The sequence below is a fragment of the Dendrobium catenatum genome, unplaced genomic scaffold, assembly GCF_001605985.2.
Source record: "Dendrobium catenatum unplaced genomic scaffold, ASM160598v2 original_scaffold_144855, whole genome shotgun sequence".
Taxonomy (NCBI): Eukaryota; Viridiplantae; Streptophyta; class Magnoliopsida; order Asparagales; family Orchidaceae; genus Dendrobium; species Dendrobium catenatum.
Genome location: NW_021463285.1, coordinates 391,205 through 461,000, shown reverse-complemented (window position 1 = coordinate 461,000; position 69,796 = coordinate 391,205). Strand labels below are relative to the sequence as shown.

Below are 69,796 nucleotides of genomic sequence, written 5' to 3'. Positions count from 1 at the left end.
CGAGAATGAGGAATCTGAGTTTTAGGAATTATACCTTACATAGCAGTGTCATTGGCGGTGTCGGTGTCGAGGTCGAGGACCGTCCCCACCACGCTACAAGAGTATAATTAATTAATAATAGTTAATTGTAATTAAAAATAAATATTAATTATAATGAATTAAAATTAACTTTAATTAAAATAAATTATAATTAATTGTAATTAATTATAATTATTTAATTAAAATTAACTGTAATTAATTATAATCATTATAATAAATTAAAATGATTATAATTAAATTAATTAAAATTAATCTATTCTAAGCCATTAATCCCCCTCTCCTTCTCTGTTTAGAGGATTTACAGGATTTGGCTGAAGTAGCGCGTGAAGGGTAGAAAGTTACCTTCACTGTCAGCGTGCTCCCGTCGTTACTCCCGATTAAATATCATAACTTCCGATCTCACAGGCAGGTAAAGTCGTCGGATGAGCGAAGTCGACCGGCGATGAAGGACTGAAGAAGCACGCCAAAGGTAGGAAGTTAACTTCACAACAGCGAGCTCCTGCGATTGCTTCCGATCAAAATCTGTAACTTCTGATCCAACTGGAAGGTCGTCAAAGGAGCGGAGTCGAACAACACGAATGGAACCGGAGAAGCAATGTGAGGGGAGGAAAATAGCTTCACAGCCGCGAGCTTTCGTTGTTGCTTCCGATCCGACCGAAGGCAAAGTCGTCGAGGCGAGTCGAACAGCACGGAGGAGCGGGGCCGGGTCAGCCACGAAGGACGTCGAAGGAGCGAAGCCGAGCGACCACAAGGAGCCTGAGCGAGCTCCGTTGTTGGTTTTGATCAATTTGTCGTAACTCCCGAACTGGAAGGGAAATTCGTCTAACGAACAAAGTCAGACAGCATCGACGGAGCCGAGGAAGTATTGTGAAAGGGAGAGAGTTATCTTCACAGTTGTTAGCTCCCGTTGTTGCTTCCGTAAAAAATGTTGTAACTTCCGATCTCACAGAGAAAGGAATGTCGTCGAACGAGCGTAGTCGGCAGCGTCGAGAGGGAGAGAGCGATTGTGAGGGAAATCGAGAGAGAGCAAGAGATCGAGAGCGCGGTTCTCTCGTTTCTTCGATACTTAACGCGACAGAGGCGATCGTGGGATTAATGTCGAAGACGTGCGAACGACGTGTAGCCGACTTCCTGGACATGCGGCTCTCAGGTACGAAATATTATTTTATTTTTTTTATCCGATACGGGTCAACAAAAAATTAGCCAGCCCGTGGAAACTACGAACTTCGATAATGGTGCACGGTCTAGGCCAATCACGAACGGCAGCTACTTTGCGGGGATCCATGCTAAGACCTTGTGCAGATATTATAAAGCCCAAGAAATGCACTGTTGACATAGCAATTTCACATTTCTCCTTCTTTAAATATAGCTTGTGTCCTCTTAACAACTTAAAAACTTCAGCTAAATGTTTCCAATGGACCTCTGGTGATGAGCTAAAATCAAAATATCATCGAAGTATACAGCACATCACTTACCAAGCAACAGTTTTAAAACCTCATTCATCGGGCGCATAAATGCGGAAGGTGCGTTACATAAATCAAACGGCATTACCTTCCACTTAAATAGACTGTCTCTAGTTTTGAAAGCGGTCTTCCACTCATCACCCGACATAATTCGTATATGGTGATAACCGCTTCAAAGATCTAATTTAGAAAACACAGTAGCACCGGTCAAATGATCAAGCATATCTTCTAGTCTCGGGACCGAGAAGCGGTATTTAATGGTGATTTTATTAATTGACCTGCTGTTGATACAAATTCAGCAAGAACCATCCTTTTTCGGCACCAACAAAGCGAGTACAACACATGGACTTAAACTGGGCTGAATCATTTGTCTTCGAATTAGCTCATCAACAATCTGCTGCATGGCTTTATGTTCGGTTGGACTCATTTTATAATGCGGCAAATTAGGTAAAGTGGCATCTGGAACCAAATCAATTTGGTGTTATATTGTCCTTAACGGTGGCAGCTCTTGTGGAAGCTCAATTGGAGCTATATCTTCAAAATATGCTAACAATTGTTGTAGTGCCTTTGGGCACATAGAAGCCTGAAGCATAGAATTCTCCTCAGCTAAAAACACAACCAATATAGCCTTGACTTCACGCCCAGACTGCATAATGGAATTTCCATTAGCAATATTCAAAGATGGCCGAGTCTCATGAGCTGGTGAAGGTGTGCTGTGAGAATTGGGGAGCAGCCGCAATTTTCTATTCTTCAATTCAAAGGAATAGGAGTTTGTACGCCCATCATATAAAAAACCAGTGTCAAACTGCCAAGGATGTCCAAGGATGATGAGACAAACATCCATGTCAATAATGTCACAAAGCACTTCACAAGTGTAATGTTTCCCAATGGAAAAAATAACTCTACAAATCTCATATACAAGGACTTCCATAGCCCGCTTCACCCAGCTAATCTTATAAGGATTTTGGATTTTTCGTAGTCTTTAATTTCAATGTATTAACAGCCAATTGAGAAATGATATTTTATGTGCACCCGCTATCAATCAAAATATCACACACATTGCCACTGATCGTGCATTTTGTACTGAAGATGGCGTTTCTTTACGAAGGCGAAGTCTGATGCGGAGCTAATAATATTGTTTTCTAAAATTCACATCACTGGCTCACCGTCATCACCTTCAAGCTCTTCATAATCATCTTCAACATCTCCTTCAACGGCAGCTTGATGGGTTTCTGATTCACCTTTTAACAGTTATACTTGTTGACGATTAAGACACTTGTTGGATTTGTGACCGGGCTGAAAACATCATAAGCATTTTAAAGTAGTCGATATGGTATAGGGATTTTCCTTGATTGGAGCATGTCTTGTTGGTTGATCTGTTATCGGTGACCTATGGAGCTGGTCCCGCCGGGGCGCTATTTTTGTACACTGGTTTTGCATTGGCATTGGTATGACTTTGGCCATCAGTTATGGGTGAATCAGAAAAGTGTCGCTTACTGTTAAATGTATGGTCGATTCAACTGCATCTTGGCCTCAAGGCAAAATTCACAGCCTGGGACAAGGACAAAATGGAATTCAACTCCAAGTTATCTTGGATGTCATCCTTCAAATAGCCAATGTAGAGAGCAACAATCTAATTGTTAGACTCATTGAGATTGTTGCGGGCGCTGAGACGATAGAATTCTTTAGTGTAGGCGCTAACACTTCGGTTGCCCTAGTTGCAATGTTGGTAGTGCATATATAGTAATTGCTCAAAAATAGTGGGTAAGAAATGACTACAAAGGAGTTGCTTCATCTGAGCCCAATTCGTGACAGGACCCTTCCCTTCTCTATATCTCGTTTGTAGAACTTGTTGTCACCAAGCGCTTGCTCCGCCTTTCAATTTGCATGCCACATATTTCACTTGCTTATCAACATGGATATCCATATATTCAAAGAAAGTCTCGACGGATCGTTCCAAATCAAGATAATCTTCGATGTGCAAGCAGCCTTCAAAAAATTGAATATCCATTTTCACTTGGTCCTCACCTTGCTATCTATGTAGTACCCCGATTCTTCTTGGTCTCTCCACAGGCATGTCTTCCTCATCGACAGAATCCGACATGTAAACATGCTGATGGAATTCAGCTTCCACATCTGACAAAGTGATTTCAGGGCCTTCTACACGATTTTTTGGATGGGATCTGCTCATCGGACGTTCTCTCGGACGCCCCTGCCGATGGTCTGGAGATGTCCCCGATTCGTCGTTTGGTTCCCAGAGCCTAACTTGAGGCTTTGTATTTCAAGATGCATCTATGTGGTAAATCGGCGGAAATCTGTCTTGAGCTCATCCAATTGTTTGAGTATTCTGGATTGTGTCACCCACATTGCGTCCTTGCCCTAATCATTAGTTAAAATTGCATAAATAAGGTAGTGGTTGTGTAACTAAGCCATGTGGGTAATAGAGTGTGCTTGCGGGAAGGGTTAAGCTAATGTGAACCCACATCAGCAGCACTCCGCTTCTCTGTCGTTTTCCAGCAAACTATGCAACAACAGGTCGCTTGGGTGCACATCGAAGGGCACCAAGTACGGGAAAAAAATTTTCAGGTGCAAAACACCAGAACCTAAGCAAGGGGAGGATGATCCCCCATAACCCCCTAGCGAGCTCAACAGACTGAATTGAGATCCAAGACAACAGTACAACCCAATTGATCAACTCAATCAAATATCACACAGAACTAACAACATGAGGAACTTTTCAATCATTTACATAAAATTGCAGCTACTACTACGAACAAAAGAAGTTTTAATTATGTTTCTCATAAATATATCACAATAAGATGCTAGTAGATGTCATTATGTCCGGAAGATGCCACTATGTACGAATAAGGACAATGATTTACCACATTACAAATTAAAAAAAGGCCAATGAAAAAAAAGATCGCAGGTAATGCTTCTAGATTAAACTAAGAAACTTGTTTTAGAAAATTGTAAATCATATTCAAAAGCGTGGAACTTTAAAAGTTAACCCACCTCCATAAAGTATTGATGACATATGTAAAACATAGACCAAGTCATGAGTAGACATTATTCTGAAAAAATAAGTAAAACACAAGCACGTAAATACATCATCGTTTAATGTTTCCAGACAAAAAATATTGAGAAAATTAAGAAACGGGTGAACATAATTAAAAAAAAAAACTATTTACCAGCCAACTTAAAATCTCTGAATCCTTGCCAATACCCATAAAATGATCCCTGATAAATTCAAATTGGTGCACATGAGCAATTGTTCTTGGAACTGCACAGGTTAGAGCAGACATGTCAGAAAGAAATTCTTCAATAAAAAGCATTCCAGGCAATAATCCCCATTTTGACTGCAAGAAGATAATTTCCTCGTACCACTTCCCGAGTCGTTCTTTTTAATTGAATCCTCCCAATGCTTCCATTCTCGTATCTAAATAATGATAAGGATAAAAAAAATGTAAAACAAATCAGAATCCGCATAATGAAGGCTCCCAAAAATAAAATTAAAAGACAGTTGGCTAGCAAATTTACCTTTAGCCCGGCTAAGACCATAGTAAGCACCGAATAAACCACATGTGTGATTGCCAGAACAAAAATAAAGATGTGTAGCTGGTGCAATGCCTCAACCGATAACAGTGGAACTTCATACTGAAAAATTAATAACGCCAATAAGCACTGGTGTAAATTTATCACATCGTATTTTAAATACTTATATAATTACCCAATAAATTATTATTTAGGATATGCATTTAGATGGTGGCACCAATAAAAACTATAGTAATAAGCCTGTTGAACATTTTTTCCATATAACTGAAATAAAGGAAATATAGAAACAATTTGGCAGGAAAAGGCAGCCCAACCATTAGTTCTTTCTGCGAATTTGAAAATCATAAAATAATTGAAGAGAATCAAATGTACCGCAAATCCAGTACTAAGGAGTGATCCCTCCTCTAATTTGAACATTTCAACCCCAAAGAATTGTATAAGTCAAAGTAAAAGGATCAAAATAAAACAAATTTGCGATTGCAGGCCACAGCAACCAAAGAGCTAAGATACAAAAAAGAATACTGTTTAAAGGATAATTGATTAATTATATATTATGCAAATCTAAAAATAGAGCTATGATTTGACCCAAATTTTGTGCCAAAAATCTAAGCGAGAGTTCAATGTACTTTCTAAACTAAACTCTGAGCACGATAATCCATTCCTCAACCAATTTAAACAATTCATCAAACTTTTATTCCTTCATACTAAACCCTGCACATCAAGAGTCGCAACAAGCCATTGAAAAAAACAAAAAAATACCGGATATTGGACAAAAGTGGTCCGAAGAAAAATAATAAGAGGTCAAATTAAAGAAACATGGTTTAGAATAACAATGGGACCTTAGCATCGCAGTAAGACTCTCGGGAAGAGAGAAGACGACGCTTCCCACCGGTAGGGCGGACCAAGTCAGCAGAAGAATCTTCTTTGCAGGGGAGCAAGTGGCCCGTCCATTCCTTGGAGATGCAGATCTTCACAATCGTACCCTGGAAAACCGTCAATAGCAGCGATATGAAGCCCAGCAGCATCAGCTCTGCGCCGAAAACCAAACTCACAGATCATTCCCCATCAGCCATCACAAACCCATTAAAAGATGTTCCTAGTTCTTTTCTATTATCAAATGAGCGGCGAATAAAGTAAAGCAAACCTTCTTTCACTTTTTGAAGGGCCTCAAATAGTGATTTCTGGCTCTTCCTCCTCAGAAACTGCAAGATGATGAGAAAATGAGAGGTAGATAAAAAAAACAAACGAAGAGATAGATATAGAGGGAGAGAAAGAAAGAAAGATCACCTTGCCGAGGTAATGGAGTAGACGCTCGACGATGAGGGAAATGAAAACGATAATAGAGCAAACCACCGCGACGATCCATGTCGGAGTGAACTCCAGCTTTATTGCGCCTTCGGCTTCTCCCTCCTCCATTAGCCACCCTCAACCCCAAACCTTCTCTCCTTCTCCCCTTCTCTCCTTCTCTCCTTCTCTCCTTCTCTCTCGTCCAATGTGATGCGATTCAGAAGCACAAAAAAGTTCAATGGGAGTATGGAGTGAGAGATCGCATGGAGAGAAGAAGAGTAGAAGTAAGCCAATAACTGTTAGCACCGAAAGTATATATATTAGGAACAAAAATAGCTTGTGAAAATAAAATATTTTTAATACTTAAAAATATATATTTGTTTATATATATATTATTCATTATAAAAATTTCTAAAAAATTTATGAAAATCAGCAGGAAAAAAATAGTAAATAAAAGTATGATTTTTATATGAAAAATAAAATACTAAAAAGTTCTCCTAAACAAACCTTATTATACTATTTTATTTTTCTTTTTATCTCTCTCTCCAATAAAGCTGTATAGGTCAACATTCATTTTATTATTATTATTATTATTTTGAGAGGGAGTAATAATGAATTTTGTAAGTTATGGAAGTTTTCAAAGCACATGAGCTTGTCTTTATATAATTGAGGGGTATATTAAATATTAATATTAGGATAATATCGTCCATTCTAAATAGAATCACATTGTGTGAACTAAGAACAACTAATGACATAAGAATTTGTGCAGAGGATTATGTCTCCATATGTGAGTAACGAGTTAGTTAATAAAAGTTTTGAAATATTGCACAAGTTTTTCAATTAACTTTTTATATTAAATTTATTTTTTTTTAGAATTAATTGATATAATGATTATAATCTAGATATATTGTGTCCTGCAGTATTCGTAACGGTGGAGAAAAATAAAGTTTAGCGTCTTAGCGTTGTATGAAGATTCAGCATGCATGCAGATAAAGAGAGAGGGTGCGTCATTCACTAGAGGCACCAAGATTTTTACGTGGAAAACCCCTGAAAAAAAGAAGAAAACTACGGGGGTCTAGCCCAGTATGAATGAATCCACTATCATTATAGCAGATTACAAATGAGGCCCTTCATAGGGAGAAGATCTTGGCTTGATGTCACAAATGTACATCATATAAAGCGCATTACATGGTGGGATTTACAATAATCAACATAGATGTGTTTGCTTGGTCAGAAGGACCGTAGTCGATGAGTGATGTAAGTTACAAGGATCGTAGTCGGCGGGCGACGAAGATCGGTAGGGCCGTTGTCTAACAACGGAGGTCAGAAGGAAGGCGCTGGGTAGAATTATGGCGACTAGCGGAGGTCCAACATTGGGTAGGAGTCTGACGTTAGTCGAAGGCCGAGGAGAACTCCGGCGTTAGATGGTATTTGGGCTAAACTCCATAGTCATTTGGAGATCGGATAGAATTCTGACATCATTTGGAGATCGAGCAGAACTCCGGCGTCACTTGAAAGTCAACCGGAACTTCGGCGTCACCTGAAAGTCTGGCAGAATTCCGGCGTCACTTGAAAGTCAGGCGAAACTCCGGCGTCACTTGGAACTCAAGCGGAACTCTGGCATCACATGGAAGTCGGGCAGAATTCCAACTTCAATTGTGCAGATTTCCAGCGTCCCGTGGAAGTCAGGTAGAATTCCGGTGTCACTTGAAAGTCGGACAGAATTCCGGCGGCGGCGAGGAGTTTCTTCCCTCCTACTCTCTCTTCTTCTACTTGCTTGGGTCACCTCCCAAGAGAAATGATGGTCAATTTATAGTTTTCTGGAGTGGCATGGTCCGTAAATAGGTGGGAGATCAGGGGCAAATGTGGAGTGGTTCGATGGATGGGCAATATTGAATCCCTTGATCGTGTATCGTTCGTCAGACATTTGAAGGCCTCAATGATGTCGGAATTTGGCGATCTTGGGCTCGTTGGATTCATATCGTTGAGCCGCTCTATTCAACTATAAGCACGTCAAGTTGGAAACCACTTGATAACTCAAATTATGGTTTGAACTTTCCAATAGCGCGTCGGATCCTTGATTTGGACTCATTTGGGCTCATATTGAGTAGAATTTAGTGTCGTTGGGTTTGTATTTCCAAGACGCTCAGTTTGACTATAAGTTTGCTGAAATCAAAATTCAGGTGATCCTGGATTGAGTTTTGAAGTTTCTGGCTTGATTTTGCCTCTAGATTCGTGCCTTATCAAGATAATTTTTGATGATATATCAATATATAACATTTTTATCACATATAAGATATTTAATTCTAAGATAAGGAAGTGTACTTTAATTTTAGTTCTTTCATCTAAATATAGGATTTTTCAAATATATAAGAGATTTTATGAAAAATTAAAGACTTTCTTTAATGTAAAAATATTTTATTTAGATATAAGGTGTTTTACCTAAGTCTTAGATAATGTAATGCTCGGGAGTCATGAAAGGAAGAAATTGAGATTATGAGAGCTTGCAAATATTACATAAAGATATAGCAGATAAGTGAGAGCAGAAGAAGGCGATATAATGAACAAAAAGCTCTAGAATGTAAAGCCATATCAACATCTATTTTTTCAGTGTTATTGTTAGACATTAAGCTAATATGATTTTAGAATTGGAGTTGTGGTGAGGGTGTGCCAGCAATGATGGACAGAGGTGGTTGGTGGAGGTGAATGGCAAGACAATGGTGTGTGGCATGTGGATGTTGGCTAACTGCTGATGATTGTGATCGAAGGCCAGCGATGGCGGGATGCGGTAGGGGTGACCTGCGGTGGACGACCATCAGTGCTGGTTGGCGGGTGACGATGGAGTGGTCGATGGCTGCCAACGGTAGGGTTGATCATGATTGCTGAGGCGGTGTTAGTCAGCAACAGTTGGTGTTGGTCAAGGCGGCATGCTGTGACATGGGTTGGTCGGGGAGCTGCCAACTGTGGCATGCGATGGTCAGCAATGGTAGATGGTTGTCGACTACCGACAACAATTACAATAAATTTTAAGTGAATTTAGAGCTTGCTTAAATCAAAAGAAATTTAAATACATAAAAAATAAAATAATAATGATTTTAAATACATCAAAAATTTATATTATATTTATTTTATATAAAATTAAATATTAATAATTTTAAAATTCATGCATTTAAAATGTTTGATACTTCAAGCCTTCATTTGCTGGCAAGTGGCCGAATGAGAAATAAAAGCACGAAAATATAGTTGGCCGGACGGGAAGTATTTAATAAAAGGAATATAAAAGAGTGCCGGCATGTGCAGATTGTGGGGTGGGCCGCGCTATTTTATGGAGCCTCCATACTGCTTTCAGCACATTTAAGTCTTCATGGGACTATCTTTTACGGCTCAGATTTGACTAGATCATGGGACTGTCTTTTACGGCCCAGATTTGGCTAGATTGACTAAGGTTTTATTTGGGATGGTTTTATTCCTGCTTTTTAAACTAGCTTTTAAATTTATTTTAAAAAGTTGTTTTAAGAAGCGGTAAGAAAGTCGTCCCAAATGAAGCCTAAGCCATAAATGAGCTTACTTTATGAGAATTGTTTATTGTTGAGTAGTCATCGAGACAATTTAATGATTTTAAACTGATTAAAACTATGAAAGTGTACATAGAGCTTTGCCCGACGACCTTTAGACCAGCGTCATTCGATCACTATCATCGAAACATTGTTTTCTAACCATAATCGTTGGAACATCACCGCTCGTCCATCGCCATTAGATCACTGTCATCCACTGATGTTCAAATATCACTATTAAACCAATTTTATATGACCACTGTCATTTGAACCAACATTAGATCACCGTCGCCTAACTATATACTCCGGCTGATGTCTCCAACAATAGTTCACTAAAAGTCATAGTCCAACGATATTCCATCTACCATTGCCCAACCACAATCATCCAATCACGATCACCCAATTATGATCATTGAATTATCATCATCACATTAGATCCTCTAACCACCATCGTTTGACTATGATCCTTCGACCACTATCGATCGTTGTCACCAACATCAACATCGACTAATTTCATCACCTACAATCACCAACAACTTTGACACATGTGATTACTTATAAGGTTGTTAAGTGATATTGTCATAAAGGCCTCACATTAGAATGTTCTTCCAACTTTTATAATGAAATTTATTTTATATAGTTTATGTATATTATATTGTATTAACATCTCACATAATTACAAAGCTGTAAATTATTTATGGCAAATAATGATGGAATCATTTAAGTAGGATTAGGTATCATGTAGGGGTGTAAGTGAGTTGAATCGGCTCAAGCATGACTCGTTAACGAACTCACAAGTTGAGCTTATCACCATGAACTCGAGCTTAGCCTGATTCACCTTGTAAGCTTGTAAAGCAACTCAAATATCTTTTATATATATATATATATATAATCACTACAAAATTTCAGATTGCTGCATCAATCATGATTAGATAGAGATAGAATATTGATTTAATGACTTAAACAATCAAGCCAAGCTTGAGCTTTGTAAACAAGCTCAAGCAATATCCGTCAAGCTATGTAATTTTTTTTTTAAATGAGCATAGCTCAAGCTTAGTAAATAAGCTCAAGTCAAACTCCCTAAGAATTAAAGTTGCTTAACTCAATTAAGAAAACACTTGACTCGTTTAGTCGTTTACATCCTTAGTCTCATGATTTTCTCCATTTTGGCCTTTCTCATGCGAAAATTACTTATGTCTCTTACAACACTTTAATTTTATCTCTATACAAAGTTAGGACGTTAAACATTTTTTATTCTATCACCATGAATGTTCGAACATGCAATAATTTAATGCCATTTATGAGATATGATTCTAAGATAATGAGCAACCCTTATTATAACTTCGAAAGATCCAAGCATAGTTTTAATAGAGCAATTTATTTGACATCCACCGGTTTATCATTTCTAAAATAAGTTGACATGGTGGAAAACCTCAATTATGACATCAAAATAACAATATCTTTGGCATGATTGCAGTAAAACACTTTTTTTTTTTCTATTTGATGTATTTTTATTGAGTATTTACAAAAGCGGAGCAAATACTCAGTAAAAGCGTAGCAAATCCGGACGATTCTCTCCGTCCGATGTCCGCGTAGAATAATTTTAGGTCGACTTTTTAATAGTTATGTTTTTCGAACCATTACCACGTGGTCATTTTGCTACTGATTTATTGTTACTTTTTAAGAAAATTTTGATGGAAAACTACTTTATAACTAAATATGCTAAAGTACGATAACTATAAAAAAGCAAATCCTTGATTTTTTCAACAATAACAATAGCGATATCAAACTTTTATCCCACTGCATGGGGTAGGGGTGCAACCGAGTAAAGTCGGCTAGTGAGCCGGCTCGGACCCGACTCGGTAACTGGCTCGACGAGTCGAGCTTATCGAGCTCGCGAGTCGAGCTCGAACACAGTTTTGAGCTCGAAGGCTTATCGAGCTCGAACATGCGCCGGACTCGACTCGTCGACTCGACGAGCAGCTCGACGGCGGGAAATCTAAATCGCGAGCGGGAATTCCAAATCGCGTGAGCGGGAAATCGGAAATCCTAAACACGACCTCTGAGACGCTCGGACGAACAAGATCTCCTGCTCGACGAGCAGCTCGATCTCGATGACGCTGCGACGGATGGGCGACGGTTACAACTGCGACGCTCGGACCGACGAAGCTAAAGCGGAAGAGGACGAACGAGATCTTGGTGGTAGTTTTGATGGACGTTGCTGCGACAGACGACATGGAAGCGGTCTGACGAGAGCTCAACGTCATTTACGCTTGATGGATGGACGTTGCTGCGACAGACGACTCGATCTCCCGCTCGACAAGCTGGCTTTCTCTCTGTCGAGTCGAGCTCAAAAATCGTTCGAGCTCGAGCTTGGTTTTCGACAACTGAGCTCGGCTCGAACACCTCCCGACTCCAGCTCAACTCGACTCATTTGCACCCCTAGCATGGGGTCAACTACATGCATGAATCTGTTTTCTCAGTAGTTCCATGCTCAGAGTCAAAGACTCATTTAAATTTAATAAAGAATTTTTTTTTATTATTCCTTTCCTTTAAAAAAAAAATCTATTACACTCATAAGTCATAACAACCTTTAAAATATTATATTACCTAAAATTTTACAATCATATTTATGAAAGAAGTACAGCTGCCCCAGACAAACCGTTGGTTGCCTAAATAAAGTTATAATTAAACAATGTTAAATGATTAGTTTAATTTACATATTAATTATGAAAATCATACTTAGCTATGTTAGTTAATGCCTAACACTTTCTTTAGTTATCTTAGACAGTACAAATAGGTATAAGTAACTAACTAACAATTAATAACTTTATATATTTTTGATTAATTAATATATTTAATTTTCCCAATTAAATCTAATTATTGAAATTTAAAATTAGTTATAAAAATCAATCCAATTAAAAATTTTAATAAACTAAATTAATAGTTAACTTAGTCCGGCATTATTGTTGTGTTTTGTTGTTTATATTAAGTAAGTTAATCAACAATAAATTAGAGGCGTCTAGGGTTTGTTTTTTGTCCCGTTTTGCTGTTCGGCTTCGTTGGCTTCGCAGGAGGTGTAGAGATTCCCAAGTCGCTCCTTCGTTGCTGTTCGAATTCGCTCCTTCGCCGGCGTTCCCTTCCTGTCGGATCGAAAGTTACGACATTTTGATCGGAAGCAACAACGGCAGCTCGCTAGCTGTGAAGATAACTTAATCCCTTTCTCGCGCTTCTTCGGCCAAATCCGGTAAATCCGCCGAACTACAGGATTCAGTAAATCCGGGATTTACGGAAAACAGAGGGAAAAGGAGGATTTATTTAGGCGTGAGATTTACGGGGCGCTCAAGTGCCGTTTGGTAGGATTTATCATAAATCCTGCAAATCCTGTTGCCAAACAGCCACTAAACCTTCTTTCCGTCGTCGTCGGTAGTGTTTAGAACTTGTTTCAATGCCGACTGTGAGCGTCGGCAGAGATTGTCTCTTTCAGGCCCTTGGCCGAAGTTACAGTAAGAAATGAGACTTTTTTTTTTCCTCTTCTTTTTCGTGGTTTTTCTTACTCATTTTGATTTCCCGTGTTCCAGCGCAAGAAGAATTTGAGGAACTTTGCTTTGAGTTCGGGATTGAGCTTGACGATGTGGTGAGTTGCCCAATGACATTTGCCTTGATAATCTTCTCTCCCTTTTGCTTGGATTTTTCTTCTGTTGAGAAATCCTAATTATATATTTTTTTTTCGAATTTTGGAATTTACAGACTACTGAGAAAGAAATTATTAGGAAGGAAAAACATCTGGAAACGGAAGTCGGCGGAGAGGATGAGGAGGAGGTCATATACAAAATTGAGGTTGCTGCTAATAGGTAATTCAACTGCTTGAAGTGGGTATGAAATGGAATACTGTGAATTGTGCTTCTTTCTTAGTTCGATTCAGAGAACTTGTGTAAATTTCAGTCACCATTGCACCCTTGGAAGGATGATTTAGTTTTGTATTTACTTCTCTCTCGTTGTCTATGATTGATCCTGCTATCTGCTAAAAGTAACCATTGAATACGGAGCTTAAATATATCAAGAAAAGAAAATTGGGAGCTTGATTTTGTATTTCAAATGTTTGGTTCTTTTGGCGCTCATCTTTTGTTAGAAATACTAACCTTGATATCTATCTGGTTGCAGATATGATCTTCTTTGCCTTGAGGGCATTGCCAGGGCCCTCCGCATATTTATTGGGAAAGAGGAAATCCCAATCTATAAATTCCGTGAAATCCCTCGTGAATCAATGCTTCAAATTAATGTTTCCAAGGCGGTAAGTATTCTCTGGCAAGCATTTTAGAATTGAAGAAAAAGACACGTCCTAGTCACCTGGCTTCTGCCAATTCAGGGTTGATGTTTTACCCTAAATTGCAGAAATGTTATTTCCATAATTCAAGGTGGCATTTGAACCAAAATAGGAAAAAAAAAAAAAACATCTTTGAGAAGTTCTTACTTTATTGATCTTGTGGAGGTATTCTAACGACTAAAAAGCTTGTTCAACAGACTAGTCAGATTCGTCCTTATGTTGTCGGTGCTGTTTTAAGAGGAGTAAGCTTTAACAGAGCAAACTATAATAGTTTTATCGACTTGCAAGATAAGCTTCATCAGAATATTTGCCGGTATGGAAGTAGCTTCCAGGCTTTCGCTATCTGTTTAAGATGTGCTGTTCAAGTATTTTTTTTTTTAATTTTGTATTGGTTCAATGATTGTACTCATAATTCACTGCACATAACCCCACATTGCCTATTTCTGTGTCTTTTTGCAGAAAAAGAACTCGCGTAGCCATTGGTACTCATGATTTGGACACAATTGATACACCTTTTTCTTATGAGGTAAGTATTTTCTGTTTTATGAACTAGCTATTACCAAGTCACTTTTTCAATCTTCATGATATATATTATCTTTCTTTAATGCATGCATAATTAAATTCTTGCATAATCAGGCTTTGATACCTCAAGATATAACCTTCATCCCCCTAAAACAGGTTAGTGGGAATAATTGCTTTATTTAAATAAATTTTTGCAGTATCATGAAGTGTTATACAGTGTCCGCCTACGAGTTTTTTTATTGAAACCACCTATTTAATTTCCAATTTGCAGCTTATGATTTTTTATCTACAAAAAACTTTATTACAATATTTTTTTTTATTATGGTTATTAAGCTCGTGTTTGGCTTCATGCTATTTTAACCTGAATGACATTTTTGTTTTTCAGATTTGGGTTTTCCTTATTTATGTGTGGTTGGTCTAAGTTTGTTTGCACTATTATGATAGTTATTCTTTCTTGATTTGAGATTTTCCTTATCTTACTGTTTTATTTCTCTAGGTTAAAAGCTTCAGGGCTGATGAACTACTGGAGTTTTACAAGGTGCGCTCTGATTTGTTTTTATTTGATACTGGACCACCTTTTACATACATCTACCTTCATTTTTCTCATAATAATTGACCTGTTGTAAGAATTTTTTTCATGCTGTCAAAGCATAATTTGTTGTGTATTTTTTTTCTTCTGATATTTTTCTTTTCATTTTTTGCAGTCGGACTTGAAGCTGAAGAAGTTTTTGCACATTATTGAAAATTCTCCTGTATACCCTGTCATATATGACAGGAATAGGTAATACATCTGCTTTCTTTAAAATTAGGTTTCCTTTGTGATTTAAAAAAATGAGCCTCTATCTTTTTGTTGCTACGCCTCTTCTTGTTTATTGTGCTGTTTTTCACTTCCAAATCGTGTCATCTACCACCATATATAGCTTCATGGTGCCAGTTGGCATGTAAAATAATCTCCTTGTCTTGCAAAATATTTTCAATTTGTGACTTCAAGTTTTAACAGTTTTGGTTTTCCTTCTATGAGAGATTCTGTTGTGATTGCAGAACTGTTCTATCACTGCCCCCAATAATCAACAGCGCACATTCTGCTCTCTCTCTTAGAACAAAAAATGTTTTCATTGAGTGCACAGCAACTGATCTAACCAAGGCAAAGATTGTTTTGAATACGATGGTGAGCAATAATTTTGGTCATTTTTGTTGTTTTCAAAATTTTCTGCCATGATTGTCATTTATGATAATGTGACATTCTTTTTCCTATGTTTTTCAAGGTAACCATGTTTTCAGAGTATTGTGATTCAAAATTTGAGGTTGAGCCAGTTGAGGTCGTGTATCCGGATGACCGACAATTTGAGGATTGCACATCAGAAGGGATTTTTAAAGGAAAGAACATTTATCCAGATCTTGCAGTTACAGTTATGGACATCCCTCTTTCTGTAATTACATGCCCCATTGGCGTTACACTGGGAGTTGCTGAGGTATTGCTTTTCTAGATTACGCTTTATACTATTGGTCTCGTTAGCATGATGTTTAATATAATCGTCATTATAATTAATAAAAGATTTATGTATTTCATAAATCTGAAAGCCATTCTAGCTAGAAAGAGATTTGCTTTATAATTGCTCTTGCCATTCATTAGTTTGTTTCTTTTCCAGTATTTTTAAGTTGATATATATTAGTGGCTACCTGAAGTTTTAATTAGTCATTGTTTCTTACTGCATCTATTAATATTTTTTCTTTTGATCTTAAAGTCAAACAGATTTTAAAATTTGCTGGCTTCCCTACCATTTTTTTCACCCATTATGATGATTTTTGAAATCAGATCACCTCCATTGCCACTTAGTGGAAAGTGGGGCAGTGTCTGCTGTCGTGCATGATTTGGAAACTACTGTTAATCACTTATATCAGGTTCTTTGATTGAGTTTCTGTTTCTTCTAGAGTTTGTTGCAATTCAAAATCATTAGAAAGCGGCTCCATTTGCAAATAAAAAAAAATGGGGCAGTTCTATGGCTTGAAATATATGAAATAATGGTTTCAGACTAAATCCAATTCCAATTCATATGAGAACTTTGTAAACTAACAGAATGTTCAACCTAGGAAGGAACTAAACAAGCAACGTAAGAATTATTGAAAACATTATTCTGTTATTATTACACTTTCAACGGTTGTATCACTATAACATGCCTTTTGATAAATTGAGTAATATTTGTGAATGAAGTTTCCTCGTGTGCTGGAGAGTAGGTTAACATTGGATAATCTTTCTTTGCTGTGTCAAATTTGTTGACTTCAAATGGTGTTTGGCTGCAAACTGTCATTTATTTCATTTTTTTTTTTTTGTGATATTCATGTTTTTGCTTTAGTTTTGTAGACTTTTATATTCCTTGTTATTTTTGGCAGAAGGCATTCATGCTATGTTCCTTTCTTCATGTTCTCTTTTTCTTTCCCTTTCTCTTCTGTTGCTTAGTTAGCGCAATAAGTTTGCTTTCAAGATTCTCATTAAAAGTTTCATAGTTTTCATGCTTGCTCACAAGTTATGTCCTGCTATATTTAATTTAGATACCCCATTATTTTCTATGAATGGCAGGTGATTCCCTTATTGAACAAAATGCAACTGCATGCTAAGGAAAAGTTGGTTACTGGAAATAATGTTATTACTGTACACGTTCCTCCAACTAGAAGTGATATACTTCATCCTTGTGATGTCATGGAGGTTTAATAATAATTACTAATATTTAATTTCTAAAATTCCTTTTGAAGAACACATTTTTTTTTATTAATGTGACCTCTAATTTTTCAAAATTCTTTTATAGGATGTTGCTATAGCATATGGATATGATAAAATTCCAAGAACAAAGCCTAAATGCATAGGTGGGCAGCAACCATTAAACGTATTTTCTGACAAGATCCGAGGAGAGGTACTTAAGAAAACTCATGCCATCTGGATTGCAATTATCCTTGTGTCCCCTGTTTGTCTCATACTCGATAGAATCTAAATCCTAACAATATGATTTACATTGATGATTCTTGATGTTTTTTTTAAGCTTGGTTAATACTTTCTGTCATGGACTGTTAGAAGCAACAATCTATATATTGTACAGTAATAAAGCACAAGATGATCGGTAAACAATTTTGAAAACATCCCCAAAACCATATGATCACCTATATGGCTTGTCCAAGAATTTGTTTGCAGGCATGCATAACCTATGCATCACCAAAACTTATGCAATAGCTATGCACCACTGAGGTTTAAAAAATCGAATGTACTATATGTTGAAATTAAATTGTTTATTTCTTAAGTTTTCTGCTTTGTCCCCGCAAATCCTACTATTATAATTTGCCATGTATAGAACTTACATCTACACGCTTAGTAAGTAATGTTGAGCATGTTTTTTGGTCAAATCGTTTTTGTGGATGAGCTATAAATGATCATCCAAAATTTATTTTTGCATTTATAATTTTTCTGTTCAAGCAGTAATATACTCTTTTTATTTTTTTACCCTTAAAATTTTCATATTAAGCAATGAAATACACACACACATATATTCATTTTTATGTTTTGATACACATCTTATACTCCTATCAGTAGAAATATACCGCAAACTATAACTAAAGCTGGTCACTAAATAACTCATGGCTTTTGACTGTGGCCTAGATTATTTTCTTCCCATTTTGTGTTCTGTTACTTCTCTCGAAAAGCCCCTTAAAATTGCTTATGATTGGATAAAATCAGAACAAGCAAAGATGGAAAAAAGACCGGCAAAGCTGGATGTGTTTCAAATATGTAGGGCAATATTTTGCCAAATGTGATCATGCTATCGTTCTCTTTTACAGTAGTTCCTGTTTGTAACTATGATTCTTGGAAAATATCAGTTCTTGATATCCAATCATTCTTTTTTAGGTTTCAAGATTTAACCAGAGTGCTTTATGGAATATAAAAGATATTTCATTTTGTTTATAGATTGGCAGAGATATTTCATTGTGAAGATGACTTAGGGCTCAATTTACATTCATGGAAACATGAAAATGTTTAGGTGTAAAACTGAGTCGTGATTCATTGTCATTAGTTGAATGGGGTATAAAAGTGCGTGATCAAGCTAATGATTAAGTAAATCTCGTCTCCTTATGCTTTTGTAATGAATGCAAGATGTTGAAAAGTTAGAGAAAGGTATTGAAGGGTGACATGGTTCTATTTTCTTATGTTGTTATTATTCAATATATGAAAAACAAATTCATAGAAAGTTAGTTATATTTTCACTTGCATAATATTCATTATGCTTTTCCTTCTCACTTTTTTTTTTCTTTTTTTAGGTCTCAAGTGCAGGGTATATGGAGGTTCTAACTTGGCTTTTGTGTTCACATGAAGAAAACTTTGCAATGGTTAAAAGAAAAGATGATGGAGCAAAAGCAGTCACCATTGAAAATCCTCGTTCATCAGAATTTGAGGTTTGTTTATCAACTATGAAAGTTAAACAATTTGCAGCATCTTCTCATATTCTATGGTCTGGGTTCTTTTACTAAGAAGTTTGGGGGAATAGCTATATAGAGAGATAGAGACGAAGAGTGTTATTCCATGTTAAAGTTAGTTGTTTTGGAGTCATCAATGGTGTTCCTTTAAGACCATCATAAACTTTTAATTCTTATGGCTTTGATTATTTTTTGTAATTATAAGCTTGTTAATTTTTTATTTTGAACAAACTTTATTGAACTTTTAATGTTTATTATATTTGTTATTTAGTTCTATGTGATGCATTCAAACCATGGAGAACCATACTCGTCCTGTTGCCTTGAATCTTACTTGATTATTTTATTTCCTAAGCCATTAATGTGCTCTATGGAAGCAGGTTGTTCGGACGAGTCTTTTACCTGGCCTGCTGAAAACTCTAAAGCATAACATAGACCATCGAAGACCCATAAAGGTACCATATTATCATCACCTCCTCATTTATTTTATGATTTTCTTATGAATGTTATACTGTTGTAGATATTTGAAGTCGGGGATGTTGTTTGCCTTGATGGGACACGCGATGTTGGTGCGTCTAACAATCGCAGACTAGCTGCTTTGTATTGCAATGTTACCTCAGGATTTGAGGTATGCCTCAACTCCCGATCTTCTTCATGGCACTAGTTTCCTTTTTTGAGAGCATCTTTTAATGCCTTTGGCTGATCTATCATTATTTCCTTTGTGTATTTTGGCCTTTACTTTTTGTTAGTTACTCTGTAATATTTTTTTCTGGATTTATGTAAGATTTGATCCTTCTATTGAATATGCAGTTGAAGGTACGTTGGCTGCTCATTTATATGAGTTCAACGATATATATATATATATATATATATATACATTTTAACAAAAAATGAGAATTATTGTGTAGAAACAAGGAACTTTACTGCTGAATGTGTGAAACATGAGAACTGAATGTAAATTACTCGAATTTTATTGCACTTCACATAATGAACATTGACTTTTCCTGGTTGAGTTGTCAACAAATTTGAAGGTATTTGATAAAAAGAGTTAAGTTATTACACTATGCTTAAACATGTTATGCTTTTTCTGTTATTGGACTAGGCAATTACTGAATAAAAGTTGTATCTTAGTTATCTGGAGCTCTTCGTTGGCTTTCTTGGATATCTGAGCTGTTTTTAACTTTCCTGTTTTTTTCCCTAATGGAATATTTCTTTGACATTCTCTTTGCAGGAAATTTTGGGTTTGGTGATGAGAATTATGCAAGTTGTTCGAAAACCTCATGAACCTGCTAATGATAACTTCATAAGGCCTTCAAATGTAAGGTTTACCATATGAAATTTTTGATCGCCAATAAAATTTCTACTGATATTTGTCTTCTTTTGTTGGGAATTGAAGGAACCTGAATTTTTTCCGAATCGCCAATGTTACATTATCTTCAAAGATAAGCAGATTGGCGCTTTCGGTGTTGTTCATCCAGAGGTATGTTGTCAGTTTTTGAGACGGTAAAGGCGATGATCAAAATTTTTATTCTTGCTCAATCTTTAGATAGGGTCATGCGTAGATGTAAAGTGGGCTTGTGAAGTTTAAAAAACTACTTGGTTTATTGCATGTTGCAAGATGATTCAAGGTTTGAATTTTTTAATGAATTTCATAATGCAAGTAATACGATGTAAATGAAATTGTTGATTCACAGTTCAAGCTACCAAATAATTCAATCACTTGCTTTCTTTAAATGTAAAAAGATCGTATTTGAATTAAAATCCAATCCAACCAATAATGAATTGATCGAAAATAGTTAAGAAGTTAAGTGAGAAATTGGAAGCACACAAAATCAGCGAGTGTTTGATAATCTTCTTGGAGATCCATAAAGGTAGACACTTTTAGAGTAGGTGTAGACTCCTAGAGAAGAGATAAAAGAGAGAAACCGGAATTTTATTCATTCCATAATAAGTCTTTACAACCAGAGGGAGATTTATATTACTTAGGTAGACCAACATGTCACTAAAAAACCAATTTATCTAAATCAAATAAAAGAAAGGCTAGATTAGTGTTTTATGGATCTTTTTGTCATTTAGGTTGCTAAAATTATGTTGTTGTCATTTGTGAGTTATGGAATGTGTTTGTTCCTTCTTGTTTAGTAAGCTTTCATAGTTGTCCTGCCATAATTATAGCTCATGCTTTGCATATGGATTATACAATTTTCGGATCCAATACAATATGCTGATGTCTAGCACTCCCATTGCCATGAAAAACAATCTTGTCCTCATGGTTGAGAGAAGGAAAAGATGAAAAGAGGATTACAAGTAATTTCCATTGCAATCAAACTAGACCAGGAAGTTAGTAAAAAAAATAGGAAAAAAGGTATAAGGAGAAAATCATAGTGATCTTCATGAATATTATGAATATTTTTAGATCATATCCTAACTTGGTAATGGTAGATTTTGATAATGGTAGATGACGTATAAGAAATTAGATATCTGTGGGAGAAGGTGGCTGTTGCGGAGAAAAGATTCGGCTGGCGGAATCAAGGATGCCGGCGGAAGAGGAAATATCTTTGTGAAGTAGAATATATGGATGGTCAATACACAAACTATCAAGTCTCTTGTCTATGAAGTCCATGAAAGCATGGATTTGTTGAAGGGATGAGCTAATGTAAGCAAAGTGAACATTGACTTGTTATAGAGATTTTTGTATTTCACGGAACTGTAATTCTTGATTGGTTTGCATGGCCCGGAGAGCTTCCGCTAAATCTGCGTTCTTCATGTTGAAAAATTATGTGAGGGCTGTTGAAAGCGGAAGAAGATGGGGCTCTTGATAACAAGAACAAATACCTGATGTTTTCTTGAAAGAATTGGAAGGTTTGAATTCAGTTTGCAGGGGAAAGAAATGGGAATGAGCAGGCTATAGATGTTAGGAGAGGAGAAACCGAGGTTGGCAGTTTCTTGTATTGTCAAATCTATGTTGTTGTCATTTGCGAGTTGTGGAATGTGTTTGTTCCTTCTTCTTTGATAGGTTTTCATAGTTATTGGTTGTTCCATCATATTTGTATCCATATTTCGCATCTAGATTGCATAATTTTTCAAATCCAATACAATATGCTGATGTCTAATAGTTTTCTAAAAATTAGATTTTTTTTTTTGGAGCAAAATTAAGAGCACTAAATAAATCAATATTTATCTAGATGAATTAGTTTATATTAAAGGTGTCCAATATATGTCTAAGATGTCATGTGAAGCCAAGGAACTATAGAAAGTTTTTTAGAAAATTAAAAATGAGGCAGTCCTAGAATGTGTGTCCCCAAGTGTCCAACACCATACTAGTATACTTTATGATGATCTAGTAAGCTTTCCTTAATAACCATAACGTATGCTCTTTATATTTTATTTTATATTCTCAATTATCTCAGTAGCATACTCATTAGATTTAGGCTTCGTTTGAGACTGTTTTATTACCGCTTCTTAAAGCAGTTTTTTAGTACAAAAATTAAAATTTTATACTTGAAAGCTATTTTAAGAAGCAATAAGAAAGCCATCCCAAGCGAAGCTCGGATTCTCTTCTTCATGTTTTTTTTTTCTTTCTAGCTGTGAGAATAAGTTCATTTGATTCTAATGATGGAATTGTTTTCAGGTGTTGGAGAAATTTGGAATTCCCGATCCATGTTCTTTTGTTGAGATTGATATTCAGGCTTTATTATAAATCTGGGTCCATTCAACGGCTTTATTCGTTCTACTATCATTGGACAAGTATTTGAACCATCAAAGTTCTTCCAGGGACATTCCAACAAGGCCGCCTATATATCTCAGTGGGTTCATTTATCAGAAGAATTGTGACAATTAGAAGACTGACTGCTCATCTGAATTGAAAAATGTAAGCTTGACCGTTTTATATACATTTTTGCTGCTATTAAAAATGATTTTGTTTAGAGAGAGAAAGTCAGATTGAAATATGAAGTTTAGGGTTTTTATATTGAAATGAGTGCTATATATGAATGATTAACCCTCTCTTATATTGTACTCAGCTTTATATATATAATTTTTTCAACTTAAAATTTTGTACTGAAAAATTACTTTAGAAACCAAAAAAAAAGCTGACTTTGTTTGGGACGGCTTTATTACTACTACTTAAAATAGATTTCTAGAATAAAAGTTTTGATGTTTGTACTAGAAAGTTGCTTAAAAAAGAAATACGAAGTAAGAAATCACATCAAAGCTTATACTTGAAAAAGATGTGCAATTTAAATAACTTGGTGGGTATTTTTTATGACTTGAGATGATATAGTTTATAAGATGGTATTTTTAATGGCAGCAGGAACAAAAAGTTTATTCGCTTTAATAATTTTTTTTATAAATTTTTATTCATTTATATTGTGCGATTTTTTTTCCTCAGTTGGGTAAATGCTTCATTAACTTATTTTTAAAAATATTATTAGAAAAACTTAAAATTAGAATTTAAAATTTGAAAGATGGTATTTCTCTTATTTATATTAAGTGGATCGTCATTATTTATACTATATTTTTATTTTTATTGTTTATTAAAAATTATTTAAATAAACTTTAAACTATTTATGAATAGACTCAAACTCATAGAATTGAGTTCAAGCTCAAATTTAATTTATTAACCGGATAATTGGATATAGCTCGATTTAACTTGGTATTATTTTTGTCTTTATTTTAAAAATACTCTATTAAATTTTTAATTACTTCTTATTTTACATTTTTTAAACACAGAAATTGTTCATAAAAATACTTAAAAGAGCAATGAAGTATTGTAAATAAACTGCCACTACCAGCAGCACCTATTTATGACCTCCGTCGCTTCATAAATTAAATTATTTAATAATAAATATAATATTATATATCAAATACATTTTGTTTTATATTAAATTAAAGCATAAATAAAATAAAATAAAATAAATATAAAAAATAAAAGTGATCCCAATCGCAGGCTCCCAATCCTTAAAACAAATTCTATTATCTCCTTCAATTGGATAAACACAATGGGGTCGTACATAGGATCCTAGTTGCGTACCCATGCTTTACTCGAATGGGCTTCGTCTACCCATGCTCACCTACTATGACTTTCGGGATATCATATCCAACCTATACCCACCCATTTTTCATACTTTTTGAATGCAGTCTGTCACGGACTGATAACCTTGAGGCTTGTTGCCATTTGCTCTCATTACAAACTTTCAAGCCGCATATCAAAATTTATCGTAGTCGCAGCGTGGTTAAGTGTTGCATACTACGTACTTGAGGATTGCAATAATATAATATATACGGTGATTAGTAATTGCAAATTGATTTATCCCTCGATGCTGAATACTCTCACCCATACCTACCCACAAAGTCATGGGCATACCCATACTCACCCATGGGTGGGTGTGAATATTGGTACCCAATGCACGGCTCTAAAACACAACCTATTTGTTTTAGGCCATATCTTTCACATCTATTTCCTTTAAAAACACAAGAAAAACAACAGCAAAGAAATAATAATGATAATAATATAATCACAGCAATTTTTTAAAATTTTATTCATCTCGCAATAATTTCACAAATGATTCTACATACATTGCAATGAATAGAAGCAGATTACAAGGCAGGAAGAGCAGCTAACCAAGGGAGCAGCTTTTCATGAACCAAGTCTGGTCTGTCATCATGAGGACAGTGACCAACTCCTTCTAACAAATAGAGATTAACATTAGAGAGCTGAGAAGGAAGAGAAGAGAAGTATTTTCCCACTGGACCATCAATAGGAGTAAAGGGGTCTTTATCACCCCATAGAAGTAGAACAGGAACAGTTACTTTTGGCATCAGTGAGACGGGATTTGGCCCTGGTGGACCTGTAACAATGGAGATGAATGCATCCAGAGCACCCACATCATCTGCTGGGTTCTTAATAATCTGCATATTCAAAAATAAAATTAAAAAACGACAGCAGCCAGGTTTACATTGATGTATCTGAATCATGCAAATATTTCATTCAGTGTTGCGTATGATCGGTGGAAATTTTCTTAAAGCAGCTTCGTACAACAACAACAACATCAAGCCTTTGTCCTACTACGTGGGGTCGGCTATCTGAATCCTTTTTCTCCATTGTGTCCTGTTAAAAGTCAAATTCTCGTTTAAATCTAATAAAGAAAGCTCATTTCTAATATTTTCTAGCCAAGTCTCTAACTCTACCTTTCTTAACATAAGTCAAATCTAAGATCTCTACTTTCCTAACTGGGTCATTGGAAGGACGCCGTTTTATGCGACCAAATCATCTAAGGCGACTCTCTCTAATCTTATCTTCCACTGGAGCTACTCCAACCTTTTCATGTATATGCTCATTTCGTATCCTATCTCTAACGGTAAAGTCACTCATCCACCTGAGCATCCTCATCTCTGCAACACTTAACTTAGTATTATGCTTCTCTTTTAATGACGAACATTCTACACCATAAAGCATTGCAGGTCTCACCGCCATCTTATAGAATTTTTCCTTAAGTTTGATGGGGACTTTTCTATCACACAACAAGTCCGATGCATTTCTCCACTTCAACCATCCAACTTGAATTTTGTTGATAATATCCCCGTCTAATTCACCATCGCTTTGAACAAAAGATCTAAGATATCTAAAACGTGTACTCCTATTATTGACTTGATCGTCCAAAGCCACAATCCCCTCACTAGGTCTATTACTACTAAAATTACACTCCATATATTCAGTTCTAGATCTACTCAAACAAAAACCTTTGTAGTACATAAAAATAAAATTTTTGTACTAAAAAGTCGTTTCAAGAAGCAGTAAGAAAGTCATCCCAAACGAAGCCTAAGTCAAATGCATTAGGAGTTTATAGAAGAGAATGTAAAAATAAAAATAAAAATTGAAGCATAAAAGAAGAGTACCGCTATTAAATCTTCATCAACAGACTCCTTGTTTCCATAAACAGAAAGCAGAATGTTCTTCAGGTTTTCCCTGTCATAGCTCAAAACCATAAGGCAGTTTGATTTTTTAAAATACTGAATAGAGTGTTAATGACAGAGTACCTTTTTTTAACATTTTCAAATATAGCAGATGCAATTGACCTTTGCTTTAGTAAGAGGTCAATTAGCCAGAACAAAGGCAATATAAGTCTTATCCTCCAGTCATCAACAATTGCCTTGTTATTCATTCCACCAGCACAGTTTAGTAGCACAATTCCCCTAACCATACCTTGGGTGGCTTCTGATTGCATGGAAAAATTGAACAATTACTTCACAGACAGGAATACTCTCACTTCACAGACAGGAATACTCTCAAAAGATCTGTTGTACTTCAATATTCTGACCAGAATTTGATCTTGATAGATCTAAAAGTCTTTAGATTTAGGCTTCGTTTGGGATGGCTTCTTTATTGCTTTCGAAAATGACTTTTTAGTACAAAACTTTCTAATTCAAAAATTTTTTGTACTAAAAAGTTGTTTTAGAAAGCAACAATAAGGCTGTCTCAAATGAAGTCTTAGCTTAAAATCAGTGCAATGCAAATTTTGAATGAGTAGCATGTGTTACATTTATCTCAAAGCAAATTCAATGATTTGAAGAGTAATCCTATAAAAAAATAAATGCTGAAATGAAGTTCTAATCAATCACTTAAACCTTGACTTAAATTTGCACCAAAACTTTTTCTATAATAAAAATTAGATAACTTACTCTAAATTCCTTCTCCTTCTCTTGTAATTAATTTTAAGGTTATGCAATACAGAAATGTTCCATTAGCTTTAATGAGGCAACAAATTCTCCAATGTTAAGATCAGTGAGAAAAGGAAGAAATGACCAAGTTCGAATTACTATTGTGTCATCCTGGAAGGAGAGATTATTCTGTGTGGAGATCGGACGTAGAACGTCGTCCGTAGAACGCCGTCTGAAGACCAACCAGAATGCTCCACATCAGCGGTATCGAGCCGGGGGGTAACGTGGCGCATTCTGGTTGATCTCCGAACGGTGTTCGGCGTCCGCACAAAATAATTAATAAAAGGCTAGTTACATTGAAATAGAAAAACTTTGAGCATTTAATTTTCATACTTTATATTTATTGAAAAAACAAAGCTTCTTAATCTTGAATGCCATCGGAATTAAATGAAAAAAAAAAAAAAACATTTAGCATACCTGAAGCAGCTATAACGCATGTGAGGCTTCCAACTGAATTTCCAATTAAAACTGTTGGCTTCTTAATGATTTCAGACAAGAAATCCAAAATCAACTATTAAGATAAGAGAATTCTCAGTTAGAATGCATAAAAAGTTGCCAGATGCGAAAAGCATGGACTGCTATAAACATAAAAAAATACCTGGGACCAAACTTCCATTGTGTATGAAAATCCCAGTGGCTTATCTGAAGAGCCAAATCCGAGAAGATCGATGGCATAAACTGTGTAGTTTTCAGATAAAACTCCAATATTCCTGAAGATTGCACAATATAAAAAATAATACAAGATTATTACAAGAGTTCAAAGTCATCCACCTAAACAAAATAGACATCTCAAAATCTTGGTAGGAGCAGGGACAAAAAAAGTCCTACCATATAAGAAAGACTAAGCTAAGCTGAGGAGAACTTTCAATACTCAAATAATATGGCTAATAATAACAACATCATAGTAACTTAAACATGCAACTTTGGACTGGTTAGTAGTATGGAAAATATATTCTAATATGAATTGATGGAGTCATAAAGCCAACTAAAATAGTAGGATGATGCTGATGATGATTAAGAGCAGCTTCTCCTGGACCACCTGACAAGAGAACTACCAAACGGTTAAGCCTGTTACAAGGCAAAGCTAATACTAGCTGTAGAATCGTAACAAACTCACACAATCCTAATCTTACAATTGTAAAGCGGTTGTCCTCTCAGAGGTGTATATACAGTAATGTATCGGTATATACTAATAGTAAAAAGCTTACAGTTCTATTCTCTGCTCCATTGTATTTCTTCCTGTATCTTTCTTTTACAGGTTTAACAGTCTATAAAGACAGTGAACTTCTATATGGTATAGGAGCACACAGGCTCACAACCCCGATCCCTCTTATATGGCATATGCACCCTCCTCTCACACCGGCGAGATATCCATCGACACCGTTGTCGACGCTCCTCCAGTCCTATTCTCGTGTCACTAAAGTTCCTCAACTCCAATATTTGGAACATTGTTCCAGTACAACTATCCAGCAACAACTACCCCACTTGGAAGTTGCAGATCCTTAAACTTCTTTGTGCCAACAATTATGCCTCAATTTTGCATCCTTCCACTGTCGCTCCACCTCACCTCCTCCTTCAGGCTGACGGCACATCCCACCCTAACCATCTCTACTAGCTATGGAACCTAATAGACCAAAATCTGGCAGCCGCCATCTACATTTCTCGTAGCATCCTTCCCCATGTTCTCCATCTCGACAACTGCTTAGATATATGACTGACCTTGGAACGACGACTACAAGCAACCAACCGATCACGCAACGTCCAGCTCACAAGTGAACTTCAACACATCTCCCTGGGCAGCTCTGCCATGCTTCAATACCTCACCTCCACCAAAACATTGGTCGATAATATCGCTACAGCCGGCTCCTCTGTCGACCCTAAGGTTATCATCTTATACACCCTCAACAGCCTCCCTTCTCAATATCAGGCTTTCAAGACCTTGATTCGCACTAAAATCACACCCATCAGTCTTGAAGATCTTTACTTCCTTCTCATTAGCGAAGAAATCAACACAACCGTAGAATCCAACAGAGAATCTGTGACCCCAAATCTTAGGGGTGTCAATATTGCTCGACCCGTTTTTGCAAACGGGTCGGGTTCGGGTTGACCCGTTTAGATCCGTGTCGGGTCGGGTTCGACCCGAACCCGACGGGTTGACCCGAACTGACACCCCTACCAAATCTGCACTTCGCTTTATACGCCAATCATGGTCACGATAGGGGCGGTGGTTTGTTACTAAATACCTTTGGTCGAGGTCGCTACATTCAGCCCCGCACAGCCAGATCTCCTACCTCGGCCTACTCTCCCTCCCCTTCAATCATATTGTGTAAGATTTGTAGCAAGAGAGGACACACGACGAACGTTTGCTGGCATCGACTCAACACTCAGTATCCCACTCCCTTACAGTCGTCTACCGCTCTGGTTGCAGCGTCCTCGCCTTCCAATTCTGAATGGATCCTCAACTCAAGAGCATCATCTCACCTGACCAACAATCTTGACCATCTTCTCCAGCCAGTCGAATACTTCGATATTGAGCAAGTCAGCATCAGCGACGACGATCATTCTATTCCCATTGCCCACTCCAGCCAAGGCCTCCTTCCAACACCACATTGTAAGCTTGTTCTTCCTACTCTTCTCCATATATCGCACTTCTCACATAACCTCTTCTCTATTTCTCATCTTATTCATGATACTAATCTTTCAATTACCTGCTGCATATGGCTTCCACATTAAGGACCCGATGAAAAACACAATGCTTCTCTCAGGACCCTATCGTAATAAACTCTATCCGCTATCCACCAGCTCCACATCCACCTCCAGCCATCACACCCTCTCAGCTACCATTCCTCCCTCGCTCTGATGGCATTACCACCTTGGACATCCATATCCGCAAGTCATGAAAACTATCTCAAAACAAAATAGCTCTCTAGGAATACCTTTGTCTAGTGTTTTCTGTTCTTCTTGTAAGACCTTAAAAATTTATAAGTTAATTTTCTATAAATCTACTTATCATCACTACAAACCGTTGGAATTAATCCACACTATTGTATGGGGTCCTGCACCAATTACCTCAATACAAGGTTTTAAATACAATGTACTCTTTGTGGATGATTCAGCCCGTTTCTCATGTTCTTTCCTCTTATGCACAAATCAAATGTTCCTTCCATTTTTATTACATTTCATAAAGCATTGGAAAAACAACTCTCCTTCAAAATAAAATTTCTAAGAAGCGATGGTGGCATTGAATTTCTTAATCATTCCCTCCAATCCTATCTCCGACTACATGACATTTCACGTCAAATCAACTAATCCTACACCCCCGAACAAAATGGCCTCACCGAACGCAAACATCGTCACCTCCTCGAGACCACCCGTACACATCTTCACACTGCTCACCTTCCCCTCAATCTCTGGCTTGATACCCTTCTTACGGCCGTCTATCTAATTAACATATCAGATCACCGACATCTTAACTTGTACTAATAGTAAAAAGCTTACAGTTCTCTTCTCTGCTCCACTGTATTTCTTCCTGTATCTTTCTTTTACAGTTTTAACAGTCTGTAAAGACTATGAACTTCTATAATGATCACGGGTTATGTGAGAGCAATTAGATCAATATAAGTAGTACCAAACAGTCATGAAGAATTCAGACATTGCTCCAATAAATTTCAACATTTTTTTACAGGAAAATGAGCAAGTGAACTGGACAAAGTTTCAAAGTAGCATTTGCACGCGTCAAAGCTCCAAATTACCTACACATGAACGTGAAGAAAAAAACCAAACCCAATTGGGCTGCTTCGCTACAAGTGGGATTTAGCTGAAATAGATTTAGTAAATTTTGTAAATCCAAATTTAATACATTTTGAATGGATTAAAGCCCGAAAAGCCGTTTGACATTACAGTTATTAAATTTTACTATATCTTAATAAATTATTGGTTTATTTGTTCTAAAGATTTGGGAAGACAAATCCCTAGATCTATTAAATTTCGTGAATGATACAAATCAACAACAGAATTAAAACAAGATTTACCACGACAATGGCATTTAGAATCCACAAAATTCTATTTAGCTAAGCTAAATATTGCTTAAATCATGCCTAAAATAGGATACAAAACAGCCCCAAAAAATGGATTTTTTTCATCTCCTGACCTACGCCAGTGGGCAATTGACGCGCCAAAGCCATGAACAAGAAGAAGCGGTGGTCCCGTTCCCTTAACGAAGAAATTAACACTGTAGCCCTTCCACCTCCATATGCTGCAACATTTATAAATATCCTTCAAACCTCCACTAAGCTCCGGTAGAGTGGGAGCAACGCTACCACTCCCTGCAGCAATTTTGGCACGAAAAGCGCCAAGGCGGACATTACCAATCCTGTATGTGCTCAAAGTGTGCAAAGGAGATGATGAAGAGGTCGAAGAAGAGGGTAAAGAAGGAAAGAGAGGAGAACAGAAGGAGAGCAGAGGAATTGCCGGACTTTTTTGGAGCAAAAATATAGCAGGTAGATGAGCCATAAATTCTGGAACACGAGGCGTCGAGGCCTAAGCCTGGTTCCTTGAATATCTAAGGACGACTCTGCAATTTAAGCTTATAAACAAAATAGCTTTTAAATTTTAATTTTATAGAAAATCATTATATAATAATAATAATAATAATAATAATTTATTAGAGTGGATGTGCCTCACCATATATCGGTTTAAAATTATAGGTTCACTGAGAAATTATTTTGTGCGGAGGCTAGACATAGAATGACATTCAAAGACCAACAAGAATGCGCTACATCAATGGTACTGAATCGTGATACCGAGCGGTATCGAGTAGTACTGTGATGTGGTACCGAGCGAAGGGGTGACGTGCGCATTCTGGTTGGTCTCCAGACGGCGCTCGACGCCCGCACAGAATAATTAATCTTATTCACATCATTAAATTCTACAATACTTTGGAGTTTGGAGCTTATTTTGGCTTGGGTTCCTTGCGTAATGCCCCATCATTCAACCATAAGACAAGCTTTATTATCTCCGAGTCAAAAATAGAGAGGAAAGCACTTATAGTCACTCTTATGGATCTCATGAAGCCCTCAAATGAAAAGATTTCTATGTGAAAAGAGTGGCTCATAAATCATATATCTAACCTTCCGTAGAGACAAGCAAGCATCACCAAATGATGCCTTAAGTTTGATTTGTAACAACTTTTTTACTGCTTTTTAAAACAAAATTTTAGTACAAAATTTTAAAATTTGTATTAAAAAACTACTTTAAGAAGTAATAAAAAAGCCGCCCCAAATGAAGCTTTAGCCTCTCAGAGCCTTCATTTTCCTATATGTGAGAACTCAGAGCACTACTAACTTTTATCATGTCAATCTAAAAATAAAAAACTTAATCCTTCTTGGATAAGATGTGTAACAAATTTACAACGATGGCAATGACCACAAGTAATAAGATTGATATCTCTCAGCCCCTTCATGATCTCTGAAGTGTTCATCTCATCAATTTGACTCTAGTGCTCATGGAAAATTATTAGGTACGGTCACCTAACTGAGAGATACATTCGGATTTCTCTGTCTACCGTAAAAGTACAATCAAAGCGTAGTTACTGTAGCAGCTGCGCTTTAACTGCGCTTTTATTATAAACAGAGAAAAATCAGAATTTATCTATCTGTCAGATGACCGGACCTAATAATTTGCCATTGCTCATAGCCATTCAGAGATTTTAAGAAATTTAAGTAGTACCTAGGTTTCCCATAAGCATAATTAAATCTTAGTTAAGCTTCCCCGGATCCTAAACTATCTAAATATAAATTTATAACCCGAATTTGATCCGATTTATGAAACCGGTCCAAAATACAGAACCGAATCCCACCCATTTAGTCAACCCGACCCGAGTTTTTCGGATCAAATCCGAGCGGGTGAGACCCTGTTCGAGCTGACGACCAAAAAGTTTAGAAGGCCGATCCAGCGCCAGCTCAGTAGCCTCCACCACCGAGGAAATCAAGCTAAGAAATGGAACAAATTTGGAATAGAATTACCTATTTTTTCTTCTCTCGCCCTCCTCTGCTCACCCATGGGCGGTCTCTCACTCTCAATTTTTGTTTTCCTTCCATCTCCATTAGAGCTGTAACCGCGCAGTAGCTATCGGAAACCCTAATTTTCTCCGCCGGTTTCGATATACCTAATCTTTCTCTGGCCCTGTCTTGCCCTTGTCGCCTTTTTCTGTTTGGTTCGGTCTGCGACCGTTCTAGGTACGAATTGGAGCTTCCTCCCGCCATTAGGGTCGGAGGCGGCATTTGGAAGATGGAAGGGGGTGGGGCGGCGTACAATCCTCGGACGCCAGAGGAGGTTTTCCGGGATTTCAGAGGCCGCCGGGCCGGCATAGTCAAGGCTCTCACTACAGGTGCCTTTATCTTTATATATTATCTCATATTTCCTATCGTTATTTCCTTGTAAGACTGCATTTTTTTGGCATTTGGATGTTTTATTTGTTGCCTTGTTCAATGGTTTATGACAATCTGGAACTGGCTTGCTGACTCGTTTCTGTTGCTGCAGATATGGAGAAGTTCTACGAGCTCTGTGATCCGGGTGAGTTGCATTCCACGATGCCTGACCTTCTGGCTCTTAGGGTTTTTTTTTTCGGCCTTCTGTTTTTAATGGGTTGCGGCTGGGTTTTTTTTTTCGCAAAGTGGACTTCATGCGTTTTTGGAATGATTTGAGAAATTGTTCTGTTTTTTTTTTTTTAGCTTATCTCGCTTCATTGCCTGGCCAGATTCGTATTTATGATTATTTATTTGGTTCTGCTAGTTAAAAATGGTCTTGCCTTTCCCTTGTCCTATCTTATGATTAAAAAACTATTTATTCTAAGTTGATTATCTTCTTCTTTGTTTGTGGAACTGTGTCTCATTTGAGCGATTCAAAAAGTTTTTAAGCATTCATTTATGGGCTCATTTGGTTGTTTGAAAATAGGAAAATGTTTTAGATAAGAATGATTTCATTTTCTTTGTTATTGGATGTGAAGATGAAATCATCTCTTTGACCTAGTTTTAAGAATGCTATTGGAGTTTGAAATAAATGTTGTGTCTAAATACATCCGATCAAATGATGGATTTAACAAACTTGTTATTTTTCAAAATATGATTTCTATATTTAAATGAATAAATGAACCTTATATTGAAAGCATATCTTTTCCTCCATCCATGCCATGCCCACTTTATATTTCATGGTCTTATTTAGGAGCAGTTAATTTTGATTTTTTCCACAACACGTGTTCTTTTAGATCCTTTTTTTCCTTGATGTGCATGTTCTATTGATTTATGGTTGAACATGTGAATTTTTGTTTTCCATGTGTATTTATTAATTTGTGCATCTGTTGTTGGAGTTTTCATACTTTTTTCTTAGCCTGGGATAGATTATGCTTTCTTTTTTTTTAGTATAACTGGACATTTTAGGGGTTCATTTTATTAGTGATCTATGCAAACCATGGTTAAGAAATTTAGACTATTGTTCATGCCACTTCTGAGACAGTGAAATTATCTTTTTGTCAGAAAAGGAGAATTTGTGTCTTTATGGGAATCCTAATGAGACCTGGGAAGTCGCCTTACCTGCTGAGGAAGTTCCACCTGAGCTTCCTGAACCTGCATTAGGAATTAACTTTGCTAGGGATGGGATGGATGAGAAGGATTGGCTGTCACTTGTTGCTGTTCACAGTGATTCATGGCTATTGGCTGTTGCTTTCTACTTTGGAGCTCGGTTTGGATTTGACAAAGAGTCTAGGTAATTTTTGTTAGTATGTTCTTATAATTCATTTTGACAAAGAGTCTAGGTAATTTTTGTCAATATGTTCTTATAATTCATTGTGACTAAGTTGGCATGCACATATATCTAATTTTTTAAATTCCCTTTGGTTCTTGGATTGTTCCTTTCGTCTACAAATAGTAATTGCTATCCTTCTTAGTATGTTATATGATAGTTGTTTGTAGCGTCATATTTAAGCGGGAAGAATCTACTTTTTTCATGTCAGAAATTTTGTAAGTGCGGATTGGTTCAATATTTCATGGTCCTCATTAACATTTGCATTGTTCTTACTATTTGAGTTTGGATTTATGAATCTTTTTCTTTTATTCGTTTTTTGTTGAGTGTTGTTTGGCATGTTAAACTTATTCTTTGCATGCCATTTTCATGTCACTTTATGCCTATCCATTCTTCTTCCTAATCGTCAGGCATTAATTTTATTTATCTATTTATAGACGCATTCTCAATACTTTATTGTTCACATCCAAACCGCCAAAATTTATTTTCAATTAATTTATCTTAAATGGATGTCACTCTTACCATTCTTCATAATAACTTTATGGTGATATCTACTTTGTTCAATTGACACATATTGCCATTCTGCTAGAAAATTATTGCAAAAGCTATTACGTTTTTTTTTTCATCTTCTAGTGATATCACTCAGCGAATATGATAATTTACATGGGATAGTTATGCTATTTTTATTTATTTTGATATTGAAAATACGAAGAAATTATTGTAGCATGACAAGTAGTAAATTAATTTTTCCTATCTTAGGGCGTTTTGTTTCATGATGACTATCATTTCTCCCATGTTAATTGTTGATTATAATCCATTTTAAAAAAAATATTGTAAAAATCCTAGTTGGAATAACAAATTTGGACACTGTTGCATAGCACAGATAGAGTAAGGCTAGATGATGGCTTTATCACTGTTACACTTATTCCAACTATTGTGGATCAACTTTATGAATTCTTCTTTTTCCATTCATTCCAATTAAGCATTACATGAGCTATAAACTCAAATTTGCAACTTTTAATCATATTAATTTTGGTTCTATTCTTTTTTATTCCTAATTCAACCAAATTATATTATTCTGTACGTATCATCTGCTGTTTTCTTTTTCATATACTAATTATATTTTTATTCTCAGTAAAATTTACCAAATACCATGTAGCAAATGTATTTAATTTCAAAGCCACCTCTATTTGACTACTTTGCATCACAATTTGGCTTAAGTTGGTTTGCTACTTGTGGGTGATATCTAAGCAAAGAATATCTGAATATTGTTTATGTTTAAGATCACTTGCTTCCTTGAATTTTTTCTTAGAGAAATAGATGGATCATAGGGAAAGTCAAGTTTAAACATCTTAATTTCTAACCATATATCTTTTTGGCTTTGAAGCTAGTTCAATTGCAATGAAAGTAGTCTTTTCACTTGGAGAGATCATGGGAATCGAACAACTATTCTCTATGGGTATAATATTTATTAAATTTACTTGATGTTGCACTATGTTGAAGGTCTAATGAAGTGGCATACGTCAAGCTTTTTGGGAGTATAAAGGGATTCAAGAAAATCGATTTTACTTGATGTTAATTTTATATTTTTTGGTTGGCCCAAGTAATAAAAAAAGGCAATATCTGAAAAATTTGAATAAAGTGGTGAATCCATGTAAAATTTGCAAATTGTTTTTTTTCCCCTCCAAAAAAGAACGTAGTGATGACATCTTCTATCGGTGGTCAATCTGAGGCTGACATGGCAGTTCTTATTTTAGTTACCATATATTTTTTTGAAGGAAAATACTACAGAAAACATTATCCAAAAAAAGCTTAGGACCAACCTAAACTGAGCAGCAAACGTTGAATTCAGTATTATCTGAGTAGTAGTTTATCTAAGTTCTGGCTTTTTCCCTGTACTTTTTATATTACATAAAGAAAAAAATAATCATTCTGCTTAAAATTTTCAACAAAAAATGTGTTTTGCCAAGAACATAAATTGTCACATGCAATACAGAAATTCCTAACACCATTCTCCTACTTACAAGTTAAAAATTAAAACATATTCAACAGGTTTGGGCTAGCAAGAGTTTGCGTTGTTGGTTTATTCATGAGATTTTTTGGCAAAATTATGTTTTTAATACAATTTAGTTTGCGATTGAAGAGACTAACCGTGTCATAAAACTTTTCATATTTCTTCTCTCCTATTTACCATTTTATAAACTAAATAAGTAGTTTATCTTAGATTCATTTCTTAAGAGTCAATGTTAGGTTTATGCCTCAAAGATGTAAAAAATATGACCGTGTATTATCAATTGCAGTGATGCTAGTGTGTATCATCATGCAAATGTTGTCTACACTGTTAAATTTGAATTGAGTAGTTGAAACTAATTCCTAAAAGCATTTCCAAGGAGAATTGTTTTGACTAGATGAATTTATTAGTTATTAAGTTCTATGAAATGATTCAATCACTAGTTTAAGAAGTTTGTGGGGTCATGATTGGTTCAAAATAATTAAGTTGGCTGTTGGCTTGATATAATGGTGTCAAAATGGGTCATCGTGTTGGGTTCGGGTTTGATACGAGTTGTGTCACCCGATTGGAATCCAACCTGTTTAGTAAAACGAGTCCAAACCTTGAAACTGAACTTGACTCACTCTCGATCCCTTTGATCTGACCTGACCTGACTTGTTGACCTGTTCAAATATGTAAAATGAGTCGGTGGCTTGGATTTGACTAGTTAGAGTTTCACTTTCACACAAAAAATTCATCCATCCAACAACAACTGGAATCAAAAGGAAATCATCATCTCAAAATATAGGAAAGATAGGAGTTGATTTACAAATTTACTATTTTACCTAAACCTCTTGCTGTTGTGATGTTGTCGACTAGTATGTTGAGGGACATCGATTGAGGATGGAGAAGGGAGGAGGAGGCAACTGACAAGGAGTATCGAGCCGTTGAGCTACAAAACGAACTGCAAAGCAGCTGTTGTGATCCTACGATGCAAATTGAAATGAATAATGGGAAAATGAAATACATAGAAGTTGCATGTAATGGCAATTGGAAAAGTAATGAGAGTGAGTAGGAGACTCTGGGAGAAATAGAAATGCCAAATACGATTGTGCGCGATTGCATTCTTTAAAGTTTTGTGGACGGTTGTGATTTTGCACGTAAAAAACGGGGTTGTTTTGGGTTGGAAGGTCAAATCAAACACAACCGGATTTTTGAATGGGTTGATAAATGAGACCCAATCCTGCCCCATTTGTCAAAGGGGTCAATTTGAGCCTGTATTTTTTGGATTGGGTTATCGGGTTGTGTCATTTATTGACACCCCTACTTGACAATAAACAACTTGATGCATTAGGAATTTAGGATGGAACTATCTAACTGCAAAATGGTTAATGCATCATACTTTAAAAATATGGGGGGAGTATAGAGCATAGGTTGTGGCATGACACTAATGTTTCTCAAAATTAATTTGGATTCATGTCAGTTAGGTCTATTATGGAAGCTATACATTTATTGAGAGGTTTGATGGAGAAGTATAGAGAGAATAAGGTGGAATGATCTACATATGATTTTTATTGATTTAGAGAAAGCATATGATAAAGTTTCAAGAGAAGTGCTTTGGAGAGTTCTACATAAGAAAGGGATTAATAATGCTTATATTCAAGTCATTAACGATATGTATGCAGGCGTTGTTACTTGTGTTCAAACGTAAGCTGGTTTGACAAAGTATTTTCTTATTTCAGTTGAATTATATCAAGAATCAGTCTCAAGTCCATATCTTTTTGCTTTAGTCATGGATGTTCTCACTAGACATTTGCAAGAAGTTGTACCCTGGTGTATGCTTTTTGTTGATGATATTCTTCTTGTTGATAAGACTAGAGAGGGAGTTGAAGGTAAACTTGAATTATGGAGGTTAACCTTAGAGTCTCAAGGCTTTTGTTTGAGTAGATCTAAAATTGAATATATGGAGTGTAATTTTAGTAATAATAGATCTAGTGGGGGGATTGTGACTTTGGGCGATCAAGTCATTAATAAGAGTACATGCTTTAGATATCTTGGGTCTATTGTTCAGAGTGATGGTGAAATAGATGGGGATATTATTAGTAGAATTCAAGTTGGATGGTTGAAGTGGAGGGATGCATATGGCTTGTTGTGTGATATAAAAGCCCCTCTTAAACTTGAGAAATTCTATAAGATGGTAGTGAGACCTGCAATGCTTTATGATGCATTCTGCTTTATGATGCAGAATGCTGGCCATTAAAAGAGAAGCATAATATTAAGTTAAGTGTTGCAGAGATGAGGATGCTTAGGTGGATGATTGGCTTTATTCTTATAGATAAGATACGAAATGTGCATATACGTGAAAAAGTTGGATTAGTTTTAGTGGAAGATAAGATTAGAGAGAGTCACCTTAAATGGTTTGGTCACATAAAACGGCGGCCTTCCGATGACCTGGTTAGGAAAGTAGATGTATTAGATTTGACTTATATTAGATTTGACTTATGTTAAGAAAGGTAGAGGTAGACCTAAAAAGACTTGGTTAAAAAATATTAGAAATGACCTTTCTTTGTTAGATTTAGATGAGAATTTGACTCTTAACAGGACACAATGGAGAAAAAGGATTCATGTAGCCGACCCCCCGTAGTGGGATAAAGGCTCATTGTCGTCTTTGTCATTGTTGTTGTTGTATCTAAGTGCAAAATGGTATGATTGGTTCCCGGTAAGATTACCAAATATAGCACAAACTTTCAAAACTATCAAAGATAGCTGAACCTGCTTGACTACATTCTCCTTAAAGATATATGAAATGGTAAAGTTCATTGTTATATATATATACTTAAAATATATGCAAACTATCCGCAAAAGTACCCTAGAGGCAATCTGGTTTAGATAAATCCTTCAAGATATATGAAATGTCACTTCAATGCAAGTACGCTGTCAAATTCAAAGAAATGTCAAGTTGAAAATTGAAATAAAAAATGGCGAGGCAAAGTGATGCAACATGAAGATAAATGCCAATGACAAGATCACAAATTAAGGTCAATCATCAAAATTTTGGCTAGTTATCATGCAAAATTCTCCATGCAAGCCCATGAACATCTCATAGTACTTTTAAATTTATGGGAGAATGATTTAAAAATGATTTAGTGTCATCAATGGGAATTTGATGGTGAATGAAGCAACTTGATTGGTGTCCTCTTAGGGTGGTGATTGAATGGTTATTTGTGTGGTGAAGTTGAAATTCAGGTTTTTGGACAGATTTGAATTTGAAACTTCTAAGCTAAAAAAAATGGAGTTTTGTTGGAAAAAAAATAATGAGAAACTCTAGATCAAAGGTTTGGGATGTTAGAGAACTAATGATGCTGTTTTTATGGATTTTTGATCCGTTGTTGAGAAGTTATGAAACTTTTAGTCTAGTTGCTCACAATAGGAAATTGTCTCTCTATATATTTTTTTTAAATTTTTTTTAAATAGCCTCTGTATATTGGAACTTTGGCTAGGATATATTAGGGTTCTTAGGGACTTGAGGCCTTGGAAGGTTATGAGAGATGCGTGGGGCTATTTAGGAGAGTTTTGAAGAGTTTGGATACGTTTGGGGGTTGAGTTAGACTAAGTTTGAGACTAATTAGAGGAGATGAATATTGTGTAAGAAAAGAGGTGGAAAAACAGTAATAAGAGATAACTAATGACACATCAAAGCCCTAGATGATCATCCACTAAGCTTTACCAATGAGTAGAGAAACCACCAAGCTTTTTCAAATGAAATATGCACAAATAAAAATAATTTTTATTCAATGACTCAAAAGTACAAAGCAAGGTCCTATTTATAGGCTTTTTCCAAGCCTAGACAACTTTGAAAAGCTTTAGGAACCAATAAAATACTATTATATGGATTGATGACATGCCCTAATACTAAAAAGAAAGAAAATAAAATAACTAAAATTAAAAGCTTTTAAAGACATGAAAATTCGAATGGCAAACAGAGTTGTTTTGAAATCCATCAATTTATGAAGATATTTTACTTTTGGTCTTGTATGAACCACCTACCCATTAAGATGCCTTAAATTAAGCTTAGAAATCATTCCTCCATGAATTTAAAAGTATTATGGGATGTTCATGGGCTTGTATTGAGAGTTTTGCATGATGGCTGGCCCTAATTTTGATGATTGACCTTAATTTGTGATCTTGTTATTGGGCTTTATCTTGGTGTTGCATCACAAAGGGAAAATATTTATGCTTTTCTAGATATACAATTCCTAGGTTGATGAGAAGAGATATGTTTTAAATTATAGAGAAACTATAATTTGAGATACCACTATTTCTGTTATAAAGTTTAAGATTAATAATGTTCAAAATTTTTGAGTTATTTTGCAAATGAACTTTTACTTCTGCAACTTTTTTTAGTGGTAAATCAAGAAAGTCTATATTTGTATCTGAAAATTAAAAGAAATTATTTTATTCTTTGATCAGAAGAAAGCAATAGTAATTTTCTTTTACTGAATGTTTTTGTGAGACTATTGTAAAATGTGATTTGATGGGTTTGATGGACTAATTTTGTACACATGAATATGCTAAAATCATGAATTGTCCACTGATATGAGAATTTAGGTTAAAATGACTAAAATGGTCCATTGACTCTTTATGAAGTACTAAAATGATTCCCAACTATATTAAATAGTTATTTTGATCGCTAAAGTTTTTAAAAGGAATCAAAATAGTCTTATAGTAAGATTATTTTGGTTTCTCTTTAAGGATTTGAGGGATCAAAATGGTCCTTTAAAATAGTTGAAGGCTATTTTGATCTTTCATAAAGAGTCAATGGATCATTTTGATTCTTTTCTCAAGAATTTAGTAATTGTCATGTTAGAATGATTACTATAGTTAACTTGCATAAAACTCTATTGGACCACTTTGTATGAATTTTTGTTAATATTTATATTTTTGAGGCAGAATGTACTTTCGATTAAGGAAACATTAATTATGTTTTGTTTTGAATGATATGCAGATTGGATGGTGTTTTTTCCATTGTTATTTGAGCTCCATATATCATTGTGCATTTGAAAATAATAATTTTAGTAGCTAGTCATTTATGTCTTGACAATGAAGTTTGCAATGAATTAATATTTTGGTACAATCTAGTTCTTTAATGGATTATACTATATTTGGAAGATAGAAATTTTTAAACGAATACCCTGGACCTTAACCTCTTCCCTAAACAATTACTGCCATGGAATTGGTGTTCAAATTATTTCATCTATGTCATTAGGTGCTTCCACATTAACTTAATAATGATACCATGTTTCCTTACATTCTTTGTTTCTCTTGTGTGCTTGTTTTGGTATTTAATTTTGAAATTTACTTTCTTTGTATGAGAAGTAATTATGGTACTTTTTATGTACTAATTGAATACAAAAAGAAAATGCCTGCAAAGCACTAGATTGGATGGCTTTAGGATATTTGGCAATATCATAGAGGGAGGGAGGGAATTATGTAAAAAATAAAGGAATATATATATATATATAATGAATGTTAGGAGTGTTTGTGAAGGGGAAATCAAGGCATGGAAGGTTTATCATAGAAGGGGCTGGAGATCGACGATCACGATTGAGTCGTTATATTATTAGTTGTTGTGTGTGTTGTATGTGATTTAATTTAATTTGTGAACTTTTCTTCTTCTTTTTTTTCCCCTCACTTGAGGGAAATGTTATGTTGTAAGACCAAGGGCGTTTGTGTATTTTATCTTGTCATATGGTGGAGCTTATATATATGGTTCCCCTCCCCCTTGTACTTGGTTGATGATTATTTTGAATGAATTCTGATTTCAGCCCTATTCTCTTGTGTGAGAGTGAGTGTGGTAGAGTGGTGAAGCCTTGGAGAAGGCAAATGAAGTACCCAACTACCTATTAAGGTGAGCTCTTGGTTTCCCCCTTGTATCTCTTCCCCTTTTCCTCCTTCCTCACTAGCCGTTGGTCAGCCCTCTCATCTTTCCCTCTCTCAGCCAACCACCCCTTCCCCTTCCACCGCTCATGGAAAGCCCACCACCACCACCACCTCCTCATCCAAGTCCCCAATCCAAAATTTCGAAATATGAAAATTTGACCTTTTGGGATTCCAATTGGTTGGAATTCTGAATTCAGGAGTTACTCCTCTCCTTTACATTTTTAAAATTAGTTGGGAATTTAAAAAGCCACAACCCCTTCCCTTTCCCATGGTTGTCCCTCTCTTGGAACTCTCTATGTTAATTAATGGGAAGTTGACCCATTACACTTTAACTTTCCCCCTTTTCAAAACTACTTTTCCATTTTCCAACCCCACTTTCTCCCATTCTCCTAAGCCCCACCAATCTAATTAACCTCACAACATCCCTAATCTCCCCCAAATAGCAAAAACCGTGGCCTCCCTCCTTCCAAATTTTGGCCAGCATCTCTTCTTTTCCATTGTGAAGCAAGACACAAGGAAGGCACTGCAAAGCAACCCTTTGAAGTTCAATCGGCCGAGACCACACCATGTCTGAAGGAAGCTTCCCTGCGACGCAAATAGCTAAGTCTTTCTACTCTTACTTCATACACTTAAGTAGATATCTTTGAAGTCCAATTTTCTGTGGCATCACTATTTTCATGTTAATTTAAATTTGCTTGCTTCTTAAATCATTGAGTGCATGGTTCTTGTAGTGACTAATCTATGTTAAATGTTGGATCTTTTTTTTTTGCCAACCCATGTTAGCTAAGTTATTGATTTGATTTATCATTATTGAATTTTAGAACTTTGGTTATGATTAATTGCCATTTGTGGATTACCTTTCTTACTTGTTTTGAATCTTATTTATGCATCATCATGATTAATAGCTTGCTGATTTTAAATTCAACTTATGTTTAATTTCATAATGCAAGTTTTCACATGCTAGTCCTACATTAGTTTGCCTTAAGTTATAGATGCTTGATATTGATGCAAAATAGATCCACTTCCTCTGCTTATTCCTCTTTGTTGCTTTAGTAGTGGAGGTTCCATGGTTCTTGCAATTCTTCTCCAGCTACCATTTGATGCAATTTTTGCTTTGGTTGTGGAGGTTCCATTGTTCTTACAATTCTTCTCTAGCAATCGTTCGGTCGTGATTTTCCTTTTGCGCCTATGATTCACAAGGCTCCTACCAATCTTCTTTCCTCTGATCCTTTCTCTTACTTTTTCAATTCAATGGCTTCCTTGATTTTGTGATTGGATGTGACTGCCGTTGCAATTACAGATGCAATACTGGTGGAATAAACACTTCTATTACAACGGGTTTGTGGCGGGATTTTTGGTGCGGTATTACTTTCCTTTTTTTATGGGTTTGCATGGCTTTGAACATTATAAGAAATTCATGGATATTTTTTAATAAACAGGAATTTTGTCTTATAGAAATGGTATTCCACTTTGGTTCAAAATAATTTTATTTTTGCATAGTTGGATATGCTTTTCTTTCTATTTTTTCTTCTTGATCAATTAGGACTGAAAATTTTTTTAGGAGGTGTTATCTCCTTACACTTGTGAGATTCTTGATTTGGTGTCTTTTTGTTCTTTTTCTTAATTTTTTTTTCTTAAACTTGTTATTTGTTCACATGCATTATTATTTTTATTCAAGTTAGATATCATATGAGTTTTATAAGAGAGCGTGATTTTGTTAACGTATGAGTTATGGCTTTTGAAGTTTTGTATGCTTCTTCCATGATTTAGTGCATCTTGTTTTAGATTTACATTAGAAACTTAGATCTTGATGTAGGCATGATTTTAGGTTTCACCCTAACCTATGCGGTTGCCCCTTCGGTTTCTATGTTGTTGTGTGCTGCTTCGAATTCCCCCTGGCAAATGTCCCACAGTTTTCTGTGTCCTTGGCTGCTGTGTGTTGCTTCGGATTCCCCTCTTGGCAGCTATCCCTTGAGTTTTGTTGATGTTTTTCTGTGTTCCTATTGGCTGAATGGATGGTGCTTTTTTTTGCTGCATGTAATGTCTTTTCTCTATATAGAGACTGTTTTCCTGAGTTAAAAAAGAGTTTTTTGGGTGAAAATGTTTGGAATGTAAAAACCTGTTGTTTTTTTAAGTTGCGAGGTAGTCTCCTTTTCGCTTCTCCTCTTAAAATTCGTCTTGGTCTTCTAACTTCTTCTTGTCTATCCATGGTTCCCGCCTCACTTGTATCCTTATTCTCAAAAATATATATAAGTTTTATGGTTTATGTTTAAGGAAGACATTTATTTGTTTGCAATCCTATAATTTATTTTTGTGTTATTTGATTGCATCAATTTGGTATCAGAGCCTTAGGTTTTAGTGTGTCTTCCTTTCTTTTCTTTAGAAAAATTTTTAAAAAAAGGACAATCATGATGTAATAGAATATGTTGTTGACGAAAATCAGCCAACTATTCTTGAAGACAAAATTCTAACAAGTAGATAGATCCTGTCTCAAGGAAGTTCTACAGATCCAATCCAGAATGAGCTATACAAAATTCAGGTGAAAATAAATTTGTGTGCTGAAAGATATGAAGTTAAGAAGCGCCAACTTCATTTCGAGTTTGAACAAGAAAAGAATAAGATCAGAAGGAAGTTTGAATCTTTAATTCAGGAAACAGGAGTGACGCCTTCAGAACATCTTGTAGGTCTTGAATCTATCTCATCATGAGATGAGATTTATCCACCAAGGGAGAATTGATAAAGGCAAGATTTCAGGTTTCCTCCTTCCCTATGTGTCTGCCCCTTCGGTTTTTGTGTTGCTGTGTGCTGCTTCGAATTCCCCCTGGCAACTGTTCACAGTTTTCTGTATCCTTGGCTGTTGTGTGTTGCTTCGAATTCCTCTCTTGGCAGCTGCCCCTTGGATTTTGCTGATGTTTTCCTGTGTTCCTATTGGCTGAATGGATGGTGCTTTATTTCCTGCATTTAATGCCATTTCTCTATATATAAGGACCGTTTTCCTAAGTTAAAAAAGAGTTTTTTTTTTTTTTTGTGAAAATGTTTGGAATGTAAAAATCTGTGGGGTTTTTAAAGCTTGCGAGCTAGTCTTCTTTCCCCTTCTCCTCTTAAAATTAGTCTTGGTCTTCTAATCTCTTCTTCTCTATCCTTGGTTCCCACCTCACTTGTATCCTTCTAAAAAATATATATAAGTTTTATGGTTTATGTTTAAGGAAGACGTTTAGTTGTTTGCAATCCTATAATTTGTTTGTGTGTTATTTGATTGCATCAAACCTTAAGACATTTTGCAGGCTTAGTTTTGCCTAATAACATCTTCTGGATGTAAATATAATATCTTAGCAAAGTAACAGCACAACAAAATATTTAATTTAAATAAAATCAATTAAAAAACTCTAAGCAGTTCCAACATTACTTATGAGATTACTAATTGCATTTCTACATTTGGCCAAACATATTATCCAAGATATTTAAAATTGGATAGATAAATTAGAGATTATTTTTAAATATAATGTCTAATTCTCAAAAGATTGAATAATTAATATAAAATTAATGGTACGTACTCAATTATTTTGTCAAAGTGTTACACTTATTATTAAAAAATATACATGATTTGAAATAGAAACTTCAATAATAATGTTTTTTCCATTCAATGATTATACAAATAAATTGTATGCTCAATTTTAAAAATTTAATCGCCGTTAATATATTGTGTTTGGAGATTGAAGATCTTGTCATCGAACATGATTTGTTTATAGATCATTTTGCCCTTTAAATAAGAAAATTGTCCACAAAAGCCCAAGTGGCCATAGAGCAATTATGAAGAGTCAAATCATCTCATAATTGATTTAACTTGGGCCCATTGTCAAGTATTTTTAAGTTCATTTTTATTTATGGCAGAAATTTTCTTACATTTTAGTTTGAATTGTTTTAATTTGTTTTTTTTAATATTTGTTTGGATGACATTATGTTCAAATTTGAATGTTTGTTAGTATTGAATTTGCTATTAAAATTTTCCCTATTCTTTGTAATCCTATTTCTATAAATAGGAACCCATGATGTAATTAATTTTTGATTGATGGTGAATGAATTTTGATTATTTGTAATGCCAATTGAGTGCTTCTATGGTCCAAGTTGTGTATAGGGATTGATCAAAGTTGATGCAGGCAGAGCCGGCCTATTGGTGTTCCCCATGCTGAATTTAATACCCAAAAGGTGGGTTGTTGGTTTCCCTAACAGATTTCGATTTCCCTGTTTATTAAATGTTGTTTTGATGCTTAGGTTTTCCCCTCCTGGTAGCTGCACTTTCGGTTTCCCCTTTGATAGCCATGAGATGCTTCGTTTTTCCCACCCTTGGCAGCTGAAATGATTCTTCGGTTTCCCTTTGGTGGCTGTCCCTTTGGTCCCTATTTGCTGGAGTTTTCTAGGTGTTCCTATTTGTTGTTTGAGAGTCGCATTAACTGCATGTATTAATTATTATTTTTTCCATTTTTCCCCTATAAATGGGGATGTTTGTGGCAGTTTTAGAAGCATAGATATGTAATGATTTTTGGAATATAAATTGCGGGTTTGTTCTAGCTTGCGAGCTAGCCTCCTTTCCCCTTCCCTTTTATTACTTCGTCTTGGTTTTCTACCTCTTCTTCTCTATCCATGGTTCTTGCTCCATTTGTATTTTTCATCTCTTAATTAATAGAAAGTGTAAGTTGTTGTATTCTAGTATTATGATATTATGTATGTGTTTGTCTATTTTTATGGTAAGGAAGACTCTTAGTTTGCAATCTTAAATTGTGTGTGTTTTTTTTTTGTTGCATCAAAAGTTATGTATATCAAGGTATTTCTGTTTCTCAATCTTATCAGTTTTGGTAGTAGAGCCAGTTTTGAGCAATCTTTTCTCTTGATCTTTCATTTGTGTTCATTGAGTTGAGCATAATTTTTCTTGCCCATGCGGTACCCATACACAATTATTTAATGCCAATCGTATGCTATCACGAACTACAAACCCTCGTCGTGTGATAACTAAACTGCTGGTGTTTTAACCCTTTGGCCCTTCCCCTTCTTTATCTCTTGCAACTTAAAGCTGCATGTGATCCCACGTGTGCCTTATGCGTTAGATGATCAAAATCAGACATCATAGCTTAACCCTCGTGCATGAACCCATTCATCCCTCTTGCTTCTTAAGATCCCACTAATCAGTGTAGTTTTTGCAAATCCATCCCCCCTCTATGCCTAAACTCTCATTATCAATTTTGTTTTTTATTAATACACTGTATAATCCTACAACATTATATTATGCAATCGCTCTGTCACATACATTTTTTCAAAATTTCTGTACGCCACAATATGCAATAGGAACCTGTTCCTTAATTGCCACATTACTTTTGCGATATCCTCCTAATCGGCTTAGAAAGAGGTCACTTTTGTACACGTTGTCCTTTCACTAGGTTCCCCTAGCCCAAATTGCTGTCACTAGGAACATGTTCCTTCATTGCAATCTCACCTCACAGGCAACGCCATGTTTGCCAACGTCGACACTTGACCCATCATCAGCCACTTGTTGTTGACATTCATAGCCACCAACAATTGGAGGAACATGTTATAGCTGCAAGGTAATCATAGATTTCTGACGTTCAACCCTATTGCAATAAGGTGTAATCTATGTTGATATTAGGGTAATTGTAAATTTATGGTAAATCTTATACTTTGCATGTACGATTAATCAGTTAATCTCTACTAGAAGATAGCCTAGCCGTAATACTACAAATTACTATACATGGTGAGATTTATATGTATGTGAACTGATTGCTCATACCAAATTAATCCAACTAATTATTTTATAATCTTGAAGTGTGCTATTTAAGACATTGAGCTTGATTATATAGTGTTAGAAAATTAATTATTTTTGCAACAATAATAGCTTCAAGTAAATTTATATGAACTTCATTTCAAGATTCTATTAGGTTGCAATTACATCCTACATTATGACTATTTGCAAGCATGAAACTTCAGAATAAGTCCAAAATAATTTTGTTGAGAATTTACTAACTTGTTAATTTAAAGAGCATATCATCAATAACTTGATTGATCATGAAAAAAAGAGAGTAATATTTTTAGAAAATGAACTTAGGAAAAACACAAGAGGTTTGAGGCTGCTTGTGTGACCTATGTTATATGTGGAATCTGATTGTGTTGATCAATCTGGTTATTATGTTATCTCGGACCTTAAAGCTTGTAATGTATACTGGGGGGTATGGGGGGTTTTACCTCCTGCTTGAGTTTGGGTATGGGGGAGGGGTTTACCCTTTTTTTTTCCATACAATGCCTCAGCTCTGCGCACCCGAGCTCCCCGATGCTATGTTCCCGAGCATTCTAGCGCTGACTGACAGAGAGCAAAGCGCCACAACGATATAAATATGGCGCCTCAATGGATCAAGACAGAGGTTTGAGCGTCACGACGCCCCAAACTGGCGCCACAACGCTGTGAGATGGACTGGACAATTTTTTTTTCTTGTTTTTTCTGAAGGGTTGCATCCCCTGTGGTTATTTTACTTGGTTTTCTCTTGTATAATGAGTGTATAGACATTGAAAACGGTGCATGTGAGAAGAGAAGCAAGGAGAGAGTAAGAGAGAAGAGAGATCTATACTTATTTCTCCTAATTTTTATTGTGGATTTCTTGGTGTGGTGTGACTCCGTGATTTTTTCCCTATTTTGGGAGTTTTTCACGTTAAATCTTGGTTTCCTTATGTTTTTGTTGCTTTTACTTTCATTTGTATTTTGTTGTTGTGATGTTTACTCCTTATCATCCCTAACAACCTACCTCGATCCGAAAAACTTTCTGAACTGGGAAGATGGCTGAAAATGACCCGAAGCGGCTAAAAAATCCTCTTCTTGCGGCTTTTTCCAATCGGGTCAGAAAAGTTTAATCCAGATGTTGAACCTGTCGGTGTTACAAGGGCTTATAACTGTATGATTGGTGGCACTCATTTTTTCAGTTCTTGTTATCCATGTCCTGATTTAAAAAAAAAAAAAGAGAATTGATGATGAGAGTTTTTTTCATTGCTGGAAAAATGTATTAAAATCTCAAAAAATATTACTCCAAATAATATTTTACATGTGTCCAAATTTGATTGAAATATTTCTTTTGTTAGTAAACTCTCTAAAAATTTTGATTATTCAATATTTTTTCTTCCTTCCATCTTTATTTTTTCAAGATAAGTGGTTGGAACTGTATGAGAAAGAAATGGAATATACTACTTTGATGAGAAGCCTTTGTGGAACAAAATTGCTCATGGATTAGGTGGCAGTTTAACTTTGATCAAGCTATATTATGACATAAGAGAATAGTACACCTTAGTTTTCCTTATCTCAAATATTTATTTTTGAAATTATTAAAATGAATTGATTGGTCTAAACTTCATTGTGAAGTTTACACTTAAAGATTATGTCTTTTTCAATAAAATCTTACTTTGCCTCAACATCATTTTATTTGTTTCATATTGATATTTAGTGCCCTTTTAAGGTAAAAGTACTATATAAAAATAAAAATGGTTCATAACTTTTATTGATGACCAAGCTAGATTATGTTAGAGGCTTATTTGTTGAATTAAAGATATGGGGTTGAGCAATTTAACGAATTTTTTGTTATTATTGAAAATCAATTTCAAGCTAAAATTAGCATTTTTAAAACTATCGATGGAATTTAATATTTTAGCCAAAATTTAGGATGATTTCTATCGGAGAAGGGAGTTATTTACCAATCAACTTAACGTGAGACACCACAATAAAATATCATAGCCCAAAGAAATAATAAACACTTATTAGAAGTTGCTCCTGTCAATATATTTTAAATGGATATTCCAAATTAGATTTGAGACAATGTTTTATTGACTGCTCGTTATCTAATTAATAAAATGTCTTCAAGAGTTTTAAAATTTGAAGGCAATTTAGGGAAGGATGAAGTATGCAAGTTAAAGATAATTCTGTATGGGCTAAAACACTCTCCTAGAACATGGCTTGAAATTTTGGTAATATTGCTCGGTGGTATGCTTTCCAACAAAGTCTAGCCAATCATATCTTATTTAGCAAGCATTTTACTAAAGTAAGATATCCATCCTTATTGTTTATGTTAATGACATAAAAAAAAAGTACTGAGGTTGAATTTAATATGAAGGATTTAGCAAAGTTTAAATCTTTCTGATCATGGAGTTTTCCCTATCCAAGGAGGTATTTTCATCAAACAATGCAAATATATTATTGACCCACTCAAAGAAGCATGGATGACTGGTTGTAAAGCTGCAAAAGCTTCAATCGAGCCCGAATTAAAATTAAAACCAACCATTGAACATGAAGCGGTAGATAGCGAATACTGTTAAAAGATTAGTGGGGAGACTAATCTGCATAGCCAAAACTTGATCAGACATAGTTTATGCCATAAGTATGGTGAGCCAATTTATGCAGTATCGTATGCCGATCCACTTCATATACATGTCCTATATATTGAGATATCTAAAAGGGGTTTCAAGTAAATGTTCCTTGTTCCAAAATAAAAGCCATCTGTAGATAAAGACCTATAAATATGAAGAATGGGTAGGATAGATCAATGATAAAAGATTTACATATGAATTATATGCTTTTAAGGAGATAACTTGATTTCTTAGAGATACAGTAAACAAAGTTTTGAAGCCAAATTTCGATCCATTGCACTTGAGTTTTGTGAATTGTTATGGGTAAAAGGACTTCTAGAAAAATTAAAGGTTCATACCCCATAATCTATCAAAGTCTAATTTGACAATAAATCAACAATTGTTATAGCACATAATCTTGTTATATACAACACAACTAGGTATATGGAGGTTGACAAACACTTAATCTTAGAAAGAATTGATGATATGTATGGCCTGCATACCTAGAATAAATCAAATCGTTAATATTCTCACCAAGGACTCTCTAATCTGTAGTGCTTTCTGTGAATGATATCTTCATACCAACTCAAGCGAGATTGTCGAATGCCCCATCAGCTAAGAGGTTTAGGAGGCTTCTAATGTTCAGAATTTTGGGTTCCTGTTGTGGACCCCACAAGCTTCAATCTTCCCCCCTATATCCTGTGCTAAATCCTCCTTGCATCTAGTCAGATTGTGCTATCCAAGGCACAAGTATTGAAGTCCTAGAATACATGGATTTGCAGCTTTTTTGTGGGATCATGCTGCTGCCATTTTATGTTTCTTTCCTCTTTCTTATATTCTAAAAATTGCTTTGATTATTTTCCTTATAAAAGACCTATGAAAAAGCCTATATATATAGAACCACTCCTTGTTCAAACAATATAGAAGTGAAAATGAGCAGCTTTTTCCTTTTTCTACTCTCCAATTTTCTATTTTTACTTGGAATCATCATTACGTGTATGACGTATCATATTACATTACTTCATTAATTGGTCATATATGTGATGTGTATGAAAATATTCACAGGAAGCTTATTGTTGTTAACCGCTATAATTATGAGTTTATTGAAGCTGTGAACCAAAAGTAGATGTAATTCAAACTAGTTGACAACGTAATGTTTTGTCTTAATTCTGCCAGGTTTTCGGTAGTCTTTAAGAAATTATTAGTTAGAAAAATGTGGTCATATAAATCGTAAGTTGAATTGGGATGAGTGTTTATATGTTAAAAATCTTTAAAACTTAGTACTATTCAATATTTAATGTATATGGTAGAACTCAAACTGCCAATTAATGTATTGGATTTTTTTCTACCTCCAAATTTCACATCCAACATATCACATGCGTATTGTTGAATCCATCTTATGGTCCTTATTCTTAAAGCTATTATTAGAGATAATATTTTGTCCATTATTGATGATGTGTTAATATTTTGTGTAGAATAGAATTTCATGTGATAATTTATGAATATTTCTACAAGGATTTAAAGAGTTACAACCAAATCTATTTGAAGTGTATCAACTATACAATTTGTTAGAGTCCGAGCATAATTGATGTGGAATGGATCAACTTCCTTAGAATGTCTACCTTGTTGCTCCTTTGTCTCTTATTGCTTTTTTTTCTTTATATATATATATATTTTAGGGAAATTTACATAAACCTTTGGTTCAATGTACTATTCCTCCTAGAAGAGGTCTCCTTGAATGAGCTAGAAGTTTGATATGGTTACTTTTCTCTTTCTACTTTATTTCTTCTCTTTAAAATGTTGTTATTGGCTTGTATACGTGATTGATTTTATTCAAGTTGGATTCTTTTTTAGTTTTATGAGTGCATGATCTTCAACAAATTGTGAGAATTTTCTGTGGTTTGAAATTCCTATGTGATGTTTCAGGTAAAACTATTAAGCTTTCATTTAGGTTGAATTTATCGTTACTTCTATTTTCATAGTTACGCAAGGAATAATTGTTAAAATTAAGAGTTGGGACCTACAATGTTTTCTTTGCATGTTCAAAATTTTGTGCATCTTATCATAGGTATATATTAGAAATCCTAGGACTTAAAAAATAATAATTATAATAGAAATCCTAGGATTTAGAAGTCTCGAATAAGATATGCCGGGCTTCTGTTTCTCTTTTGGCAGGAAGCGGCTGTTCACTATGATCAACAATCTCCCAACCATCTACGAGGTTGTGACTGGAACAGTCAAGAAGCAATCTAAAGAGAAAACTCCCAACAGCAGCAGCAAGAGCAATAAATCAAGCTCAAAGGTATGTTTTGTTTATTTGCAGCAACATTTTTTGGCTTCTTTCTTACTGCTTCTTTAAACAATTTTTTAGTACAAAAATTTAAATTTTTATATTTAAAAGCTGCTTTAAGAAGAAGCAGTGCAAAAAACCGTCCCAAACAAACCCTTTATCTATCTCCCTTCCCTTTGTAACCTGCTTCCAGTCTCAGCTCCAAACAGAAGTGTCAAGGGCACCTCAGAAAGATTTTGATGAAAGTGGAGAAGACGATGATGAAGAAGAAGATGAAGATGAACATGGAAACACTCTTTGTGGTGCCTGTGGTGATAACTACGCAAGTGACGAGTTCTGGATTTGTTGCGATGTTTGCGAGCGTTGGTTTCATGGTAAGTGTGTGAAGATCACACCAGCCAGGGCTGAGCATATTAAGCAGTATAAATGCCCTGCCTGCAGCAACAAGAGGGCCAGGGCATGACAGGAATACAAGAAGATTCAAGCTAAAAGCTTCTCGTACTAGGTTAATCCTTCCGAATTAGAATCACAAAAAAAAGAAAGAAGGAAACAATTTCTAATGCAAAACTTGTCCATTAGATTATATTCACTTTGTTAATTTAGTACCAGAATTTAGACTTTGTTTCTGTTACTGTCAGTGTAACTTTGCTAATTAGGGTCCAGAATTCAGACTTTTTGTTTGTTTCAGTTCTTGCTGGAATCTGTTGCTTCACTTATTAATCAGGTCCCAGAATTTTATGCTTGTTTTGTTTCCGTTGTTGTCTGAATCTTTCACTTAATTAAAATGTTATATTCAGTGTTATTATGGATATTTAATCACTTAATTACTTTGGCTGGGCGTTCTAATTGTGCCTTTTCTGAATGCATTCTTCTTTTAACATTTGTTTTATAATTTCTGTTATGATTTTGAACTATTTGATCTTGAACTGCTTTGACCATTGTTGAGATAATCACAACTCAATGATTATCTGGATCTTGAAGAGTAGTACTGGTTGTTTGATCCTATTTTTTAGTCTAGTGAGCCCAAGTTATCTTCATTTCTTTACTTGTCCCCTTATGCATTGGGTTCTTTAAGAGATTAAGGCTTCGTTTGGGACGGCTTTTTTATTGCTTTCTAAAATAGAGTTTTATTACAAAATTAAAAAGTTTGTACTAAAACTTCGTTTTAGAAATCAATAAAAAAGCCGTCCCAAACGAAGCCTAAAGCTTCATTTGGGATTTCTTACTGTTTTTTAAAGAAATTTTTTAGTATAAATATTTTAATTTTTGTACTAGGAAGCTGCTTTAAGAAACAATAAGAAAGCCGTCCCCATCAAAATCTAAGGTTTCGTTTGGGACGGTTTTGTTACTACTTAAAGCAGCTTTTAGTTTAAAAAATTAAATTTTTTGTATTAAAAAGTTGTTTTAAGTAGTAAGAAAGACATCTCAAACAAAATCTAATGCTAGGTTTAGGGTTTAATTTTTGTCAATATTTTTTGCTATTTAATTTTATATTAAAAAGTTGTCTTTGAATACAGTAAAAAATTGTTCCAAATGAAATCTAAGTGTGTATTCCTTCATTTTCATTTCACATCATGTTTGTTTTATATTATTTTATATATGACATGTGCCCTATATAAAATTCATATATTCAATGTTTTGCCTAAATTGCTTATCAAATATATATTTTTTTTTTTCATTTGATTTGCTTATATTATTAGATGGTTTGGTCACATAAAATGGTGGCCTTCTGATGATCCAATTAGGAGAGTAAATATATTAGATTTAACATATGTTAGGAAAGTTAGTGGTAGACTTAAAAATATTTGTTTAGAAAATTTTAGAAATTACCTTTCTTTATTAGATCTAAATGAGAATTTGACTCTTAGACTTTGTTTGAGATGGCTTTTTTATTGCTTCTTAAAGCAGCTTTGTAATAAAAAAAAAAATTTATTTTTACTAGAAAGATGTTTTAGGAAGCAGTAAGAAAGTCATCCCAAACAAAGCATTAATCAAATATAATGGAAAAAAGGATTTATATAGCTGACCCCACGTAACGGGATAATGGCTTTATGATGTTGTTTGTTGTTGATTATCTAATATTGTTAGAGGATTAATTCATAATTGACTCATATATCTTATATGCATGCCAAACATTAAAAAAAAAAAAAAATCATAATAAATTTATAATTCAAAATAACATTATTTTATGCAATAATGAATCAAATATATTGTATGTGACAAATAACATAAATTCATTTAACCAATATGCTTTTATTATTTCTTAATGCATGAATCATAATGGAATTTGATGAAGGAACAACTTTATTCCTCCACTTAATTTTAGAGATAATGTGACAGTGGTAATGGGATGGTGCACTCACTCTACAAAATGGGAAACAGCTGCTTGCAATGATCCCTCCCCACTTCTATCTTGACTTAAATTTACAGTAACAGCCATTCTTTATTAAAGTTATTTCATCACTAACAGCATTTGTGTCCTTTAACAAAGATTCTCCATTTATTATCTTGGCCTGTGCTACTGTTTGATGGCTATCTTTTCTCTAAGTCAATTATAATACAACAACAACAGCATCGGGCCTTTATCCCACTACGTGGGGTCTGCTACATGAATCTTTTTTCTCCATTGTGTCCTATTAAAGGTCAAAATCTCGTTTAAATCTAATAAAGAAAGATCATTCCTAATATTTTCTAATCAAGTCTTTTTAGGTTTGCCTCTACCTTTCTTAACATAAGTCAAATCTAATACCTCTACTCTCCTAACTGGGTCATTGGAAGACCGCCGTTTTATGTGACCAAACCATCTAAGTCAATTATAATAATTAGAAAAAAAAATCAAAATTATTTTTGGATTATTTATATGTGATTACTTTATTTTTTTATTATAAATGTATTCAATTTAATGTTTAAATTATTTTAGGTCAGATTTGAAAAACTAAATATTATTTTGGATTGGATTTTAATGATAGGGGATTGAATTGGATATTTTGAGTCAAATCTCTCTGAATTTCTAATTAAAGCTTAAATATTTATTTCATTGCTTTATTTTATAGATCATTATCATAATTTTCTTTTATTAATTTTTTTTAATTATTTTATAAAAATTTCCATCATTAGACCCACAATAAGAAGTGCGATAAAAAGTTATTGCCTACAATTTTTAAATAAAAAAAACCCATAATACCCGGTCATTTTCTTAAAGAAAAAATTATGGACTATTAGTATATATATATATACAAATCAAGCTCCTCATTATTTTTGAGCTCTGCAACAAAGAGTAGATCTTTCACCTCCACATAAATTCATAATAATCAATCTTATATTCATCCCAGTTAGCAAACCAGAAATGATTTGTGATTGGTACATCACAGCTCTGTTTCTTCTAATTCTTCAGGCAATTTCTTGGAGCAATGGCTTGTCCATGGATTACTATGCTTTCAGCTGTCCTTCTGCTGAATCCATGGTTATGAACACAGTCTTTCAAGCTCTAAATAAGGATCCAACCTTAGCTGCTGGTCTTCTAAGAATGCATTTTCATGATTGTTTCATTCAGGTCTGTAATTTCCATTTCTCTTCTACTTCTGATATAAAATTTTATGAGAATCAGCTAAATTTTCTTCTTTTTTTGGTGAAGGGTTGTGATGGATCAGTTCTGATTGATTCCACAAAGGATAATACTGCTGAGAAGGATTCTCCAGCCAATTTGAGCTTGAGAGGCTTCGAGATCATCGACGATGCGAAGAATTTGCTTGAAGATTGGTGCCCAGGAATGGTCTCTTGTGCAGATATACTTGCCATGGCAGCAAGAGATTCAGTCTTTTTTGTATGATGAATTTTGATTATAAATTATCATCAAATGATTATCTTAATTTTTACAGTTTTTTTGTTTTTGTTTTTGTATAAGGCTGGAGGACCTGCATATGATATACCAACCGGAAGGAAGGATGGAAGAAGGTCCAGAATTGAAGATACCATAAACTTGCCTCAGCCAAGCTTTAATGCTTCATCTCTTATTAGAATATTTGGCCAACATGGGTTCAGTGCACAGGAGATGGTGGTTCTATCTGGCAAGCTTTAATGTTCTTAATTTCTTTGAAATTTCTTTTAATCTGCTTCTCAATAAGCTTCTCAATAAGCTCTAGTTTAGTAGTGGAATGAGAGAGAGGTTGAAGGAGACACAAGTTTCACCCTTTCAATTTATGCTAACTTTTCGCGCCTTCTCTCATTTGAAATTATGGTTCTGCCACTCCTTGAGTTATTGTCCTCTCTTTTAACCGACTTCTATATCCGGCTCTCCATCCGATTGTCGCCGTTTTCATTTGAAACACATTGCAAGGGTGTTGTGATTTTTTTCTTTGATCCATCATGGCGACCTCCTCCTCTCCTTCGTTGTCAATGCCATCGCCCGCCATTGTATCGCCTTTGATTTAGGGTTTACGGTGTTAATCGGAGCAAACATTTGAGTAACCGGATTTTTTACAATTTCAGTAACTTGATTCATACAAGTAACTATATTATTATATTTCTGATAACCATATTTCTTTGAAAGTAATCGGTTCCATAAAGATGAAATTTATGCTTGAATTGGAGTGAGGATACAGGTCAGAGATTTAGGTTTCGTTTGGGACAATTTTATGCCGTTATTTTTTCTTTGATTTTAGAGATTTTTGTTACTAAAAAAGTAATTTTATTAAAGCATTAAAAAAGCCATCCCAAACGAACTTTAAATATTTTTGTAATCACTTTTCATTAATTATAATAATTTGTTTATGTTTGAAACGTATCACACTATATATAGCAACCACTTTTTTTTTTTTTAAGACATTCATTTCGGCTATATAGCAACCCACATTTCTATTATGTTTTTTTTTTTTTTAATTGTTTAGTATTTAGGTTGCATTCATCATCTTAAGAACATATGATAATTACAATAACCAGACATTCCGCAATGGTATTCTTATTTTTCATAATTAGATTCACACGACCATTAGATAATAAGCAATATATTCAATTTTATAGAAAATATATTATGGAATTCATTCATTAGATTTTCTAAATCAATCATTTGTAGTTGTTCGACGGCACCGGGAGGATTGTAGCAAAATGGTGATGGTTGGAGGGTTATAGTGGGGTAATGGTGGTCCGAAGATCGTAGTTAGTTTATGGTGCTCAGAGAATTTTAGTCAGGTAAAGGTGGTTGGAGAAGAGTAGTTAGATGATGGTGGTCAAGGAGCTATAGTTAAGTGGTGGTAGTTAGATGATTGTAATTGGATGATGGTGATCGTAAAACTATAGTTGAATGACGATTTTTCGAGGATCGTAATTAGATGACATCGGTGGAGCAATGATGGTTAGAGAACCATAGTAATACAATGATGACTGAGAAAGTGCATTCAATTGATTGTGGTTGGAAGGTCATTATCGGACGACGGTTGTCTAGAAATTATAATTGAACGATGGTGGTTTGAGGATTATAGTTAGCACATGGTGATTGAGATAACATAATTTAGGCAAAGGTATTCAAAAGACCATAGTTAAGTGATGATGATCAAAAGATCATAGTGAAGTGATGGTAGTCAGAGGACCATAATTGAACGATGAGGTCGAAGATCGTAGTTGTGTGATGGTGGTCAGAGGGTCATAATTAGTTGTTGTTAAAGAGTGAAGGTCCAAAGGCGGTAGTCCAATAGCTAAGGTTTACTAGTTGTGGTTAGTCGCACTTATCGATTGTGGTGGTCAACCTACAATGATTCGATGGTAAAGGTTCAATGGAAGTGGTCCAATGGCCGTGGTCCATTTGTGATGGTTTATCACTAGTAGTTTGATAGTTGTGGTTTGATGTGGAGCTCTTAAGCAAATGTCCACTATCAAGCTTCCTCTCAAGTCCTCCCCCCTCATGCAAAAGAAGAGTGATGATCTATTTATTGTGTTTTAGAGTGATGGTTATAAATAAAGCTAAAATTTGAATACTTTATCGGACGGTTCATATTAATCCCCTTGATTGCATATTATTTTTTAGCATTTGAGCACCTTAATGATGTCGAAATTATAACTCTGCAGCTTTATGGGAGTCGTGTTTTGTCACTGTGCAGGTGGTCACACTCTTGGAGTAGCAAGGTGCTCATCTTTCAAGAACCGCCTCAGCCAATTCGACCCCACCCACCAACAGGACCCGAGTTTGGACCCCAGCTTCGCCAAATTCCTCTCACAGAAATGCCTGGCGGGTGACAATACGGCGGTGGCCTTTGATGCCTCTCCCAACATTTTCGACAATAATTACTTCAACACCATTCAAAGAGGAGCTGGGCTTCTGTTCTCCGACCAGGCCCTCTTTAACAGCCCAATGATCCGAGGCCTGGTCAATCTGTACAGCATGGACCGGGCCTTATTTTCATTTGATTTCCAACAAGCTCTTGTCAAGATGGGCTTGCTTGATGTCAAAGAGGATGATGAGGGAGAGATTAGGCTGAACTGCCATAGGATTAATTAACTAATTCGGTTGCTTAATCTAGTTGTTAAGCTTTGTTAGATGAAGGAAAAAAAATCATAAACCAAATTTTTAGTTTGAATAAATTTAAAGCTCTCGAATATATCTTTATTTCATTTCAAAATAAAATTAAAATTATAGATTCATTTAAATTAATTTATATCTTGAATATATCTTTATCTTGACATTATTTACATAATAATCAAATTTCAATTCAAATCTATAAATGAGTCATAACTTAATTTTTTACACTAAGATTAAATCTCATAAATTTTCAATTATTAAAAAATAAAAGTAAAAAAGATTGAATTGGTCTCCTTAACTTTTTTTTTTAATGATAAAAATAATATCTAACTATCTAAAAGAATTAATTTGATGACAAAATTAGTCATTTATTTTCTATTTAAAAATTAAAAGATTAAAATGAGACTTTTAAAAATTAGAAATGATTTTAATCTTTAGTAAAGTGTTGTAAAAGGTATTGACCAGTAGCCAGCTCATAAGGACAAAAGCTCATATGGAATGATTCCTTGCAGAGCATGGCAAAAGTAGAAATTTACAAAAGGTTCCAAAGAAATAATCCGCATGCTTTTACTTAAATACCCTTCACTTAATTTTAAATTGTTTAATAAATTTTTTTATATTTTAAATTATAAATAAAATAAAAATTAGCAGATTTATATACAGCAAACACATCACATCAATAAATTTCAAAAATAATAAATCTTCACCAACCGAATAAAAAATGAACAACATGAATTAATTAAATAATATTTCTTTAATACAAATTGATATAAAAATTCTAATAAATTTATAATGCTTCGAAAAATTCTAAATTACACTATAAAAAAATAAGAAAAGACGAAAAAATACAACCCAATGAGCTGTACAAAGCAAGAAAGTCCACTTTAGCATAAATGCAAGAAATTATTTAATCAAAATTTGAGGAAAAACAAATTCTTTTTTAGAATAAATAAAAAATTTACGTTTTAATGATAACATAAAATTTAAGCTTTTTCTCCCTTCTCCATATAACTCATTAGACTATTTTTTAAGAAAAATTAATTGAGTTAAGATGAATTTAATAATTTTAGTATTAGTTCTGAGATGAATAAAATAAAAAATAATATATTAAAATTTATTTATTATTCATCTCTAAATTATTAAATTAATCCTAACTAAATTTTTGCCATTATTTTTTATTTGGCTCAAATATTTGCTACCCATTTCTTTTAAAATTTTAAAAGAAAATATAGAAAAGGCCGGCAATGGTGACACGTGGACGATAACGATAAGCTCGGGAAGGACGCAGGGGGCGAGAGAGAGAGAGAGAAGGGTTGGGAGGAAGGAAAGGTAATGGAGGGATATCGGATCACCTGCTACGATTCTTCTTCCGCAGAACAAGCTCCGTGTCAAGGCCGAAGCCATCGACCTTCCTTACACGAACGAGATCGGAATCTTTAAACAGAGAGGTGACGCCCTCAATACCGTAGAGATCGTTGGCGGAGTACCGATCGCCTCGGCGGGCAACGGCGACGTGGAGGACGCAGACGCCGCCGGGGCGGAGAGTCCGTTCAATCTCTCTGGAAAATCGTTCTGGGTAAAGCGCGTGGTCGAAGACGTTGGAAAACTCGAAGTCGAAGGAAGAATTGGCGAATGGCTGGGAATGGAAATCTCCTTGTACAACCAGTGGCGGCGATGGTACCAGATCCATTCCGATCGAGTCGGCGACACCCACTGATTTTAGCGCCGCAACTTCCTGGCCCATCCGAGCTCCAACGCAGAGCGCGCGCGAGGTGTCCGATAGAAAGCCTGATTGACGAAGCTCGGCGAAGAAGCGAGAGAAGACGGAGATCTTACGGTTCCAGTCGCGGGTAGCCCAGACGCGGCGGAGGCGAGGGTTGAGAGTTTTGTTTAGCTGTAGTTTGAGGTAGTCGTCGTAGGACCGGAAGCCAGGGCGGATCTTGAGGAGGGAGGAAGATGAAGAAGATAGAAGGACTTGGCGGGTGAGGTTTGGGTTTAGGGGTGAGCGGGAAAGGAGGAGCGAAAGGAGGAAGAGGAGGGAGAGACAGAGGAGGAAGAGGAAGGGTTTGACTAGGGGCTTCGTCGTGGGCATTGCGTAGACTGGATTAAGGAGAGAGTGGGAGGGGAGAGGATATTTGAAGAAGAAGAAGAAGAAGAAAGATAGGATGGGAAATGAAGCGGAAATATTGGCACAATGGGACGTGAAGGTATGCAGTTTATGAGGAAACAAAATAATCAATTGCTTCGCGTTTAAGACATTTACAATTTATTTTAAATAATAATAATAATACTGTTTTTAATATTTGGTTGAAAATAATCTTTAAGATTGTTGTTTTAAGTAAAAATTAAATATTTATCAATTGAATATTTTTTTTTGTTATTTATACTTTGTCCAGGGAGGTTGGAGGACCGTTGTTTAGGCAATAATAGTCTTTAGTAGGTAAGAGAATCAGTGTTAGTTGACAAAGAACGAAAGACCGTAGTCAAGTTATGGTGATTAGAAGATCATTATTGGATGATGGCAGTCAAATGATTAGTCGGACGATAGCGATCAAAGAACCATTGGAGGAAGATGATGGTTAGATGATTGTAATTATGTGATGGTGGCTATAGGATCATAGTTAGGTGATAGAGGTCAAACAATTATTGTTTAGTTCTGTGATAGATGGATTGCAACATGACGATGGTGGTTGGAGGGCAGTAGGAGGGTGATTATAGTTCTAAGATCGTATTCGTGTGATGATGGTCAGAAGATAGCAATCGAGCGACAGTTTTTACATGACCGTAATTGGACAATGGTGGTCAGGAGATCATATTGAGCTATAATGGTTGGAGGATAGTTGTGTAACGATGGTCAGAAGATTGCAATCGGCGACATTTTCTAGAGAATCGTAGTTGGACAATGGTGGTCAAGAGATCATATTGGGCTACGTTGATTGGAGGATAGTTGTGGAGCGATGAAGGTTGCATGATTTTAGTTTGGTAAGAGTGTTTAGAAGTTGATGGTGGAAGTCGAGTTGTGGTTCGACGGCGGCAATCGGGTTGTTGTATGATGGAGGCGATGGGTGGAGATCCGACAACGACAGTCAAGTGATAGTCAGTTAGCGGTGCTCGAGTGGAGCTTTAACATTCTTCAAGCCTTTGAGCTCTCTTGAATTTGAAGTCAAGTGCCTCAACCCCAAAGCCCCTTTTTCATGTAGAGAGTGGGAAACATATATACATTTTCTTATGAGTGACATGCTTCACAAATATAACAAAATTCATAACATTTCATTGGATGACTCATATTGATTCCTTCTATCATAGATCATTCCATTACCATTTAAGTATTTTAATGCTATCACACTTAAACAATCTTTAGCTCGTTGGATTCATATCATCGAGGCACTCGATTTGACCATAAGGATATGAGATTTGAATATCATTTAGTCATTCAATTAAGATATCAAAATTTCTAATTGCTCTTCAAATGCTTGATTTGATAGTACATTCAAACTCCTATTGAATCACTTTTAATGTTCTTTAGTACGTCTCTTAAATACGTTCAGTTTGGTTTTAAGTTTACTAAAATTAAAATTTGAATGGTTCTAAATTTAATTCGGAAAAATTTTTAATTCAAATATACAACTAGATTCATATATGATCAAATCAATTCATGATGATGTGTTACTATTAACTTCTGAATTTTATCAATAAAAAATATTCCTTATTATTGACATTTCAAATAAATTTAAACCATGATTAAATATCTTTTTAGAAAAAAAAAAAGAGTATAAAAACTTAAAAAAAAAATGTAGTAAACCTTTACATAAAATATGTTTTAGAATTTTGGTAAACTATCATACAACATTAATTAAATTTTATGGTTATTTATTTATCTGAAGAAGCTCTAACATACACTTTTCATTGTTATAAAGATAAGGGGTATTTTTGGAATTACGTACATGATCGGGGTTGTGGTGAACAGAATATTACCGTTGAATATGTCACATTCGGACAGAGTTGGCGACAGATTGGCATATTAAATTACTATTGGCTATTGCCTATGTTTTATGAATAGACCAAAGCATGGGTGGGCCAACCAAACCAACGCAAACCTAACCAAACCTAATCGGTTGACCCAATATGATGTCGGGTTTGGACTTTGGACCCAAAAATTAAGATGGTTGTTGTAGGGGTTCCTTTTTTTGAAGGGGATTAATTTGAAGTAAAATGGTTATAAAATATTCCAAATACATTTTTTTTAATATTCAAATACATAGATTTTAAAAATATTAGTGTTAGGTCTAAAGTAAAAAAAAATACAATAAAATATTTAAAATGCACCATGTAGCTTAATTTTCATGAATTTAAAATAATTAGATTTTATCAATTTTCAAATACAGTATAAATTCCTTATCATTTCTCGCTGCCTTCTCCCACCCCGTGAGGCTTGCCTCTACGCTGCCCTGAGCCAGTCTCTACCCGTTGCCAATGGGCATCACAAGTTGCGGATGCCACTGCGGGCCAACACCGACCACCCACCTTCAGCCTTTGCCACCCATCGGCCACCAACCACAACTATTTTGGGGTTTAACATTATATTCATTTTACTTCAAATAAAACAAAATACTATCATCCTATATTAATTTACACTCGTCCAGATAACTCAAAATATTTAAAATACATTATATTTTTTTTATTCTTCATTTTATTTTACTCTATATTTCTGCATGCCCACCGAAAAATTAGATTGAATTTGAGTTTATCCAAATATGAATTAAGCTACATCAACATTGAATTCAAAAGTCGTTATTTAATCATGACAATTTGATGATATTAGATCTCAAAATTATTAATTTTATTTTAAAATCAATATATTATAAATTTAAACTGATTATATTAATCTTAAAGTCATTAAAAAACTAAGGTAATTAAGGCTTCATTTGGGACAACTTTCTTACTGCTTTCTAAAATAGCTTTCTAGTACAAAAATTTATAATTCAAAAACTTTTATACTAAAAAGTTATTCTAGAAATCAATAAGAAACCTCTCTAAGACTTCGTTTGGTACGCTTTCTTACTGTTTCTTAAAACAATTTTCTAATACAAAAATTAAAATTTTTGTACTAAAAATTTACTTTAAGTAGTCAGAAAGTCATCTCAAACTAAACTCTCATCTCAAACAAAGCCTAAGTTGTGCAATAACTCTATACTTTAAAACAAAAATCCAAGCCTCACAAAAATGGTAGACTTGAAAATTAGGAAAACTTTGAACCTTAATTAAAGATGGATCTATCTTTAGCAATGGAAAGCAGAAAGAATCCAACGAAAGCATCGCCAGCTCCAGTTGTGTCCACGGGCTTCACCGCATATATCCACGAACTTTTAGTAATAAAGAGGTAGAGGAACGTACGGTCGGCACTAAAATCCTACCAAAAAATACGGTATTGCTAGGTATTATTTAGTAATAACGAGGAATATCATCATGTGAAGACCAATATCGAGTTATACCGAGCTATACCAAGCAATACTGAGTTATAAAAAAAATTACCGATTTTTTCTAGGAAAAACTCGGTATAGCTCGGTATTAGGTCTTCACATGATGGTATTCCTCGTTATTGTTTGGTATTGCTAGGTATTTGCTCGGCATTTCTCATTTTTTTGTGCGATTTTAGCTCCGACCGGACATAGCTCTACGTCCGGTCGGAGAACCTACGTCCGGTCGGAGGACGTAATAATTGCTCATATATCCACCCACCTTAACCTTTGAAACACTAAAATATATAAAAAATAAATATCACAATATTATTCATCTTTCATGAGACAATTATTATTACTTTAGAACAGAAATTTTTTAAAATTATACTCAATTTTGTATATTCGGGTATATAAATTGCTCCAATTTAATCTCTTTAATGTACAAAACTAATCCAAAATGATCCCTCGAGCTCATAATGTATTTGCTATAAAAAAAAACGATTCTAACTTAGTCCCACTTTAAAAATTAATCCTAATTTAGTCTCAAAGGGATTATTTTGAATCAATTTTTTTATAATTCATGAGGGAATAAATTAGAGCAACATGATACTATATAGGATCAATTGGGTACGTTGTATTATTGATTCAAATATCAATTCTATCGGTCGAGCTGTAGTCCCAATGCTAAGGCGCTATGAGATAGAGAACATTGTGCACTGTAAACCCTACATCACGACACGACAGACACGCTAAGTTGCTTTTTTTCTTTGAATTGTGTGAGTTGTAACTGCATGGTGATTATTTTATGGTGTATGAAAGAGCGTGAAGACTGAAAAAGTGTGTGAAAGATCCATATAATTTCTCCTTTTTTTATAGTGAATTTCTTAGTGTGGTGCAACTCTGTGATTTTGGAGCTTCATGCCATCAAATCAGAGGAAGAGTGCATTCCTCTCATCATGGAGAACTTTTTATATGTGGAGTCCGGGCGGGAAGAACCGCGGGCGGGAAGAACCGTCCGGACTGTGATTGTACACGCATTCTGTATATAGTATACATAATGTGTGTCACATATATATACACACACTTTGTGCAATGTGTATACATTTACATATCCAGACGATTCTGTCCCTTCAAGACTCCACACAGAAAAATTTCTCTTCATCATGAGGATCTACATCAGTGAGAAACGCCTCTTCATCATCACTAACCAAAACAAAAAAAAGAATATTGACTCAATACTGAAATATAATATAATTTCAAAAATCTTATTAATGTATTTTAATTTAGATAATACTAACATCTCATATTCTTTCATAAAATAACATTTGTATATTTAAATGACTGATTTCTATAAGTTCCTTTATTTAATAAATCAAATATAAATAAGATCTTACTAATTTTACCAAGATATTTTTAAACAAATTATATTTTGATAGGCATAAATATCATTAGATGTCTCTTAATAATTAATATACGTGTAATACAAATTCTTCATATACACATTACTAATCTTAAAGCAAATTTAAATAATATTCAGGCACATCCTCATATATTATAATATAAAAGAGTCAAACCAATCTCCAATTATCCCTACTTGAGCTTGATTAATTAATCTAGTTCGAGCTTTATTCTATTATGAATGAGAGAAAATTATTATAATTCAAAGAATTATTATAATAAAATAATTAAAATAATGAAAAATTAGAATAAAAATAATAAAAAATCACTCAATATGAGAAAATGAGATAATTTCTTTTTAATTTTTAATAATTTTATACTTAAAAATTCTTAAATTTTCTATTTTTGAATTGCATTTTATATTAATATTTTTTAAACAACCAGCGAATTGAAGGCTCGCTCAAACTTGAATCGTTAGTTAATCGAGCTCAACTCTGCCATATATTAAGTCAAACTAATGAATCGACTCGACTCACTTACACGCCACATCACCCATTTTTTATACCGCGGCGTACCGGGTGACATGAAGCCTCCTCCCGAAGGGGAAATTATTAGGTCAGGACACCGGACGTAGAGATACGTTAGGACATCCACTAAAAAACTGGCACGTGTCAGCAGAATTTTAAGTCAAGCGTGCCAAAAGCAAAAGTAAAGCGCAGTCAAAGCACAATTAAAGCGTAGTCAAAAAGCACAGTCAAAACACAGTCTACATGACAAATTTTTATTGGATGTCCGGACCTAATAATTTTCCCTCCCGAAGTGTAAGACATTAGGATCATAAGAATGGAAAATTATTATGTGCCGAATCCGAACATGTCATGTTCGGAGGCCCATTAGAGATGACGTGGGGGCGCTCCAATTGGCTTCCAAACGTGTTCGGATTCCGCACACAACAAGCAGCTTTAGCGGCGCGCAAGGCGGCGAGATGGGCGGAGCGACAAGGCTCGGAAATCAGGCTGATAGACCCAAAGTGGAATAAGTCGGAGCGCAGAATGAGATCCATATTGACTTCCTTTTCAGTCAGCAACATGCCCGCGCTCGGGTTGCGATAAAACATGAATTCCCGCTCGCCGCCGTTCAAGCTTGCCGGTCGAACAGGACGCCGCTTGTCTCCACTCCGTTTTGCTTTGGAATGTTCACGTACGAGCATGTACCCGGCCGATCGAACTCGTCTTCCCCAACCTGTTTGTATATAATGTGTGAGGGCGTTAGTTCGAATCGACGGGATTGAGATCGAATTTGACTTTCATCTCAGACCGATCATCAGAAAAAAAAAAAAAAAAAAAAAACTGAGAAGACGCCATGGGAGCCAAAAGAGACAAGATTTTCCTAATTAAAAATTCAGCAAAATTTTTTTTTTTTGGGACATTTAGGCCATTTAAGGCAAACTCACACACACAACGCATACACAAAGACTCGAACCCAAGACCTCTTAGTTGGAAGCATAAGCTCTCAACCAACAAGCCAAGGTGAGCTGTGTATTTATAGAGGTGCACTAAAATTTTTAGAAATACAAAAAAAAAAAAAGTATTAAGGAAAAAAATTATCTCCAAACCATAACATTTAAACCACAAAAAACAATTAACTATTTGCTTGAAGTATAAATTTCCATCGTATAGTGCAAGAAATAAAATATGATAGCTAATAACCATAAAATAAATTAATAAACATGAAATAAAATCATCATTAAAGAAGTGTTTGATAAAAAAATTTAATGAACTACTTAAACACAAACATATAGACTAATGAGGTTTTTTTATTTAAATCAAATTTCTAAGATTTTGTAAGACTTATTTTATTATTTAAATAAATAAATGTAAATAAACCAAAATCCAATTATTCAAGAAATATACTACACTCAACTCACACCTACAACTCCGAGAAATTATTACATCCGATCAAAAATCGAACGGTCTGAATGTATACCGAGCAATACCGAGTTTTAGGTGACGTGGCGCGTGGTTATTGGTCTCTGAACGCATTCGGACACCGAATGTAATAATTGCTCCACAACTCCAAGGATCTATTTAGGGTAGGGGTGCAAACGAGTCAAGTCGACTCCGAGCCTGCTCAAGCTCGACTCATTAACGGGCTCACGAGTCAAACTTATCGAGTTTTAAGCTCAAGCATATTTTCAAGCTTCTTGGATTATCGAGTTCAATTGAGATGAAGTTCGACTCGATTACTCGTCGAGCGGCTTGAGTTTGGAAGGAGCAGAAAGCAGTAGTGCAACCCAGGCGCAAAAGCAGGGGCATAAGCGCAAAAGAAAAAGCTCGGGCGCCGTCGCGTGAACCATGGAAGAGAGATCGAAGCAAGAAGAGACGATTATGCCTCGAGAGCTCGCGTCCGTCGCCACAAGCCGAGCTCAATCAGAGCATTTGACTTAGATACTCATAATAACTTTAAAAAAAAATTATGATACTCATAATAACTTTTAAAAAAAAAAAATCTGACAGTTAACTTAAGAAAAAACTGTAGTTGCTTCAAATATATACTTAAAATATACGGCTATATATAAAATTCTTATCAAAAGCCCTCAATCCTCACTCATTTCCCCCCTATCCACTACAGGGAGAACTCATGCACAGAATTCCTCCACGTCAGCCTCTTAATCTTCCACATCAGCATTGCAAGCCTATCAGATCTTCGCATTAGATTGCGTTTCATCTCACCACAAGCCAGCTGGTCAACCCACATCCACTAGATTTCTCATTTAGTTCCCCTCCCTTTCCCCTTCACTCCACACCTTCTCCTGCCACACGCATATCTTCGCCGGAGCTCCTTTCACCAATGGCCTCCCTTGCGACCGCCGCCGCTGCTCCAGCCGCCCTAGGCCACTCTGAGATGTTCGGTATCTCGCTCGGCTCAATCACCACCGTTCGTGCTGCTGCTCCACCTTCTTCATCGGCCTCCGGATCAAAGATCGTCGCCCTCTTCTCCAAGAAAGCTCCGGCCAAGTCGAAGGCCGTCCCTGCTTCCCCGGTCAGTGAAGAACTGGCCAAGTGGTATGGTATGTAACTAAATAAAAGAAATTTGTTGACGAAA

The 69,796-nt window shown here is 35.2% G+C and overlaps 8 protein-coding genes and 1 long non-coding RNA gene across 12 annotated transcripts in view; 5 read left to right on the top strand and 4 right to left on the bottom strand.

Moving 5' to 3' along the window:
- Positions 1–6,517, bottom strand: part of LOC110113224 (MLO-like protein 1) — a 27,580-nt gene extending 21,063 nt beyond the window's left edge. Inside the window, exons 1-6 of the mRNA XM_020845694.2 lie at positions 6,342–6,517; positions 6,199–6,256; positions 5,894–6,084; positions 5,040–5,156; positions 4,884–4,938; positions 4,691–4,782 (exon numbers count right to left, since the gene is read on the bottom strand). Of these exons, the coding sequence (XP_020701353.2) occupies positions 4,691–4,782; positions 4,884–4,938; positions 5,040–5,156; positions 5,894–6,084; positions 6,199–6,256; positions 6,342–6,470 (642 nt within the window). The 5' untranslated portion in view covers positions 6,471–6,517. The remainder of the gene's footprint in view (positions 1–4,690; positions 4,783–4,883; positions 4,939–5,039; positions 5,157–5,893; positions 6,085–6,198; positions 6,257–6,341) is intronic.
- A 6,383-nt stretch (positions 6,518–12,900) lies between these two features.
- On the top strand, positions 12,901–23,248 carry LOC110113210 (phenylalanine--tRNA ligase beta subunit, cytoplasmic). Its single transcript, XM_020845680.2, has 19 exons — positions 12,901–13,401; positions 13,477–13,532; positions 13,646–13,749; positions 14,060–14,189; positions 14,420–14,535; positions 14,682–14,748; positions 14,859–14,900; positions 15,241–15,282; positions 15,449–15,525; positions 15,786–15,912; positions 16,010–16,216; positions 17,323–17,448; positions 17,549–17,653; positions 19,047–19,181; positions 19,580–19,654; positions 19,720–19,827; positions 20,431–20,517; positions 20,596–20,679; positions 22,828–23,248. The coding sequence occupies exons 1-19, from the start codon at positions 13,344–13,346 to the stop codon at positions 22,894–22,896; spliced, it is 1,815 nt and encodes a 604-aa protein (XP_020701339.1). The 5' UTR covers positions 12,901–13,343; the 3' UTR covers positions 22,897–23,248.
- A 1,442-nt stretch (positions 23,249–24,690) lies between these two features.
- Positions 24,691–31,475, bottom strand: LOC110113236 (pheophytinase, chloroplastic). Of its 2 annotated transcripts, none has more exons than XM_020845713.2 (6): positions 31,066–31,475; positions 27,514–27,625; positions 27,333–27,426; positions 26,235–26,412; positions 26,094–26,163; positions 24,691–25,106 (listed from the first exon to the last, which is right to left on the bottom strand). In XM_020845713.2, exons 1-6 carry the CDS (start codon positions 31,425–31,427, stop codon positions 24,795–24,797), a joined length of 1,128 nt encoding a protein of 375 aa, XP_020701372.1. In that variant the 5' UTR covers positions 31,428–31,475; the 3' UTR covers positions 24,691–24,794. The 2 variants fall into 2 exon arrangements, with proteins under 2 accessions (XP_020701372.1, XP_020701373.1); XM_020845714.2 differs by having other exon boundaries at positions 26,235–26,409.
- A 1,396-nt stretch (positions 31,476–32,871) lies between these two features.
- On the top strand, positions 32,872–54,147 carry LOC110113197 (PHD finger protein ALFIN-LIKE 6). 2 transcript variants are annotated; one of them, XM_020845661.2, is made up of 5 exons: positions 32,872–33,303; positions 33,456–33,488; positions 34,448–34,676; positions 53,209–53,335; positions 53,517–54,147. In XM_020845661.2, exons 1-5 carry the CDS (start codon positions 33,204–33,206, stop codon positions 53,784–53,786), a joined length of 759 nt encoding a protein of 252 aa, XP_020701320.1. In that variant the 5' UTR covers positions 32,872–33,203; the 3' UTR covers positions 53,787–54,147. The 2 variants fall into 2 exon arrangements, with proteins under 2 accessions (XP_020701320.1, XP_020701321.1); XM_020845662.2 differs by having other exon boundaries at positions 32,875–33,303; positions 53,523–54,147.
- On the top strand, positions 42,230–47,352 carry LOC114578760. Its single transcript, XR_003699719.1, has 2 exons — positions 42,230–46,848; positions 46,915–47,352. It is a non-coding gene; the product is annotated as an uncharacterized LOC114578760 (long non-coding RNA).
- Positions 54,148–56,569: 2,422 nt separating the features above from the next.
- LOC110113195 (peroxidase 47) lies at positions 56,570–59,913 on the top strand. 2 transcript variants are annotated; one of them, XM_028692201.1, is made up of 4 exons: positions 56,570–56,876; positions 56,958–57,095; positions 57,228–57,390; positions 59,416–59,913. In XM_028692201.1, the coding sequence occupies exons 1-4, from the start codon at positions 56,670–56,672 to the stop codon at positions 59,811–59,813; spliced, it is 906 nt and encodes a 301-aa protein (XP_028548034.1). In that variant the 5' UTR covers positions 56,570–56,669; the 3' UTR covers positions 59,814–59,913. The 2 variants fall into 2 exon arrangements, with proteins under 2 accessions (XP_028548034.1, XP_020701319.1); XM_020845660.2 differs by having other exon boundaries at positions 56,958–57,146.
- An 893-nt stretch (positions 59,914–60,806) lies between these two features.
- LOC110113235 lies at positions 60,807–62,064 on the bottom strand. The gene has a single exon (XM_020845712.2). The coding sequence runs from the start codon at positions 61,924–61,926 to the stop codon at positions 61,183–61,185; it is 744 nt and encodes a 247-aa protein (XP_020701371.1). The 5' UTR covers positions 61,927–62,064; the 3' UTR covers positions 60,807–61,182.
- A 3,027-nt stretch (positions 62,065–65,091) lies between these two features.
- On the bottom strand, positions 65,092–67,817 carry LOC110113221 (fructokinase-2-like). Its single transcript, XM_020845690.1, has 3 exons — positions 67,565–67,817; positions 66,436–66,524; positions 65,092–65,244 (listed from the first exon to the last, which is right to left on the bottom strand). Exons 1-3 carry the CDS (start codon positions 67,806–67,808, stop codon positions 65,092–65,094), a joined length of 486 nt encoding a protein of 161 aa, XP_020701349.1. The 5' UTR covers positions 67,809–67,817.
- A 1,706-nt stretch (positions 67,818–69,523) lies between these two features.
- Positions 69,524–69,796, top strand: part of LOC110113255 (chlorophyll a-b binding protein CP26, chloroplastic) — a 2,602-nt gene continuing 2,329 nt past the window's right edge. Inside the window, exon 1 of the mRNA XM_020845746.2 lies at positions 69,524–69,761. Coding sequence (XP_020701405.1) covers positions 69,542–69,761 — 220 coding nt within the window. The 5' untranslated portion in view covers positions 69,524–69,541. The remainder of the gene's footprint in view (positions 69,762–69,796) is intronic.

Excerpts from the sequence above, each read along its gene's own strand:
- LOC110113210 (XM_020845680.2), top strand. The coding sequence starts at position 13,344 with ATGCCGACTGTGAGCGTCGGCAGAGATTGTCTCTTTCAGGCCCTTGGC. Across the intron at positions 15,913-16,009 it reads AGATTGTTTTGAATACGATG|GTAACCATGTTTTCAGAGTA; the intron begins GTGAGCAATAAT and ends ATGTTTTTCAAG. Across the intron at positions 19,182-19,579 it reads CTCGTTCATCAGAATTTGAG|GTTGTTCGGACGAGTCTTTT; the intron begins GTTTGTTTATCA and ends CTATGGAAGCAG.
- LOC110113236 (XM_020845713.2), bottom strand. The coding sequence starts at position 31,427 with ATGGCTCATCTACCTGCTATATTTTTGCTCCAAAAAAGTCCGGCAATT. Across the intron at positions 27,427-27,513 it reads CAATGGAAGTTTGGTCCCAG|TTGATTTTGGATTTCTTGTC; the intron begins GTATTTTTTTAT and ends TTATCTTAATAG. Across the intron at positions 26,164-26,234 it reads TTTGAAAATGTTAAAAAAAG|GGAAAACCTGAAGAACATTC; the intron begins GTACTCTGTCAT and ends GAGCTATGACAG.
- LOC110113197 (XM_020845661.2), top strand. The coding sequence starts at position 33,204 with ATGGAAGGGGGTGGGGCGGCGTACAATCCTCGGACGCCAGAGGAGGTT. Across the intron at positions 33,304-33,455 it reads AGTCAAGGCTCTCACTACAG|ATATGGAGAAGTTCTACGAG; the intron begins GTGCCTTTATCT and ends CTGTTGCTGCAG. Across the intron at positions 33,489-34,447 it reads CTACGAGCTCTGTGATCCGG|AAAAGGAGAATTTGTGTCTT; the intron begins GTGAGTTGCATT and ends TCTTTTTGTCAG.
- LOC110113195 (XM_020845660.2), top strand. The coding sequence starts at position 56,670 with ATGATTTGTGATTGGTACATCACAGCTCTGTTTCTTCTAATTCTTCAG. Across the intron at positions 56,877-56,957 it reads TTCATGATTGTTTCATTCAG|GGTTGTGATGGATCAGTTCT; the intron begins GTCTGTAATTTC and ends TTTTTGGTGAAG. Across the intron at positions 57,391-59,415 it reads GGAGATGGTGGTTCTATCTG|GTGGTCACACTCTTGGAGTA; the intron begins GCAAGCTTTAAT and ends GTCACTGTGCAG.
- LOC110113235 (XM_020845712.2), bottom strand. The coding sequence starts at position 61,926 with ATGCCCACGACGAAGCCCCTAGTCAAACCCTTCCTCTTCCTCCTCTGT.
- LOC110113221 (XM_020845690.1), bottom strand. The coding sequence starts at position 67,808 with ATGTTTTATCGCAACCCGAGCGCGGGCATGTTGCTGACTGAAAAGGAA. Across the intron at positions 66,525-67,564 it reads TGGGCCTCCGAACATGACAT|TCAATATTCTTTTTTTTGTT; the intron begins GTTCGGATTCGG and ends TTCAGTATTGAG. Across the intron at positions 65,245-66,435 it reads ATGAAGAGAAATTTTTCTGT|GATTTTAGTGCCGACCGTAC; the intron begins GTGGAGTCTTGA and ends ATTTTTTGGTAG.